The sequence below is a fragment of the Dermacentor andersoni genome, chromosome 7 (assembly GCF_023375885.2).
Source record: "Dermacentor andersoni chromosome 7, qqDerAnde1_hic_scaffold, whole genome shotgun sequence".
Classification (NCBI taxonomy): domain Eukaryota; kingdom Metazoa; phylum Arthropoda; class Arachnida; order Ixodida; family Ixodidae; genus Dermacentor; species Dermacentor andersoni.
The window spans coordinates 166184316-166256404 of NC_092820.1; positions in this window are offsets into that span (position 1 = coordinate 166184316).

Sequence of the window (72089 nt, forward strand, 5' to 3'; positions counted from 1 at the left end):
AGTGTTGAAGCAATGAACGACAATCTTGTGGGCATCATTAAGGAGTGTGCAATAGAAGTCGGTGGTAACTCCGTTAGACAGGATACCAGTAAGCTATCGCAGGAGACGAAAGATCTGATCAAGAAACGCCAATGTATGAAAGCCTCTAATCCTACAGCTAGAATAGAACTGGCAGAACTTTCTAAGTTAATCAACAAGCGTAAGACAGCGGACATCAGGAACTATAATATGGATAGAATTGAACAGGCTCTCACGAACGGAGGAAGCCTAAAAACAGTGAAGAAGAAACTAGGAATAGGCAAGAATCAGATGTGTGCGTTAAGAGACAAAGTCGGCAATATCGTTACTAATATGGATGAGATAGTTCAAGTGGCTGAGGAGTTCTATAGAGATTTATACAGTACCAGTGGCACCCACGACGACAGTGGAAGAGAGAATAGCCTAGAGGAATTCGAAATCCCACAGGTAACGCCAGAAGAAGTAAAGAAAGCCTTAGGAGCTATGCAAAGGAGGAAGGCAGCTGGGGAGGATCAGGTAACAGCAGATTTGTTGAAGGATGGTGGTCAGATTGTTCTAGAGAAACTGGCCACCCTGTATACGCAATGCCTCATAACCTCGAGCGTACCGGAATCTTGGAAGAACGCTAACATAATCCTAATCCATAAGAAAGGGGACGCCAAAGACTTGAAAAATTATAGACCGATCAGCTTACTGTCCGTTGCCTACAAAGTATTTACTAAGGTAATCGCAAATAGAATCAGGAACACCTTAGACTTCTGTCAACCAAAGGACCAGGCAGGATTCCGTAAAGGCTACTCAACAATCGACCATATTCACACTATCAATCAAGTGATAGAGAAATGTGCAGAATATAACCAACCCTTATATATAGCTTTCATTGATTACGAGAAAGCGTTTGATTCAGTCGAAACCTCAGCAGTCATGGAGGCATTACGGAATCAGGGTGTAGATGAGCCATATGTAAAAATACTGGAAGATATCTATAGCGGCTCCACAGCCACCGTAGTCCTCCACAAAGAAAGCAACAAAATCCCTATAAAGAAAGGCGTCAGACAGGGAGATACGATATCTCCAATGCTATTCACAGCATGTTTACAGGAGGTATTCAGAGGCCTGGAGTGGGAAGAATTGGGGATAAAAGTTGATGGAGAATACCTTAGCAACTTGCGATTCGCTGATGATATTGCCTTGCTTAGTAACTCAGGAGACCAATTGCAATGCATGCTCACTGGCCTGGAGAGGCAAAGCAGAAGGCTGGGTCTGAAAATTAATCTGCAGAAAACTAAAGTATTGTTTAACAGTCTCGGAAGAGAACAGCAGTTTACGATAGGTAGCGAAGCACTGGAAGTGGTAAGGGAATAAATCTACTTAGGGCAGGTAGTGACCACGGATCCGGATCATGAGACTGAAATAACCAGAAGAATAAGAATGGGTTGGGGTGCGTTTGGCAGGCATTCTCAAATCATGAACAGCAGGTTGCCACTATCCCTCAAAAGGAAAGTGTACAACAGCTGTGTGTTACCAGTACTCACATATGGGGCAGAAACCTGGAGGCTTACGAAAAGGGTTCTGCTGAAATTGAGGACGACGCAACGAGCTATGGAAAGAAGAATGATGGGTGTAACGTTAAGGGATAAGAAAAGAGCAGATTGGGTGAGGCAACAAACGCGGGTAAACGACATCTTAGTTGAAATCAAGAAAAAGAAATGGGCATGGGCCGGACATGTAATGAGGAGGGAAGATAACCGATGGTCACTAAGAGTTACGGACTGGATTCCAAGGGAAGGGAAGCATAGCAGGGGGCGGCAGAAAGTTAGGTGGGCGGATGACATTAAGACGTTTGCAGGGACAACATGGCCACAATTAGTACATGACCGGGGTAGTTGGAGAAGTATGGGAGAGGCCTTTGCCCTGCAGTGGGCGTAACTAGGCTGATGATGATGATGATGATACTCATCGCAACTCTAAGAATTCTGTGGCAAAAACAGCGGTGTCATACTTAAAGAGAATACGATTGGATGCACCAGTCAATTACTTTCGCGCCTTTTTCACGACGTTGTGACGAAGAATTTTCCATATCGGCGGTACGGGGGGTGGGCTTGTTTTAAGTTCTCATCAAGTTTTCATTAATATTGTCGAGGTGGCGAGCTTAAGTGATAACATGGGGGTTTATTTTCCCGATGCTGCACAGGGGGCTATGAGCAGGCTTGTACACGTGGCAGAAAAAAAGATACAAATTACAATAAAATAACTCCTTTCAAAAATATAATTAATTACAATTACTGCTCCATGAATATAATTAGGCAATTACTAAAAATAATCGATTAATTTTACGTTACTTTCCTCGCAACATATATTAACGTTGCGCAAATACAATCAACAAAACGAGCTGACCTAGAGCTTTCAATGCGTCCTCTGTGGCCCCTCACACGATGTTTATGTTGAAATTAAGTTGCCTTTCTAAATTTTCCTCGCTGATCTTCCCTCGTTTTCATGCAAAGACACCTGCAGTGACACAAATCTTGCGCCCGTGTGCGATAAAGAGAGTTAATAAACTAAACATAAAATAAACTTCACATAAAGAGAGTTAATAAACTACAGTCAGTAGTTACTGACGTCCAGTGAGATGAGTCCACGTCATCGTAGAAGTTCGCGTTGGAAAGTCGTTTCTTACGTTTTTCGCACGAAGGAGGCAGTGGAAAATTCCAATTGCCTTATTGAACGCTGCGGAAGACCACGTTGTTAATAAATTAGAGCAAAAGAGGACGCGTCAAGATATATATTGTCTAATAAATGTGTTGGATTAACAACGTTGGTGACTGTATAATTAGCGTCAGGGTATTAAAAGAAAGAGAGTACAACAACATTAGGAACCACAGCAACCACTTTTAATTACCACACTATTGAGAATCGTTGCACCTGCTTTTGACAAGAGGGATGCGAGATTCTTTCCAGAAAATAAATATAGACATAAAGAAAGGTTACATCCAACAAAAATAATGTCTGTATGTGACTCGTGAAGCTCTGGCGTTAGGCCGATCAGCGCCTCGATCATTGCTGACGTTGATAATGTTATTTGCGCTGTTGCTATACTTAGGAGCATTTACGACAAGCCCAAGTTAACTCTCTCTTGCCGTTGTGTGAGTAGGTGCAGAAAGGCAACGTACTAATATATATGTAGCATGGAGCTATATAATAAAGCCCCCCCCACCCGCCCCCCCTCCTCCCAAGAAAGGAGAACATAATACTAGGAGCCGGCGTATGCGGCAAACTTTTAAAATGAGGTATCTCTGCTTGTGCCGTGTCCAGACTAGACTGTCGTCTCCATTGGAATACACGTTCTCAAGGAAACTGTAAGCGAAGTTTTGAAATAAATTAGTTTATTGCCCCAACCATTCCAATTGATACATGCTTTAGAATGTATGTGGGTCACGGTGAAACGTGATTCCAGTTTATTACTCATTGGTGTAATTTATAGACCCCCTAATATGAGCACCAGCTTTTCAGACGAATGTTAAAGAGAAAGGGTACTCGGCCTTGTTGTCAGTCGCTTCTTAAAAAAAAAAAAAAAACCGTGCCTTGCTTATTTTCAGAGATTTTGATTTTCAGAGCATTTACTGGCCGATGTTACCTGTTGTAACCACGTAGCACTGTTGTAACAAGGTAACAGAAGAGCACTGTGTTCTTCAAGTCCGTCTCGACTTTCTTTTTTAACCCAAATGATAACTTGTCCTACAGAGACGACGGCTCCATCTCTGGATCTAATTTTAACAATAAATCCATACTCTTGCTCAAACTTGATCCAAATTGATAGTCTGTCTGACCATGACGTTATTATCGGTAACCTTGCTATCTCACCTATAGGATACGCCAAATTAAGGACAAGTATATGAGGTGGTACAAAAGAGATAACTTCGACAGAATAAACTCAGAACTCTCAGCATTTTCTAACAAGTTCTTTGATTATCGTTTACAAAAATTAGTTATCTATAACTGTATGTGACTCAAAAGTACAATAATTATTCTAACACGTACATTCCTGTCATTAAAATAAAATGTTCTAACTCCTCACCTTGGTTCAACGAGCGGCTTCGACGCCCCGTTATAAGAAAAAGCGATTATATAGGAATGCTGACAAAAAATGTTCTTTTTAGTTCATGGCAACGCTACAAATTATGCAGGAATGACTAGCAACCTTTGCGAAGAGGTACGAGACGCAAATTTTTTTTCTAGCGACGTCTCTTCGCTCCTCGTTAGAAATCCATGACGAGTTTGGCGCCTACTAAACCCAAGCAGCCATCCTGTCATCGTATTTACTAGGGTGAACGATGATGAACTCTCCGATCTAGAAAGTGCTCAATTATTAAACGATACATTCTCGTAAGTCCTTACGCACGAATACATAACATCATGCCCTGTCATTAACATTCGCAGTGATATAGCGATGTCCCAAATAATTATTACAGAAGGCCGAATTTACTCATTATTAAACAATATTAAGTTATCTTCGCCATATGACCAGCTACGATTGAAGAACAAGACGTTAAGAAATATATCGGCTATTCTTTCACCAATGCCATGTGCCCTATTCACTCTGTAATTATCATCCCACACCATTCCTCAAGACTGGCGGGAGGCTAAAATTGTTCCGAGCTTCAAATATGGCGATCGTTCATTGCCAATCAGTTAAACGCGCCCTTCCGTAAACAAGCACGATCTGAAACGTTATGGAACGTATACACTCAGGTCACTAACTACCTTGAAGAGCACATCATGATTTCTTACCGACAGCACCGTTTCCGCAATGGTTATTCGTGCGACACTCAACTTCAACTCGCTGGGTTTGTACACAACTTCACACCGCACTAGATTCTAGATTGCAAGTACACGCCATTTTTAACGCTTAATCAAAAGATTTCGATCGTGTTTCTCACCACAGGCTACTTACTCTCGGCCGTGACATAGCGACTATGGTGTTGCGCTGCTAAGCACGAGGTCGCTGGATCAAATCCCGGCTTCGGCGGCCACTTTTCAATGAGGGCGAAATGCAAGAATGCTCGTGCACATCCCGTGCATTGGGGGCGCGTTAAAGATCCCCCCATTAATTCACATCACGCACTATTGTGGCTTGTAACAATCTGTCATCGTACGTCGCTACTGAAACTAACATTAGCAATTTCCAGGGGCTACTTCACACTGAACATGCGGAATGACATTTAAATGTTTCTTTATTTTATTTTCCATTTCTATTGACCTAAATTTATTGTGATCCTTTTTAGCAATAATTTACTTTTTCTGGGAATTTTTCTGGTTACTCCCTCTTGGCATCCTTGTTAATATGATCCTGCGTACTAATTTTCAAGGTATTTTAAATTGAATTCAGTGCGCAGGCATACTATATCTTTGTTTACTTATTTTGTGTCACGCTTGTAGTATGCTTTATTGTGCAAATTTTTTCTTATTTTTATTACTGATTATTCGACACTGTTTACATCAGGGTTACTCTTTCAGTGTAATATGTTTACTAATTGTTGTAATAGCCATGCGCTTTATTAGCCCTACCACCCTATCTAATACCCTCTCCGAGGGCCTTTAGGAGTATTTTCGAAATAAAATAAATGTCTTTTATGAACAGTAACTCCTGTCAAGCACTATACATTGTCATGTGTCGACAAAAATAAAGTTCAGGAATATTCCCTTATAGAATAAAGGTAATTAAACGAAGTAGAAGCTTCGGCTGCAAACCACTTCAATGATTCTTTGAGAAAATATGACTGTAGGTCGGCGAAAGGTGGAAACGGATAGCGAACGTATAAATCTGAATAGACCAGATATTCGTCATGGGAGAACGAGACGTACTAATACATTTGATTTGAAGTTCGTCGTATAGTACGCCCATATTATTTGCCAAACACTAAATCGACCCTCATCTAACATCCGTAACCGAAATGTTGAATATTTTTTACCAGTAGTTGAATCGTTGTGTTTGCTTTTTTCTTCTTCTCTGACTGCACATAAAGTGCAACATACTGGTGGCGTTGGACAACTCTGGTTTTAGGACTGATAAAAGGAAAATGAGAAATCCCCCCAAACATAGCTAAGTGCTACTAAGGAAACCCATACTGGTTCCTCGAAAGAAAAGCTTCGCAGTTGAAGAAAATTCGTCCTGGTCCGGGACTCGAACCCACGACCACTGCCTTTCCAGGGCAGCCGCTCTACCATCTGAGCTAACCAGGCGGCTAGCAGATGTCAGGCGAAGCCGAATTTATCAACAACTCAGAAGCAAAGGTCAGAGTTTGACGTAATAGTTCTGCGGAAGGCCGCAAGGTGGAATTGATGAAAGGAAAAAAGAGAGAATGTTCTTGTAAAAATTACCCTCCAGAACCTGGCAGCTCGTAGCTTGAATGGAGAGTATAGAGATACGTTAAATCATTTCAGACTATCATTTCAAAAGGCTTTTGCTACAAATCTGGGGCCAAAAGTTTCATTGACAGAAGAGAGAGAGAGAGAGAGAGAGAGAGAGAGAGAGAGAGAGAGAGAGAGAGAGAGAGAGAGAGAAAAGGACGACCGTCAATTTCTTTAAATTTCGCGCCAAACGTCAGTGGCGGTATGTCATTGTGACGCCGCGGATTTCGAAGTATTCTCTCGTGTTTAGATTGTTGTGGCTTATTACTTCCAGGAAACTTCCTAAATCAGACTTTCGCTGATTTAGAATACGGTGCATTCCTTCTTTTCCGGCAAAAAAAGAAAAAAAATGTGCCAGCCTTGATCACATGCCGTGTAAATCCGTGACTTTCCGGTGAGTTGGTGCGGAAATTTCAAGGAGGCTTGGCGGCCCGGTCTCTCGTTTCTGATTTCTTTCTGGCCTATCATGCCTCCTCCCTCTCTAAGCGTGATAAGAGTGGTACTGTAAAAGGGTAAGTTACTAACCAGCTTAACTTATTTTTCTCTTTGCCCCATTAATCTACGTGTCGGCTTTCTTTAGTATTACAAGGCTTGTGCGAACACATCGTAACTGCTACCCAAAGCACGCACCACACATTTAAACTACGATCCTCTCAAAGTGCAACAATGAGGAACGAATTCTGTAGGCATTTACCTGGCTGCTGATATCAATCAATCAATCAATCAATCAATCAATCAATCAATCAATCAATCAATCAATCAATCAATCAATCAATCAATCAATCAATCAATCAATCAATCAATCAATCAATCAATCAATCAATCAATCAATCAATCAATTGTTTAATGTGTCCAGGTGGAACATGGGGTATGAGTGTTGGTGCACAGAAAAACAACAAGGCGAAAATATACATTCAGAAAGCAAAAAAACTAGAAATGAACTGGATAAACAGTAACATAATGAGCAATGATACAGCAGTGACACACAACTGGGAGATGGAGAACATGTACGGAAGGAGAGAAAAGTCCAAAAACCATAGAAGTCGGGAGAGGAGCGCAGCTAGAAGGAAAGCCCAAGAGAAAACGCGAAGCTCGGAACACAAAGACAGCGCGTATTGAAAGACATCAAGATGGAGAAAATGTGCACTCGTGAAGATCTTGTACTCTGTGGAGAGGCGATCGAGTGTCTTCTGAAAGAGGTAGGAAATGGCAGGGCCTATGTTCCTTGGTAACCACTGCGACTTCAATGCGTGCAACTAAAGTGTTGTTGAAGTTTCTGTAGGACAGCAAGCTCGATGAGCAGCTCTAGCAAGGCAACTGTCTTATATACATAAGCACTCACCACTTATCGTCACCACCCATCCCAGTACTTTCACTCCCCTTCCCTCTTCCACTGTGCAGAGTAGCAGACTAGAGCGCACTATCCCAGGTCGACCTCTCTGTCTGCCCTGTCAATACATTCTATTCTAATTCAAATTCTGTGGAATCCACAGTGAAATTGAATATAGTAGATCGGAGCATGGAATAATAATAATAATAATAATAATAATAATAATAATAATAATAATAATAATAATAATAATAATAATAATAATAATAATAATAATAATAATAATAATAAATCAATTTTTACATATAATTTTGCTAAGTCTGCCGAAGCCTTCTGTGGGCTTGTATGGCAGAAACCTGGCAGTCAGGGCAAATCATTACGTAAGCTTATTAGAAACCAAACGTAAAAAATAAAAAAAATATTAAATAACGTATCACTGGTTCCTCAGGTAAACGTGCCCAGTAAACAACACTTAATGTTTAAATTAAGACATGTAGCACACCACAACCATTGAAACTGAGTACACATATGGCACAATATGTAAACAAAGTTACAACCTATCGAGAACAAAAAAAGAAAGAAAATCGTGAAAACAGCGGAAACAGTCTTACATTGATTTTGGCAAAGATCACACTACAACAGAATAGGCTTTATACACCTGAAAACTATTCTATCATTGCCTTGAGGGCCTTTCTTAATCCCGACAAATTTGTCTGATCCAGTACAGCACTGGGAAAGTTATTGAACAGGTGGGGGATATAGTACCTTCTTTGTCCTTTTCCATAACGAGTTCTGGTCCGAGGAACTACATATCTGGGATGACTACGTAAAGCAACGCTTTTATGGACAGGTTCTCGAAAAGCATTGCTCCAGAAATAACGCATCACAATTGTCGAACGAAACAAACACTCGAAATCGGGCATTTCTAAATTTCGAAATAAGTTATCCGTGGTTTGGTTGTACGCTACACTTCTTAGTATGCTTTTTAATAGGCTGTAAATTTTATGTTTCCAAAATCCGCTGCCATTAAATAAACAGCAAATGCCGTACCGTATATGCGAGTTGCCTAAAGCATGCACTATCACTTCTTTAATCTTGGTAGGTGCATAACTGCTTATACGGTAAAGGACACATGCAACAATCGCGCACAAATTCGAGCCATTTGAATTTTTCATGATAAGTTAGTCTCAAAGTATACTCCAAGGTACTTGACACTATCCGCATATTGTACCGGGGCACAAACACAGTCTAAGCAATGAGAACCGTGAAGGAAGACATGTTGACTTGTTACAAGAGCCTTTAACGGATTTCCGAAACATACTAATCGAGTTTGTCGAGCACTGACTTTTATACGGTTTTTTTTAAACCAGTTCACCACATTTTTTATGTCGCTTTGAAGTAAAGCGACGGCTGCTTCGTACTGCATGTGTTTTAAACAAGCAACATATCATCTGCATACTGGAAAATCGTACATGAAGTAGTTACCTGTGCCAAGTCACAAACGTACAAATTAAAAATAAGCGGAGACAAAACGGAACCGTGTGGAACCTCTGCGTTAAGAAACCGCAAAGAACTCTTTTGGTCGCCAATACATACAATCTGAGGCCGATTTACCAGGTAGTTTTGTATAAATGCGTGGAAATTTCCCCGTAACCCGTAATTGTGTAGTTTAGCACACAGAATACTGTGGCTTACCGAATAGAAAGCCTTAGATATACCGAAAGAGAGCCCACAGGCTACCTGGTTAAGTTCAAATATTTGATAAAGAAGATCCGAGAGTTCTTCAAAAAGCGCATGCGTGCTTCTACCAGACACGAAGCCATACTGGGAAGATGATAAGATGTTATGTTTTAAAACGAACTCCTCAGTCGTTTCAAGCACGTGTCTTTCCAACAGTTGCGCTAAGAAAGGAAGAACAGAGATGGGGTGATAGTTATCTGGCTTCGAAGCCTCTCCGTCTTTAAATATCGGAACCACGCGTGCTCTCTTTAGTGCATCTGCTATTATGCAAGTATCAAGAATTCTATTAAAGATAAAGAGAAGCGGATCGGCCAGAACTCTGGCATTGCGACATATGTCTTCTGCTGATATGCCATCAAGTACGATAGCACGGCTTTTTCTAGATCGATGCAACAATCGATATAAATCTTCTTTAGGTATTGGTGGAAGAAATGCCAAATCTAGTATTGAACTAAGACCACCATTGAGACCAACAGGATCATTAGGTCCATCATTATCAGCGCAAACCGAAGAAAAATCATTGAAGCTGTCCGCCAGATTTTGAGTGATAGATCCGAAACATTTGTTATCAGGTCCAAATACGTACCTGGATAAGAGCCTCTAAGCTCATTTACGAGGGAGCACATTTTAGCGGGTTTATAAGGCGAGGGAAAAAATTATTACGACAGTAGTTCCTCTTAAAACAGCGCATCAGTGCTGTAACTTTGTTCCGGGCGTCTCGACAGAGACATTTTAGTGTTTCGTCATCAGGGTGCTGTCGACACCGCTCCCACAAGTTTTCCTTTTCTTCAGTATCTTTTATTGTCCGATTGCTCAGCCAGTATAGGTGTGGTCTTCGTTTTCGGACCAAAACTGTTTTTCTACATGCCTTCTTTAAATAGGAAATCGTCCCCATAAAATTATTATATACACTGTTCGGACAGCTATTTGTTAGCATTGCGTTCCACTCATATAGTGGGAAACTAGTCGGTCGAAATTAAAGCAATCAAATATTTTAATGCATTGGGATTCTTTACCTTGGGATTGCTGGGAACTTGGGAATGAAAGCTGGCATCCTATAAAATAGTGGTCTGCCAGCTTTTTTGTCACTCGGACGAAACTATTTGAAAAATTTATTGAACGGACCATCCCGTGGTCAATACAGGAAGTCACAACACAAGACAAAAGCTCCTCTCGTGAAGCTTCGTTAATAACCGACTCAATGCCATAGTCAGCTAAGATGTTCAAGTAATTGGTAACCATGGCTTTCTCCGAGTTTAAAATGTCTATGTTAATGTCTTCAATGAGACAAACGTTCGGATTTGGAGGTACATAACCGAGATTTCACTATAGTTCTTTCAAAAATGTTTGCACATGTTCGGAGGGGGGATGATAAATCGCAGCTAGCAACAAAGCCACGGTAGAATTTTCCAAGCGGAAGGCGAGGCTTTTCGCCCCCGTAAAAGCAAACGTCGTAACTGTAGTTGTAGATACCCATTTAGACTTGATGAATACTGCTATTCCACCACCTCTCCTGGCCGTTCTCGTAAAAAAAGTGTTCTTGGTAATTCGATAGACGAAACTGCGACGACATATCATCTTGAACATTTATCTCCGACAGTACAAATGCATCCACTTAGGCCATGACGTCAGCAACATCGACAAGAAACTGATCCCAGTATTTTATAATGCTTATGTTTATGTGAACGAGTGAAAAAGAAGGCTTGTCACAGTTTTCGAAAATAGATCCAAATGAACCGAAGTCCGGGAGAGAACTATAGTTTATCGCCATGAGTGTAAAGGATCTTATCGATGTCAGTGACCGAGGCAATCCTGATGACAGGGCCTCCGTCTTCCTTTCGTGCAACGATCCTTGCATCCCTTACCCAGACGAACTTATAGCTGTTTTCTTTGCCTTTAGACTAAGTTTTCCAAAAAGTTCCTTAGTAGCTTGGGTGATGTTTTCATTAAGATACATAGCAGGTACATTTTTTTTCTGTGCCAAGGCACGAAGCTTGCTACGAGCCGCCAGCCAAGTGTCCCGCAAAAACGGGGACGAAAATCTAATGAGCACGATAGGCGTTTTATCTTTTCTGACAGGCAGACGGTGGATCGCAACTATGTCACGGGGTTCAAAATCTATTATTTCTAGCTTCTGTGCGAGATCCGAGATAGTAGTTCGCAAGTTTTCTCCCGGTGAAAATGGAAGCCCGTGTAGCTCAAGGTTCAATAGTCTGTTATACTGCTCACAGCCATCAATATCAGCCCGCAACTGAGTAATCTCAGTGGATTGGGTATTCACCGTTTCCGTCAGCGACACAACTTGAGTTTCTAGGCTTTTTAAGGCCGAGTCAGACTCTTGTCTGTAAGACAACAGTGTCATAGGCTGAAGACAGAAAATGTACAGAGTTTTGCAATTCAACTACAGTCTCTTTCACTAATAGCACATCCTTTATTTTTGGTTTGAGAGCTAGGAGCTTGTCGAGCTTTTCTCGGAGAGGCAAAAGAACAACCATCATGTCCTTAGTACCCGTTAGTTCTTCTCTGAGAGCATTTAATTCCTTTGCAAAAGAGCTAGGATCACCAGCCACTGAAGTTACTTCAGGATTAGGGGCTGTCAATAAGCTGTTATCGCTTGCAGGTGTTCTGCACTGCTTACAGTTCCAGGCCTCTCTTTTTGCCACGCCCATTGATGCAAACGTATTTTCAGCCACACCCGAAAAGTTTTTGCCAAAGTGATAGCCTAGTTTGCAATCCGAACACGTTAGGAATTTGCCATCACCTGGCAGCTTCTCCGAGCACGATTGACATTTGGTTCGGTCAGGCATGGTCACACACACAAAAAAAATTGACAAGGCTGAATATACTGTTCGCTAAATACATATCACATCACCACAATGTTCAACACAACAAAGCACAATACACTTACAGCATCAGCTCAAGGTTCAACATAACTAGACAGCTGTCGGCAGCACTGGCAAGCAACTAGGCTCTTAAAAGTAATGGCCCACCTGCCAAGACAAATGTGGCGATGAATATTCCGAGACAGCTTCGCCACCGACTGCGAAGCACTGTTCATTCGGGAGCGTCTTTTATGGTTCGATGAAAGATCCAGGCGCCACGGTTCGGTGCGATGTCGAAGCTAGCAGCGGCTACTTTGGACAGCACCTTAGCGGGCTATCAGAAACGTCGGCCAAACTTTCCAGCTGAATGCTCGGGCCATGCCTGGGACGAAGAATGGCGCAGCTGCAGAAGCTCGCTCCAGGTTAGTTCACAGCGACCGAAGCAGCACCTGCCAAGACAAACGTGGCGATGAGTATTCGGTGACAGCTTCGCCACCGACTGCCACCGACTGAGTAGTAGTAGTAGTAGTAGTAATAATAATAATAATAATAATAATAATAATAATAATAATAATAATAATAATAATAATAATAATAATAATAATAATTCTTTATTCACCACAAGAAGAAATACATGGTAGGCGGGCATCTCGAAGCCTGAATGATTTGTGTGACTAGGCCCGGCAGCATCGGCAGCAGCGTTAAGGTCCTAGCACATACATGCGTTCCCGTAGTGGCAAAAAAAATTGTAAAAAAATGACGTGACATATATTATTGCAGCAAGGAGTAAAGATTTTTCCCCACTTATATAAAAATACAAGTGAAGTTAAATAAATTTCAACAAATAAATAAATACCCATAAAAAAGACAAACGAAAACATCCAATGGAAGACGATAATTTCTGTAAAAGCGTTTGTGACTGAACAAACAAGAATAAACTGGAAAATCATTAACTATTTTTGGCACATACACACATCGCCGTGCATCACCATACTGAATTAATGAACGAGGAACATCGAAACGCTTGTTGTCACTGATAATTTGCGGGGCTACTTATTTACCTCGGAATTCTTTATTCCAAAATTTACGAACAGTTTGCTTGAATAACGACTGAAATAAAAGAAAATCCAATGATGAAAAGAAATTGCTATCTAACAGTTGGCGGTAGCCATACCCAACACTTTCCGATATATATTTTTTTATTAAGCTATCAATTCAACTTTGCCCTCGTAATGAACAAAATGCGAACGCTGCGATTCCGTTGCGTAATATGCTGTACACGAGAGCATGAACTACTGTTTTCCTTACATATAATGGCATATAACCTTTACTACTACTACTACTACGACTACTACTACTACTACTAAAGTTATTAATTATATCTTATTTATTTGCAGTTCGAATACGGAGATCCCTTTCCCGGATGAAGGTTCCGCATGTATCTCGTAAGTACCACTTCGGACTTGTTGCAACAGCGAACACTTCAGCAATATGTAATCGTTACGAGGATGACCTAAGAATTATTTCTGTGAGCAGGTTACTGGCCGAATCCTGTAAGTAGGCTTGTATGCGTGTTCTTGAAACGCTCAACACCAGCACGTGTACATCTGCTTTCTTTCTCTTCTACTGAAACGTGCTTGACGCACTATCCCTTATCGTTATTTCAACAAATAAACGTAAGGAGCAGCTGGTGCCTCGTAGATGCGCCAGCTACTTGTCTGCTTCGAAGTGCGATAAAAAGAGAAACAGCCCGAGAAGAACGAAGTCATAGTAGCGATACAAGATTCACCGAATAACGAGTTCCCAAAAATGATTTATGGGTCATGACACACGAGCTATAAATTCACAAAACCAGCTTAAGATTTTAGGTTGGTTACTAATAATACTAACATAACATAGTAATAATTACGTTACTGACAATTAATTGGTTATTACACGCGTCATATATAAACAATGCACGTTCTCAGAACTGCAGCCTATGCACAGAAACGTGCAGTCGTGCAGATGCCAAGACATCTGTGTACAACGCCCTCCCGGCGGCCGCAGCACAGATTCTGAGCATGAGGTGACCAGTAGAGGACGAGAAGACAGGGAATATCGCAAGTGTAGGCACGCATGTTCACATCTGTGATGTGGTTCTTTCAATTAATTAATCCTGGCTGAGGCGGATGAAGTGACGAAGTCGTTCATTATCATACTGCAAACCATTCATTAAAGAACATCCAGCAAAAATAGAAACAGAAACTGTACAAACTAATCAAACACACACACAAAAAAGGAATTAAGTCCCCAAAGAAAGTGTCAAAGTCAGAAAGGGCCTACAGTTTCATGGTCTGCAGTGGAGTTGTGAGATGAATTCGTGGTGGTGGCGGAGGCAGCCCTCAGAGCATAGAAGCGGTGCTGAAGACAGGCACTGTTGAAGAAAGATCCTGGTCACCGTCATGCGAACACCCGGGATCCAGTGATGCAGGAGTAAGTCCGCTTGCGACGTTGAGAACAAGGGCATATGGCCTTGGCACGGTAAAGGTCTCGACGCCGCACACCAAGTCAAATGGCTTTATCTTTGCCGGTGCATGGACATTATATTACAGACGTCGCTCGGCATCTTCCTGCGTGCGATCGTGAGAACGCGGTTCATGAGAACGTGGTGACACGCCCCTGGAAGGTCGCCCTGGTCCAGTAGAAGGCACGAAGCACGGGCCTGACGCCCGACGACTTCACTTCTGCGCCTGGAGCCCTGGTGAACTCCTTCCTCTACGCAGGCTTGTCTTGTCTTGTGTCCCAGACATTGGCGCATACCCACTTGGGGGATTGGCCAAGAAGCAGGCGGTTTTTCGTATGCTTAGAAGTAAAGCCAAACTAGATTTTAATTGTGGAGCGTGAGGCTAGAACTGTAATTTAGACGTGTGATGAAAATATTGTTAAGAATTTTGATAAAATAAGTTAACGTAAATAAATGAAATAATAGAAAATATTGATAATTTTAGAAAGTCAGCAAGATACTCTTTTTGTATCTCTAATGAAATTGTAAATTGCAAGAAAAGCATCCCTGCGTTCTGGATCCCAGTGAGGTCGCACCAAAAGAAAGAATGGTTGGTGAGGTTAGCGATAGCCCAAGTTTGGTGAATGAGTGTACTAATTGTTTTCCTTGTCTTATAAAGCGGCGGCAGGAGAGAAAATATTGTTCGATAGTTTCAGGTGCACTGCAAAAAGAACATAGAGGGGACATAGCGAGACCAGACCTGTGTAAGTAAAAAGTTAGAGGAGGTATACGACATCTCAATTTTGCAAAAGAAACTTCCAATTGTCTTGAAGGACACCAATTATTATTCCATGGGAAGCCAAGATGGTGGAAATCAGAAGAGGGTGTTAGTATGGATGTTGCAGAGTTTTGAGATATAGCGAAATTTCTGACCTAGCCACGGTGACATAAGCTGATGTCGGCAAAACAGATATGATAGGGCCGTTGAGGGATGCTCGTGCGAGTGAATCGGCCATTTCATTCAAGCGTGACCCGTGATGTCCCGGTACCCAAAGCAAACATACTTTCCGTAAATACGGAGGTACCATCGAACGAAATGTTCTTTGAATTCTTGTATCTAAAGATGCAGTTAGTGTTGCACATACAGATAGCGAGTTGGTCACGATAACAGCTAATGGGTCGTTTTGGGGGAGTTTTCGTAACGCTAATATAATCGCTAATAATTCTGCTTGAAATATAGGTGTGAAATCGGGAAGGCGAATGGAGTAATGCCATTGGAGAGATTCAGAGAAGATCCCCACTCCCGCCTTCTCATGGCACAGAGAAGCGTCAGTAGCTACTACATTTTCAGTGGTTAGTTGGTGTAGGTGGTCGTGTAAGATATTAATTAAATCTCGCCTTGGTAACAGTTTAGCATGATTCGGAAATATGTCCTCGAACTCAATATTGAGGTTTGTTGTTCCACGTCTCTCCAACTCCTTCCTCCTCCTCTTTTCCATCTGCTCGCTTGTTGTTGTTGCTGTTTGAATTTATTCGGCGCGCCCATGCCACCGCTACAGCGTGTCGTCGTCGTCTTCGCATGGCTGACCCACTGCAATCACGGCACTCGCGCACTTGACACATCACAACGTCTACCTGGTTTAGCGCAAGGTGTTATCGGAAGGATGTTGCCATAGCATTCAGGAGCACGCATTTCGCGAGTTATAGGCAAGTTTCTTGACTTCCGTGCCAATTCTCAAAGCTGTCGTCATTTCTGCATTGTTGAGACCGAGACCTCCTAACTAGCGCTATGAAGACAAAAGTCATGTAAGAAGAAATGGATGTAATTGTCTGTGTGTTTCGATTAGGTATCATTATTGCTTCCTGACAAATCTACTTAAAAATGTTCTTTCTTTAGAGTTTTTGTTGGTTTTATGTCTCGTCAAGCTGGTTATACGATTCATGGCATATCCTCCGCAGTACTAGCTTCACTGTTCAGGACTAATATTACCGTCATCCTTTTGTGCTCTTTGTACTTATTACAACATTATTTCGTTTCTCCATGTTCTGCCGCGAAATTCCCTGAATACAATATGGAGGAAAATTCACTGTAGCACAGCAAACCAAGCTTAATTCCGTGAGTAGCCAGACGTGTATCACAATCATTCACAAACAAAACTCTCATGATTGGTCGAACATAACGTCGCACAGACAGTTTACGAGTTGCAGCGAACTGGCTTTGCAGAGCAATGAGGACGCCTTTATTTGTATTCTAGGGATTTGCTGCAAGGCATATGTAGCAAAAGATTAGCAAAAGGGCATCCAATAAACGTGTGCAGCCCTGTGTGATGAAGGTACTTGAGTTTGTGCATTTGTTGTCCATTATTCAAATGGGTCCTGGTAAGCATGGATGTTGAATCAAGCACCGCTTCGACGTGACCTCCAGTGGCCGTGAACCGAAGGCCAGGCATCATTACACATTGTGTACGTTTGTGCTGCTCTAAGAAGACACTTCTGAAGATCTCCGCGTCCAAGGTGGATAAGCTCGTGAAAAGACCAGATACATTAAGACGTCGGAAGTGGCAGCCGATTACAACAGACAGATTTACCTTAGACGAAGCTGTCGAATGTAGTTATATCCTATGCAGTAGAATTCAGTTTGCTCTTTTTTTGGGTTTAAGAGTGAATTTTCATATAGCTTGGCATTTAGATGTAAAGTAGAGAAGCCCCTCGATAAATGGGTTGATGGATATCTTAGTGCGAATCGCGCATGTAACTGCAGCTTGCTCTAACAGGCGCATATAACTGGCTGCAAACTTGGCTGTCGTGGCCGCACACGCTTCATTTTAATTTGTGTGGTTTCTGGTATACTGATAAACTGCAGAACTCTTGAACACTGCTGTCCAGACAAATGTGGTCCAAAATGTTACAAACTTAACATCTTTTCTAATAAAATGAAGTACAATAGGCACATCGAACACATTTTGTCATATACGTGCCTAGAAGTTCAGTTGAGTGAGGAATGATAAAACTAGACCAAAATCTCCCACACATCTCATAGCGCTGTGCCTCTGTTCTGTTCTTATTCTGTGTCTGTGTACTAGTTGTGCTACACGGAATGCCTTCATTGGGCTTAGTTTAGCTGTTCAGGTATTCCTAACTTGATGCGTAAACATTTAAGAGAGATTTCATGAAATCTATAAGTATGAGCACGTAATAATAGAATGCAAGGCGGAAGGAATAGCAGGACCATACCGTCGTCATTATAGGAAGGTTACAATGTGCGTACAGAGATCTGTCGGTAAAATTGTTATCATTTACTAATTTCTGTTTGGCCGCATGAAAAACGAATCAATTGAAAGAACGAATGTAGATGCGCTTATAGTAGAGTGCCAGATTTACTAACATGTGTGGCTTTAAAGTTCGCTAAAATGTAAAACAAAAGTCGCACTCCTCCCTAAAGGCGAAGTACGGATAGCGACAGCATAGTAGACAACTACACTAAAGAAGGTCCGTGCGTTTCATTGGCAGTATCTGTTGCAGTAAGTAATATCTTGCCAACCAAATTAAGAAGCACGGTGCCACGAGTGCACGGGTAAACCAGAATAGATCTTTCTCGATGACCACGAAACGAACACTCGCTGTCACAACGTTGGCGTAATGAAGAGCGACAGCAGCGGGAAGCAAGCTCGCAGAGGTTGCTTCATCGTGTTTTATTTGATACGGAAGCTAACAGCGACGGCGAGGCGAAAATTCGCCTGGAGTGTTTATATAATTTCCGTCGCCATAATACAACGATAAGAGGGTTAGCTATTACAAATGAAAGCGCGCGTACCATTTGTATTGGAAGCGCAAATACAAGACAGTGTTTACATTATTAAGGAGTGTCGTGCTATAATATGAAACGAATATACGTAAATGTGCACAATGAAATGACGGGCCTATGCGACCATATTGAATATCGTTGTCCACAAAGTTTGTGACGCTTTTCACATGCAGATTTTTGTGAGCACAGCATAGAGCACATCACGTACGCTGCACTTATATTTTTCAGATGCTGCAGCAAGTGTCCCTAAGGCACATAAAGCAAGTCGTTCGGGTGAGTACAGCTAGACTCTTGCTGTAAGGTCTAGCAAGTGAAACGATGACTTGACGAAAAAGGTATTTCTCCAGTGCGTGTGACTGAAAAAGCCGTACTTTGGTGAAGGTACGCTTTCATTCAGAGCAAACGCTCATATGTAGTACATATTGCACTAAGATGTCGTTTCTTTTTCGATAGACAAAGCCTGTTAAAAACGGTTAGGTCGTCTTCATGCAATCATGCTTAGACATGAGGAGTTGCCCTCTGCCATGGCGATTCCGTTGCCTCTGCTCATATGACACAAACAACAATTGTGATTGTGTGTGGAGCTTTGTAGGCTGTTACTCAGCCCTTCTTGGGAAGGAAACGCAATTTACGCTTACCTAGAGTTATCGCTGGACCTTTAGTGTGACATGAACATGGCGGACACCACTTATTAGGCAGGCCTATTACTGGGTACGTTGCGTACGTAAGATCGCTACATGCTGCATAGTGCGCATGTGGAGAACGCAACGCGAACGGTAAGCGATACCCACATAGTCGCCGTGCACACCCGCATCCCATTTTTGCGCGGGTACGTGGGGCCTGGGGGGCTGCTCACCGCGTTCTAATTCGTTCGGGACAGGCCGATACTCTTCGTTTCCTTAAAATAGCGGCTAATGTTCCGTAATCTTGCTAGGGATCCGGCTAGCACGCATGGATTGGCTTGTCTTGACTGTAGACAACAAGCGCGTTTAGTTTTAATGGCACACAGTGTTTGCATACGTTTACGCACCGTGGGCACTCTCATATACTAAACAGCCCATTCGTGACACGCACTAGCACTTTCAACGAAGCGCTGACGTGCTGCGTTCGTATCGTGATGACGCAGCACTAAAGCTATCTATTGACACCGTTACAGGAGACCGCTAATTCTCCCTTGACTGATTATTTGATTGTTTTATCGGTAAAAATGTATTTTTGACATTGTATTCTGAGAGAACCAAGCACTGAACTTATTGAATTTCGAGAACACATATTGGGCCACAACGGCCGAAAAATAAAAGATACCTTGAGATTCGCCACGTCATGTTGACGCACCCGCACTGAGGTAAACATAAATGAAACTTCGACCTCAATTTTCTCCTTTAATAATGGACCTACATTATCACGCAATTTAGGCAAATCGAGTTTTTAAAGAACACTTTGCCACTCTAAGCTGATGAAGCGTTTCTCTTTAGTGTCGGTTTATCTTGAGGACATGAGCTGCCAATTAGTCTTGAACGGCGAATGTAAGAGTGCTCTAGAATATTCGAAATAATAATTAAGGAACGCCGAGTTACTGAAGACGACGGCGTCTTCGCCCTACCTCTGGGTGAAGAGAATAATCAGCATCCCGGTGTATTTGCACTGTGCGAACACCAGTGCAGAATCTAGTGCTTGTGAGCGCCTATATTTGATGTACATCATAAGAAGTCAGCAAACACTGACATCAAGGACAACATAGGGGAAATTACTTGTGCTTAATAAATGAAATAATCAAACGATAAATTAATGGAAATGAAAGTGGATGAAAAAACAACTTACCGCAGGTAGGGACCGAACCCACAACTTTCACATTTCGCGTGGAAGTTCAGTGTGGGTTCGGTCCCCACCTGCGGCAAGTTGTTTTTTCCTTCACTTTCATTTCCAGTAATTTATTGTTCCTTTATTTCATTTATTAAGCATAAGTAATTTTTCGTATGTTGTCCTTTATGTCAGTGTTTGTTAGCTGCTTGGGATATGACTAATAAAAATCGGGCCCTTCGGTTAACCCGTTTTCTTCTTGTTTATATTTTATGTAGCGGCACATGTACTGAGATATTGCCGTTTATCTATTGCAGCGGTCTTTTTCGTTTATTCACTGCGCTCTCACCAGTCCACATATGTGCTAATTTACGTCATTCATCGTGAGCGTACTCCGCGCTACATATATAGAGTAATTTACGCTCACGAGAAATGACGTAAATTAGTATAAAGCTCCCGCCCATGCAGGCTAGTCAGCCCGAAAAAGACAACAGCCATAGTCTTTAACACATATCAAGCGGAGATACCTTCTGGCAAAAGAGAAATCTTAATGCTAAAATCGCAATATGGGTTTGTAAAGTACCTGCCGTGGCGGCTTAGCGGGTACGTTGTTGCGCTGCTAATCACGAGGTCGCGGGATCGAATCCTTTCGATGGTGGAAAAATGGAAAAACGACCCTGTCTCGTACACTGGGGGCACCTTAAAGATTCCCAGATGGTCAAAATTCATCCGGGAGTCCCCCACTACGGCGTGCTTCATAATCATATCGTGGTTTCGGCCCATAAAACCCCAGAATCTATATGGGTTTGGAAAGTGCCGAAGCGACACACAGGGGTTACGACAGGCGCCCAACTAAGTGGCTCCAGAATGACTTCGACCTTGAGTGCTTCTATTTAGTTTCATCTGCGGTACCAAAAACATCAGCGCTTTATTTCAGCCCCCATCGGGATGCGGCCGCCGCTATTTGCAATCGAACCCGCGTCCTCGCGGCACCTTAGTCGCTGAGCCACTTCGGCGCACCCAAATGCCAAGTTGACCGTGCAGTAGGGTGAACATGCACTCGCTAAATCTGCTTCGGTATCCAAGGACTTTTTTCAACACTTTGATCATTCTTGAGCCTAGTCTCTAGGATATTTACAAGCTACCAAGGTTTGATAATGCTTGCTTATAAACGTTATTTTTTAGGGCTCTCAAGTGCTGCACACGTCGGAATGGCCGCAACAAGCGCTGTGGGCGCACTGGGAAGTGCGGGTGAGTACAGCGATCACCTTCTTACGAAAGGAACCTCCACTGTTATTTACAAAAGATCCAAATAGCTTTAACGAAGTGCTTCAGCAGCGCAGGTTGCTTCCGACTCTACACTGCCATGTTGTTGCTTTCTTTTCCAGCTTAATGAGCATGCTCTTTCGTGCGCTACATAAAATGGGCGTTCGAATAGTAACATTTAAAATCGAATCAAATACGAATCAAATAGCGATGACAGTGAAAGGAACACAAACGTGAATTGCATACTTCAGAAGTACATTTCGGTTGACAAGACGAATTCTTTCAATACAGTGCTCGAGTTGCGCGAACATTACCTGGAAGCTTTCGGAAATTTGAATATTGAATCGAATCGACATCAAACCATTTTCAGACATTAAGAGTCTCGCACCATTGCCCTGCGCATCACAGGCTCACAAGGCGATGCGGGCACTGCTGCAATTCATAAAATTGACTGGCCTCAGTGACCTATTATAGGCGAGAAGTGATGGACAACCACCGGTGTTCAGATTTAGAGTACCTTCTTCCCTCCATCTCCTTCCTTTTTTCATCCCTTAAACCCATTTTCCCGTGTAGGGTAGCAAACCGGACGTGCGCCTGGTTGACCTCCTTACCTTTCCTTCCTTATTTTCTTCCTCCTCCTCAACCAACAAAAAATAAAGGCCAGAGCACTGTAAACTGTGATAGAGAGAGAGACGAAATTTTATTGTCCACTGGCATGGGCTGCAAGCCCGGGCCCGGATTGACCACACCGTAAACTGTGATACGTTTCTATTTAGCAGTGACTATAGCTTTCAAGGTGCCATTCTATCAAGGTGTCAATGTGCTATTCTGTCACCATCCCTAAAATTAAAGCGAGACAGAATTAAAGTTAACCTTTAGCAAGATAGCAGCTTGACGAGCAGGGCTAGAGAACCAGTGTACCGACAACAGCATGGTCGAGAGAAAGCTCCGCAATAGAGTGTGATAGATAAACTGATCTTCTGACTACATGACAGTAATACCCAATTGGTGGTACAAACTCAACGGAGTCATACGAACATTAAGGAGTAGCGTCGCCTCGAAGCGAACAGTGAGCACACAGGTGTTTGATAAAAGGTTGGGCTACACGTTAGATTCGGTTTCTCCAAATGATGGAAATTAGAGAAACGAATCTCGCGATGTTAACCATTTTTCGAATCCTTGAACGTTGCTGCTGATTATACTTAAGAACTGTTCAGTAAATGTTCGGTGTCTCGAATATTAACAGTTCGATTCCAGCCACCGAAGCGAACAGGATCGCTTTATTTTCGCCGGGCTCGATCTGTGGCGACGAAGCAGACTAGACGCGCGCTGATGATGGTCTGCACAGATTAGAAACACTTGCGCGTGATGACGATGTGTACATGTGAGGTAGACGGAAGTCACGTACTGCGCTCACACTAACTCTTCACGGCGAGAATGGCTGCATGGCAGCGTGGGAGTATATTAAGAAACGTGCCGAGTGCACGAATTACGCTGTCGCTGTCCCTCGGGTGACGACGAACGCTCAGGCTGCTCAGCACGCAGTCAGGCAAATGTTTGCCTTTAGCCATGTCCCCTAAAACAATCTGTGTATTGTCTTAAATAAATCAATAAAGAAAGAAAGAAAGAAAGAAAGAAAGAAAGAAAGAAAGAAAGAAAGAAAGAAAGAAAGAAAGAAAGAGTAGGAACAGGCGAAACGCTGCAATTACCAATTACCAGTAACGTCGTAAGGCACAACAAAACGATTAAGGAATTTGTCGCGTAAGCAAGGTTACCCAGATGATACCTCGGTTGCCAGGGGACAAGACCACAGCGCGGCCAGTCGAGTCGTAGCGACACTTGCGGGTTTACTGAGAGATGCCGTGCAGCGCACTCTATAGTGAGTGTGGCGAAAGCGGCGGCGGCGGCTGCGGTGGTGACAACAAATGTGGACGTGTTGGACATGCGCGGTAAAGAATTCCCGCCCGCTGTAGCCTTTTGGCTCTCTTGCCGCATGCCAAGTGTGAACGAAGCCCTAGGGTTTCAAGTCATCTTGCTAGTTTCCCACCAGCGCCATATTTGCCAGGTTTCTAGTTCTCACTAAATTGACAGGTAACTTTCATTGCAAGCGCTCTGTCGGGCGTTATTCCTGCATAGCGAACAAATGAGTGGTTCACAAACGAATTAATTCCTAATTTCCCTATCGTGAAACTCCCCTGTTAATGGAAGTTGTTTTAAGTTCCAAGTTTTTTTGTGTGTGAGCTTTTTTTTTGCTGTCCCTCGAAGCCCAAGTTCTCTCCGACAAATTTTTTCAGCGGTCGCCCAGGATGGCGCTCATCTGATCAGCTATAGTACAACCACAACGGTCCACATGATTGAAAAAAAAAAGTTGGAAGGCCACTGAACCTCAATTGAAGTTGATCCAAGACAATCTTCCGGAGTGTGTTGAGAGTGATAATGGAGCGGATTGATTGCGCACGGCACTCTATCATGTCGCCTCTCGCGTGAGGGGAGTATAGGAGGAGCGTCGGACTGCTTCAGTTTTTTTGACTGCGTTATCATCGGGATCGGCCCACATTTTTAGATTGGGCTATTTCCTGAGTGGTCCATGATATGTGAGAGAAACATGAATGCCTGAAACCAGATGCGGAAGAGTGGGAGTGTCTCACCAAGAAAGACACTGTCTTTAAAATAGAAGTGCGTCGATTCCTCCCCAGCTCTCGCCCATCACTTAGCTGTGGAAACGACACTCAGAGGACTCGACTTATTGCCATTTTATCTTTTTCCCGTTTTGTTTGTCTTTTTCTCATGCTGAACTTGTCGCAGAAACCCCTCTAGGCAGATGATGGAAAAGGACTGCGCTTCGAGCATAACAGAACTTTGATAACGCCATAATGTTTTCGATCGTTCCAAGAGTTGAATTGAATAACATGATTAATTACGGGTGATGTGACATTAAGAAACGAAAATGGTTGACAGTTGAGTGTAAGGCACATTGAATGTGCTGTGTATTGCTAACGCAATGTAAATAACAGACCTGCTTTTTTATGTTTCTATAGGGTCCGATATAGCAAACACTGTGATGGGTCAGTCAGGAAAAGAGGGTGAGTGCGACGATAAAACCAGACCGTGCTCTGGTGGCTGTAAAAGTAAATTAGCAACGAAATTTTTCTGCTACGCAGGACCATACAGGATCCACGAAATGGCGCATTTACCCTTTTTATTTCACTGAGGAACAATAATCAGCATAAGAGAACACTATCTACTTCCGTTTGGGCTAACCGAAGTGGCTCCACTCGTACTGCAGCGCTTTTACTGCAGTTATGTTTTGGCGTGTGGCATTTGCAATATTTTTGTTACTGTTGCCGGATACTTACCAACGCTAGAAAGAAAATAGGTCGCGCTGGTGGAGTGCTCTTGTAGAGGGCTCGTAATTAATATTTCTCCCCTGAAATTTTATTCACGTATTAATGTCGAGATCTTTCTTTTGATAGGTATATACCAGTTCTGCTATGACATCATAACTTCAAGGGTTTCCTGGTGGTTGCATAGTATACATATACAATTAATTTGGTAAACGAGCTCTTAAACATTATTTGCATTTGCGTTTCAATGCCTTGTGGTGCGATAAATGGAAAACGCCACTGAAGGTGAAAAAGTGTACACGCTACCTTTGTGAAGAAGCGCTTACACAAGATTAATAATAAAAAAAAAGGAGGACAATGTTGGTGTAGATAAAGCGGTAGAACCTGGGCGTTTTCCATACTTATCCGATATAGAGAAAGCCCTCCACTAACGTTGAAAACGAGATAGTTCGGTTATAAAGGGAAATTTAGCAACAGTTTTCTTTCCTCTAGATGCGTATGCCCGATTATAAGAGCATTTGATAGGATCCAAATCACTCATTTCGTAGACAAACTACGGAAAAGGGCCCTGAAAATAATTATCACTTCGAACTATAGCAGTGATCCATTTAATGATATTTTCTAAAACACAACATGTGTTATTGGTTAAGGGACTATGTAATCATAAGATCTCAATATTTTGCGCACTAACTTCCCTGTTTCTCGAAACACCTTTTCTTTTCCAACTCGCAGCACTAGACATGCTTAAAAGGGACGCTAAAGGCAAATATTAAGTCAGGATAAAGTGGCAGATTAGTGCTTGAGAATCTCTAACGTGTCAATATTGTCGCTAACAGGGCCTTCATAATCGAGAAACTGAAGTAAATGCAAGACATGATTAGAGGCTCCCCCGAGACTTTCAAGTACTTGCCCGATGTCAAAGGCACTGCTCATTTAATTTCTATCGCTATAGTACTGAACCACTCGTTGCAAAAAACATCCTTGTATTCTATCATAAGACGAAATAAAATGTTGCTTGCCCCGTTCTATTTTATTTCTAGAAAAAAGAACTAATTGAAATTACCCTTGGAAATGACGCGGGCGGTCAAAAGGCTTCGTTTTCGCTCGACTGTGCGCCGCCCACGCTTTCGCGTTGCAGCAGTTTCCTGATCGCGTATTGCTGCGCTGGTTTTGCTGGCTCACAAAACTCGCACAAACTGCAAGTAGCAGAGAATTCAACTTCCATGTGATGTCGCGGGATGCCCGAACGGTCAACGCCACTTGACCAAAAAGCAGCTGCAGCGGGGAATCTACCGCTCTGTCTTGGCTCGGTGCCGCCGTCTCTCGGGCGCCATTTTGCTCACCGACAGCTGCAAAGAGTTCTGATGGCGTATGCAACGTCACCCCTCCTGTGGTTGGGTGGCGGGAGATTTGAATTCGGGAAAAGGTATTCGGACCATTCAGATGCCACCTTCTCGTAAACAAAGTCCTTTCTTGGCACGAAACAAGCGTTGCGACGTTTCTGCAATGGTATTTAAACAGACCACGTCGACTTAATATTTGCCTTCAGTGTCCCTTTAGAAGGTAACTTTAATCTACCAAAGTGCTAAAATGTATACGGCATTAGGTTAACTGAAGTCAGTGGCACAAACATCTGGAATATTTTACCCCTGAGGTTAAAACCGCACGTAATTTCAAGCAGTGTAGCAAATTCTTGTTTCTTTATAACCAGCATATCTAAGTTAATTGCACTGAATAATAAGGCGTATTTTCAGAACGTTTCTTGTCTTATAAATCATGACGTGTTCCGGAATACTCTGCTGTTGAAATCTGCATATTACCTGTCTGTTATATTTTGACACTGGAACGAAAACTAGCCTTGCCTGGCTGTCGGTACAGGTATCTGTATAATCATGATTATGTGAAGAAAAATAAAGCACTTGCACTTGTGAAAAAAGTGCAGAATATGATATTGGTAATTATGACACAAGGCTAAGTGGGGCCGATAGTGAAAAAGAAAACCTATAAACTGGAACAAATTCGAAAACAGTCGTCGAATTCTTACGTAACTTTTTTTTCGTGATATACATTATCCCAAAAGCGTCATTGACAGCGAGTGTTATTTTCGGCCACTCAATTATGTCTCTAAAGGACGAGATAAGTTGAAAGTGCCCGCGTGATTCCTTTTAAGGGTGATGCCTTAAATTAATTTTTTACAGTCAATAAGATCATTAGGAACATTCCGTTGTTTGGGATATTGTTTATGTGTTGGTAATGAAGATTTCTTCCATGCAAACGCGATTTTGTTTATTCCTTGTTTGAAGAATTAAGTCCCCTACTGTAATGACCACAATGGGGAAATAAAAAAGATTAATAATGTTTTTTTTCACAGCACCTTTCTATTTCTCCCCCTCCGCCCTATCACACACACATACACACACACTTAACTGGCTGCATTTTACGAGTGACGAACTTGTTGAACTACGAACTGCAAATGTTTGTACATTGGAAAAGTAGTAAGGACGCAAGTTCTATTGAAAATGCGAAGTAAAGATCCTGTCGAATATATAACTGTGTTATTGTCCAACTTTTCAGAAGGATCATCCTGAAGTCTCTCTGAATACTGTCACACATGCTGTGGTATGAAGACCACACAAGAAGAACCCGTATGTTCATCCTAACGAGCAAGAATTAAAGGAAATGAAGCTGAATTTACTGAAGACTGAGGCTAATGTTGTGTCTGCAGATTTCTTTAATGGTTTAATGGCCACACACATACACCTCTCATATTTACATACATGCATACACATCTACGGTTAACGAAGTAGGAAGGTTGTCGGCTGCAGCGAGATTAACTATTGAATTAGAGAAACGTCTTCAAACGTCTGCCCAAGCGCACGCTGTCGCTCTAGTCCTATGATTTCTGCTAACCAGGTATTACTTAATTAATGTCTTGCTTCAATTTCCCCATTGTGTAATTTCCCCAATTGTGGAAAAGAATAATAAATCGAAAGGTAATCAGGGAATCTTTTTCATTACCTACATCGAAATCGTCATATTTATGCAGGCAATTTCGGGCAGTTCCCGAAGTTCTCATGGAAAAGGGAAACCGCGCAATTTTTCGCAGGCGATTAGAGAAACAAATCTACTCTCCGTACACCTCTTAGCTTGCCCACGATAACAATCCTAAATGAGCACTTTAGGTTCCACGTCACAGGACTTGGACGCACGGCCTTGTTTTTTTTATGAAGATAATTATTATTGCTTGAACGAAAAAAAAATAAGCGCTAGGTCCGAATATATCGGTTGGGCTGCCCCATGCCGCCAATTCACAGGTGCTGTCCAACTACTGCAGAGCGCGGGAGCCTTTTCCTGCTGCGTTTCCGCCTTGGGCCGGCTCGCTCCTCCTTAAGCGACCTGGCCACCACCGGATTCCCCTGAGGTCAGCATATCGACGCCCATCTTAGCGCGGACACTCGATCAACATATGTCAACAAGGGACAGTATTCCCAGCCTCTGCCCGTCGTCTAGTGCAAGCCTCCAGGCAGCTGGATTACAGGGGCACGCCACAACCCCCGGCGGTCGAAGCTGCACATCAGCGGGCTTTTATACCCACCAGATCTTCTTGCCTGCAGTTTTGTTATTAATCTATGAAGTGTCTAATAGGGACGAGATCCCGTTTCGAAATCGACAACGCTGCGAGCGGCGTGGCTTTCGCAAAAGGTACGTCCGGGGAATCCCACTGTTTGCACATGACCTCCGAGATGGCACGCACTGACAGGTTTTCGCTCTCGGAGCCACGGTTTCACCGAATCATCGGTAGGTGTGGCCACTGCCGCAGTAACAATACCTTTCGGTGCTTTCTGTAGCCCAGTTGTGAGGAGGTGAATAGTTAGAAGCATTAATGCAAAGCATGGAGTTTCATGCAATTACTGGAGTGAATTCTAGCGCGGCGATCGTTCAGCCGCCATGGGAAATGATGGTTTGTACACGGATTTGTTTGATCATTGGCCTTGGGTCTTGAGATGTTATTGTGGCTTCGTTTATTACATTTGATCTGGGCCTAACTTGGGCTAAATTTCAAAGCAATTATATTTTTTGGGCAATATGTGCTAAGACTCTGCAAGCACGCGTAATCGCTGCCAATTCCAGTGGCTTCGAATATGAAGATTGAAGTTTGAATATTGTTACGAATGATGTTTATTTACAGGGTGAAACGAGATCCGAGATGGAAGCTACAGGCTAGGCCCAGCCGGCGCAGAGTACCCCGAGATCACGCGCGCACACCCTACTTCTTCTTTCTCTGCCTCAGTCGCGCAATGCTGCGACATTTTCCCCGGGGGCAGACGAAGCTCGCTGAGCGAGTTAAAGGGACCTGTGATTGTACTGCTTGAGTCTGGCCACGTGAACAACTTGCGTCGTACGTGAACGCCGATTACTTGCCGTCACTTTGGCGACGACATAGTTCACATCACTCAGCGGCTGAGTATAACGAATGGTCCCGTGTAAGTGGCGAGAAACTTGCGGTACAATCCCTTTTTGCGAACACGTGTCCACAACCAAACATAATCACCGGGAGTAAAGCTGACGGGGATATGCCGCGCATCATAGCGAATCTTGCTGTTGCCTTGTGAGGACAACGTCCTAAGATGCGCCAGTCGACGTGCTTCCTCAGCACGACACAGAGTTTGGGCGATGGAAAGATCTTGGCACGATAAAGGTAGAATAGTGTCCAGAAAGCTCTGGGGAGCGCGTGCGTACAGCAAAAAGAACGGCGCATATCCAGTAACTTCGTGCTTGGCACTATTGTACGCGTACGTTACAAAAGGTAAGATGGCGTCCCAATTCTTGTAGTCAGCAGCGACATACATTGATAACATGTTGGTAAGGGTTCGATTCGTCCGCTCCGTGAGGCCATTGGTTTGCGGGTGGTAAGGAGTAGAATGCCGATATGCAGAACCACAAAGCCGTAAAAGTTCTTCAACGACGTCGGCGGTGAATTGCCGTCCACGGTCACTGATGACAACCCGGGGAGCGCCGTGACGGAGTATGACGTGGTGCAACAAAAATGAAGAGACATCTGCTGCAGTGGCGGATGGAAGTGCCGCCGTTTCCGTGTAGCGAGTAAGATAGTCTACGCATACAATAATCCAGCGGTAGCCAGCTGACGTCTTTGGGAGCGGGCCAAGCAAGTCGATGCCGACTTTTTCAAAGGGTAGCGTCGGTGGCCTAACTGGTTGTAAATAGCCTGCTGGGGCCGTCGTCGTTTGCTTGTGGCGCTGGCAAACAGTACAGCTGGCGACATACTGTTTCCTTGTTTTCCAGAGCTTGGGCCAGAAAAGTCTCTAAGCGGTGTAGTGTGCGTGCAAATCCAAGGTGCCCGGACGTGATATCGTCATGCATGGAACGAAGGACAGCAGGGCGCAGATTTTCGGGCACAACTAGAAGCAATGGGGGACCATCCGCCGAGTAATTTTTTTTGTACAGCAAACCATTACGAAAAGTAAACGGTGTTGTTCCTGCTGGCTCACGTGCAGCTGCCCGTAGGGATTTCAAGGTAGGGTCGTAACGTTGTTCGCTCTCGAAGGTACGCAGGTCTGGAAAGTCGGAAGAGGTGGAAACTAGGTAGTCATCGAAGTCATCATCCTCAGCTTTAGTGTGAGGCGAAGGGAGACGGGACAGGCAATCAGCATCCGTGTGACAGCGCCCGCTCTTGTAGTTAACGGAAAAGCTGTACTCTTGAAGGCGCAAAGCCCAGCGGGCCAACCGACCAGACGGGTCACGCAGCCCAACCAGCCAACAGAGTGAATGATGGTCAGTCACTATCGTGAATGCGCGGCCATGTAGATACGGACGGAACTTCTGAATGGCGAATACGACTGCTAGGCACTCGAGTTCAGTAACGGTGTAGTTTGTCTCCGCTTTTGTAAGTGTCCGACTAGCGTAGGCAATTACATGCTCACGGACATCGCAGAGTTGAACAAGCACAGCGCCAACACCCGCACCGCTGGCGTCAGTGTGCAGCTCAGTTGACGCCTCCGGATCAAAATGCCGCAGTACCGGTCCAGAAGTCAACAAAAATTTCAGCTGTTGAAACGCCGACTCGCAGTCAGCAGTCCACAAGTATGGGGTATCTTTGTGAAGGAGATACGTGAGGGGAGAGGCAAGCGGTGCGAAATTCTTGATAAAGCGCCGGAAATATGAGCAGAGGCCCAAAAAGCTTCGCAGATCTTTCACCGTTTGTGGCTGTTGGAAGTCGCGAACCGCTGTTATCTTTTCAGGGTCTGGTCGTATGCCGTCTTTGTCGACCAGAAAGCCTAGTACGAGGGCTTGACGCTCACCGAAATGACATTTCTTCGAGTTTAAAATAAGGCCAGCTTGCTGGATACAGTCAAGAACGATCGACAGGCGCTGATTGTGCTCGTGAAATGTCCGGCCGTAGATAATGACGTCGTCTAAATAGCACATGCAAATTTCCCATTTGAGTCCGCGGAGCACGGTATCCATAAATCGCTCGAATGTCGCTGGAGCGTTGCATAAGCCAAAGGGCATAACGTTGAACTCAAAGAGACCATCAGATGTCACGAAGGCTGTCTTCTCCTTGTCTGAGGGGTGCATGGGGATTTGCCAATATCCTGACCGTAAATCAACAGAAGAGAAATACGACGCGGAGTGGAGGCAGTCGACGGCGTCATCTATTCGTGGCAGGGGGTACACGTCTTTCTTTGTGACGGTGTTTAGGCGGCGATAGTCCACACAGAATCTCCATGAGTTGTCTTTTTTCTTCACTAGGATCACAGGAGCAGCCCAAGGGCTACATGATTCCTGGATCACTCCTTTCTGTAACATTTCTTCGACCTGCTCGGCGATGACTTTTCTTTCTGAAGGTGAAACGCGGTAGGGCTTCTGACGAATTGGCGTTGCTTGCCCTGTATGGATGCGGTGTTGCATACGAGACGCCGGTGGTGTATGGGACGCTCGTTGGCCTTGAGCAAAATCAAACACTGGGGCGTAGCGAGCGAGCACAGCTTCCAGCAGACACTGCTCACTAGAAGACAGCGACTTGTTAATCATGCGCTTAAAGTCAGCAGAATTATCATGGTTGGAATTGAGGTTGAATTTCATTTCGGCAGTTGACATTTCGACCGTTCCGACGCTGACAATGGCTTGCTCATCAAAACTTGCCAGTTTAAGTCCTAGCGGCAATGTTATGGATTGGGTCGAAACGTTCACTGTCCACAAACGAGTACAGCCATCAGTGGTGACAACGAGGGAGCGAGGGACTATCGCATTTTTCTTGAACGCATTGTTATTGTCGGGCTCGGCTAAACCACAACAAGAACCTGTATGAGGGCGAGAAGTATTCACAGGTACAAACATTGCAGTCTGAGGGGGCAAACACACATCTTGTGACACGGAGAGAACGTCGGCGGCATCACTGGTGCTATCTGTCATTGAAGTTCGTGCGTCGCGGCGAAGAGAAATCGCGTCACTTCCACAATCCAAAGTTGCCCCCCACTCACGCAAGAAATCAATTCCTAAAATAATGTCATGCGTTGTACGTTCAAGCACAGTAAGTTCACTTCGAAATGTCTTGTCCCCTATCGTAACTGAAACAGAACAGACCCCAAGTGGGCGTAACATTTCCCCACCAACTCCACGAAAGGTAGCGTTCCGATCCCAAGAAAACATAACTTTTTGTCCAAGACGATTTTTGAAGGACAGGCTCATAACAGAAACTGCCGCACCGGTGTCAACTAAAGCAAAAGCACTCACATTGTCAACTAAAACGCACACTTTGTTTTTAAACAATTTTACACAAGGGGGTCTTGATGAAGATGAACATATTGCGGCCTCACCCCCGTCGGTCGCACCAGCTAGTTTCCCAGCGGCGGCGGTGATAACGAGCGACGACGAGGTGATGGAGAGCGTCGTTGTCGTGTCGGTGGTGGTGTCAGGCTGCGATCGGAAACGGGGGAGTCACTGCGATTCGCGCGTCCCTGCTGCAGCCGCTGGAAGGAACTGGGATACGGCCAGGGCTCGTCAGCGGTCACGCGGGGTGTGTAGGAATTAAACCATGGAGCACGCTGCTGGCGGCGGTGGCAATACCTAGCAATGTGTCCAGGCACACCGCAGCTGTAGCAAATGCGGGAGTCGCGGCTTGTCGCGGGTGACACCGGTGACATGGGTGTTATGGGTGGAAACGTACTCTCAGGCTGGTTGTAGGAGGGAAGAGCCCGCGAAACAAATCGTTGTTGTGCATCTTGTCGGCGTCCCAGACTTGTCGGTTGCGGTGGCAAGTTGCTGCTCTCTGTACGATCAGCATAGGTCCTGCGAGGTTCTCGGTAACTGAGGTGTCCAGGTGGCCGGTGGCACACGAGAGCGATGATCAAATGCACACTGATGGCACACATGAGCTTCGTCAACAACTTTAAGGCGTTCAAGCTCTTCTTTAACCACTTGTCGAATCACCGAGGAGATGTCGTCCTGGGTTGGGACGGACACACTTGCAATAGTAGTAACGTTGTCCAAGCGTCCAAACTTTGGCCCAATCCTTCTCATTTTCAGCGCTTCAAACGCCCGGCAGTGTTTCCTCAGATCAGACGGAGTACTAAGATCTTCCTTCGTTATAAGGAAATTATAAACATCTTCAGCGATTCCTTTAAGCAGATGTCCTACTTTGTCTTCGTCTGTCATGGTAGCGCTGACGATTCCGCATAATTTCAGAACAGCCTCTATGTACGTTGTACACGTTTCGCCAGGTAATTGAGCTCGTCGGGAAAGCGTCTGCTCAGCCTTCTTTTTCTTAGAGATCGGGTCCCCGAAGCACTTGGTGAATTCTACAAAATTGCCCCAGCTTGTCAGAACGCTCTCGTGGTTTTCAAACCAGAGGAGCGCGGTTCCAGCGAGAAAAAAAAAACCACGTTATCGAGCTGCTTCGTAGTGCTCCAGTGGTTGTGGCGACTCACTCTGTTGTAGTGTTTAAGCCAGTCGTCGACGTCTTCGTTCGCCTTCCCCGAAAAGGTGGGTGGCTCTCGCAGCGGTGTCCAGTAGCCAGCCTGACCTGCGTGATTGCTGTCTGGTCCGCCACAGGTGGGGTCGTCACTGCCTTCTCCGGAGTCGGCCATGTCTGCTGCTTGTGGTCGTAAACCGACCAAGCGCCCACTTCGTCGGACAGTTGGTAGAGCTGGGTCGTCCAGGATCGTCCAAGATTTACCCCGCACGTCCACCAAAGATGTTACGAATGATGTTTATTTACAGGGTGAAACGAGATCCGAGATGGAAGCTACAGGCTAGGCCCAGCCGGCGCAGAGTACCCCGAGATCACGCGCGCACACCCTACTTCTTCTTTCTCTGCCTCAGTCGCGCAGTGCTGCGACAATATGAAGATCCAAACCATTACGACCGTGTCGTAATGGTTTGGATATCGGGCATCCGTGCTAGAGGTCCTGTGCTCAAATGCTGCTGTCGGACAATTTTATTAATGTTTATTTAGTTATATAAAACGCAGCACATTCTTGAAAATTACCACTTTGCAAGGTCACGAAGCCATTTAAAGTCATAAGGATGAAGAGCGAGAGCGAGAGTGAGAGAGAGAAATAAAGGCAAAGACTGGAAGGTTAACCAGGGATCCTCTTTGGTTGGCTACCCTGTACCGGGGGAGGGGCAAAGGGATGCGATAGGTGAAAGAAGTAAAAAAAAAATAAAAAATGACAACCACTCCACTCTGTGTAGATGGAATGGCAGCCGAAAGCTGACGATAGTCGATTCTCTCAAACGAAAAGCAAAGTGCTTTCGCTGCCATTCCCTCTTCATAGAGTGGAATGGCTGCCATTTTTTGCATTGCCAATCTGGCGTCGTTGCTCGCTCGGAGGTGCTTGGGCTTCAGATTGTCGTTTTTCGTTCAGCATCGAAAAAACGTTCTTCGTCGGTGGTCGTTTGGCGCCGGCGCCGTTTACATTCTCGTTGCTATTCCCTCCGGCACTCCTCCTACGCATGTTGTTCTTCGGGTGCACGAACTATACGTGTACGCGCCATCGATAACGCAGCTGTTGAATTGCTTACACTCCCTTAATCGATGGCTCATGCCTCCGTAGACGCGGCCTCCCAGCTACGACGACAGCAGAGAGAGAGAGAGAGAGAGAGAGATAACTTTACTGGCCCATACTGAAATGAAGTGCGTTAAGCGTCTGGTTGGGGTGGCTCCCTCTTCACGGGCTCCATATGCTTCCAGGGCCACCCGGCCCCTGTAGATCAGTCGGAGCTGGTCTTGCAGGGCGGGGCTGGATAGCATGATCTCCAATCGTTCGTAAAGGGTGGGGATAGTAGGGGGTTAGTTATTGGTATAGGTGGGGGTGGTCTTCGGAAAAACTGCACCCTCCTATGACGTGCCGAAGGGTGCCTAGTGCATTGCAGGGAGGACATGTGGACATGGACACGTTAAGATGCATATAGACTTGTGCCCTCTACGAACAATAGTCACAGGAAAAGGCAGCTGGCAGGCCGTCCTCAGCAGATAACTTATGAAGCCTCTCAACAGCCTCACGCACGAAGACCCATACAAGGTAAGTGCTCGGCAGATGTGACAGCGGTGCTCCAACAAAGTGACTTAGGTGCAAATCTCAGCATTTTGATAGATATTAAAGAACTCTTCTACTCTGTTTCACATGATGAACTTTTTTGTGCGGTCAGCGAACTAATCGACTAGTCTGGTGTAGTGTCTTTTCAGAACAATTGTGGCGTCACCAGGGAAGGTATTTTGGAACATTTAAGGTTCTACCTATGGCAACTCTTGTAAAATTTGAAGGGAACCTGTACATCCAGATATGGGACATCTGCGTAGGATTGTGTGTAGCGCCTATCCTGTGCGAAATCTACCTGGCTAGGTTTGACCGCCAGCTTCAAGCTCAGCTTGACGCTACCAACCTTGGTGTTCAAATAGTGTTTAGGTATCTAGACAATTTCTTAGTCCTGATAAACGTTCACCGCAAAGCGAGTCATAGGAGTGTCGCTGAGGAAGTATACCAGAAATTTTTAAACATTGTTTCCAAACACTTAAATTTTCCCCTTGAATGGCAGCAAGAGCAGGGTATTCAGTTTTTAGACTTACAAGTTTCCTTTGAGATGCTTGATTATGGGTGCTGGGCCTATTGCCGCGTTCTAAAAAGGCCATCTTACATTTCTCCTGTTCACACTCGAAACTAATTAAGTGAAGCGTAGCTATCAGCTGTGTGAGGTCAGCTCTTTTGAAGTAATGTCAGTACAAGGCAGCTGAAAGTTTTCAGACCCAAGTAAATAAGTTGAAACAGGCCGGCTTTCCTTTAGCCCTTCTTCACCGCTGTTGTGGAAGCTGCTGCACCAGGCGAGTGGGCAGGAGCAGGCGACCCCCCACAACGAAGGCCTCCCAGAAGTCATGCCCTATGTGCACAAAATGGCACACAATCTGAAGAATGTGGCGGCTAAACAGACCGGGCATTTGACTCATGTTCTCAGCCCCCTGCAAGTTATCCCAACTATGTAGGCGCATGGCGGATGGTCTGCGCAATGTCGCCTGTACTACTAAACAAAAGTACCAATACGTGCACTGTGCCACAAATGTGGTGCACCCGTTTCCACTGCGAAGCAGCAGTGTTTACGTTGGGCAAACTGGCCAATGTATTAATGATAGACGGCAGCAGAATTTCCTCTCCTTGAAGGGTAATAGCAGCGCCAAGCTCCCCAGACACACCAGGGAATGCAAAGGTTGCTACCCCAAATTCAATCAAGCCATCATTGTAGGACGGGGAGACTCTAGACTATTGCGAGAAATTATGGAAGCGCCAAACATGCGTCGGTGGCTCTCCTAGATAAAGAAACCCCATTTTTAATGAACCACTGACAGTTGTTTTCTGCCACGTGTGTTTCATCTTGTTCTTCAGTATGTTAAGGGACGCTGCGCGCAGATGCAACCTTATGCTGCTATTTGTTTCATGGCAATAAACCTCAGATGCTAGCCTACCGTTTGTCCTTCCCGCTTCATCTTATGCCATGTCTGAAGTCACAGTTCTTTTCCTCTTTAAACATGCCGGACGAACTGGCCCAAAGTGCCCCCCTCTTGAACATGTATACAATGTATACATACAATTATAATAACTAATTGAAGTACACACAACCCCATAATACAATTAAAGTTTAGTACTTCTACCATGATGCGGTGCACCCTGTGAGGCAATGACAATGCTCAATTCCCTCTCAGAGATTATGAACAATGACTCGCAACAATGCCTCAAGCAAATACGTTTCCCTGAGTGTTCTGTGGACTATGCAGACAAACAGTAGTGGTGCATGCAAGGTAATGCTTTACATCGACTCACCACTCTCGTATTGGACTAACCGTTGAGAAAAAACACATTTGCCGCCAACATCATCGTTAATTCTTGTCAATCAATACAAACAGCATAGATAGCTTCCCTTACATCGAGTTCCACAGTGCATGGGATCCGCCAATTTTTTGTGGTCTACTTTTCAATCTCCATATTGCTACTTTGGTGAGCTAACCTACGTCTTCAAGGTAAAAAAAGCTTAAAGAAGCATCTTAAAATATACAGCAACCTTTTACGCTCGTTTGTTTCTAAAAAAAACATATGTACGCAGGAAATTGAAGTTTCGGCAGATTGTTGATGCCAGTATAAGAGTTATCAGTACTTTGATCAATAAAACAATTGAATCTTTGCAGAAGAAAAAGGCCAGTTACAGCCACACTATATAGTCGTCCGTTTTAATTTATGCTGGCGGCAAGTGCTGGAACTCTGCATAATGCCCAGAACCTTGGTTCTTAGATGCCCAGTACCTTGGTTTTTAACGCGACAGCGTTAAGGAGCTCGTGTCGCAGAAAAGCCGGTGTCGTCGGCGTCGGTGTCGGCGTCAGCGGCGTTGACCGTGAGCGATAAATGCCAGTAGGCACTTCATAAATAAAAAAACATCTTGCAAGATGGGCATCGAACCAGGGTCTCCGGAGTGTGAGACGGAGACACTACCACTCAGCCACGAGTTCGTTCCTTCGAAACGGGACAAAATCGCCTCTAGTGAATGCGGTGTTGCCTTAGAAACGTGCCGTAAAAAGTTATACTGCGGTGCATAATTGTAATTATGACCATGTAACTTACAGAAGTTGCAGTTTCACGAGTAGCGAAGTACGTTTCCGCTAAATTTCTTCTACGCTCTCCGCACACGCAGAGCCATCTTGCAGCAAACACAGAAGACCCCCTCCTCGTAATGTACGGCGCTGCCCCGACACGTGGCGAGCCACTCGCCCCATTACCGCGTCCGCCTTCATGGCGCGTCGGGGCCCGGCTATCTCTGCCGATCGCGACGTTTGGCTGGCGTAGCGCGTTTGAGTAGGCTATGCGAACGGGGTGCGATAACGCTATCGCGTTCCACTCTTGAAGGCGAAGCTTAAGCGTCCTTCAATTTTTTTAGGCACTTAAGAGCTTCAATACTTGACATTACTTGTCCGAAGATAAACATCCTTGCTACCACTTTATTCTTTTGGTGCCTTGAAACTACATACATGCATATGCCCAGACACTCAATTGACAGAAAGCATATTGTAAACAACCAAATTTATACAATTTTGCTGATCTACAGCCTGCAGAATGATTTCACACTGCACTTTTTACGATAGTGGCTGCCTTAAAGAACATTGTCTTTCAGCTATTTTATAATTTTAGTTGGGCATTATATGTGTTACCATTCTGGAAACTTCAATATCACATGTTTTCTGTGCCACATATGTATGATTGCTATTTGTACCCCTAGACATAAATTATATAAGAATAAAATTTCACTTTGCCATGAGGATTATATGCTTGCTATCTCAACACTCACTGAGAGAAAGGGCTTCCCACTATGCTGATGGGTATATGCGATTTACCATAGCCACTACGGTATAGTTACACAGACACATCTATCATGGTTTACCATCACCATCAATGTTCAAGTTGAATTAAACTCAATATCATTTTAAACTCAACTCGTTACAATAAAGAAAGCAGCATTATAAATACTAGACCAAAATTTAGCAGGGCACCATAGTTAATTATTAGGCATGCATCATCAAATAATATGTTGAAATATTAGAATAAATGTTATAGTAAAGTACATGTGCATGCATGTTATGTAAGTAAAAGAAATGGGACTACAAGCAGTGCTACCATTTGGAAAATTAGACAACCATGTACACAGTAGGCACCTGTCATCATCACTGCACGTGTCACTACCATTGACACGCCGATTATGTTCTCACTGTCACATATATTCACTCATTTTTCTTTCACTACGTGTCCCACGATCCACCGAGTACGCCCACCAATCACCCAACATTCACACCATTTACATGTCACCCATTACGTACACCCACCATTCACCCAGCACATCCATCATTCACCCACCACTCCCACAGGTCACCCAGTATGTAGCCACCATCCTCCCAGCACGCCCAGCATTCGCCCACCATTTACACAGGTCACCCAGTATGTATCCCACCATTCACCCAGCATGCCAACCATTGAGACAAGTCACCCAGTATGTATCCCACCAATACATCCCACCATGTCCCACTGTACCCACCATCCACCCCATATACATATTATGAATTCCATCAAACCCACCATGTTTTCCACCATGCCCAGCACATTTTACATCATGCCCATGATAAAATTCATGATGGGAAATGCTGGGATATTCAATAGGGTATATCCGCAGAACTACTACGTCAAACTCTTGCCTTTGCTTCGTGTTGTCGACAAATTCGACTTCGCCCTGCCATCTGCTAGCCGCCTGGTTAGCTCAAATGGTAGAGCGGCTGCACCGGAAAGGCGGTGGTCCCGGGTTCGAGTCCCGGACCAGGACGAATTTTTCTTCAGCTATGAGGCTTTTCTTTCAAGGAACCAGTATGGGTTTCCTTTGTAGCAATTGCTACGAACGGGTGCATGTCTGATTTTCCCTTTATTCATTACTTCTCTCCACCTTGCGGGTTTCTGCAGAACTATTACGTCAAACTCTTGCCTTTGCTTCGTGTTGTCGACAAATTCGACTTCGCCCTGCCATCTGCTAGCCGTCTGGTTAGCTCAGATGGTAGAGCGGCTGCCCCGGAAAGGCGGTGGTCCCGGGTTCGAGTCCCGGACCAGGACGAATTTTTCTTCAACTTTCAGGCTTTTCTTTCGAGGAACCCGTTTGGGTTTCCTTTGTAGCAATTGCTACGAACGGGTGGATGTCTGATTTTCCATTTATTCGGATATATACAGCTCATGCCCAAACATTAGTGCAGCTGGCATTTGGCCCGTTGATTTGCAGATGGTGGTGTGTTGCTTTAGCAAGAACTAGGCCAGCCTACACGTGAATGTTACGCCCTTGTTTTCGGCTAATGCTTGTTTCGTTTCAAAAGCCATCCTTTCGGCTTGGCCATTTGTTGTAGGATGATGTGGTGCATTTGTACATCGGTCCCCTCGTTCTTCTTTAGGAAGCTCTCAACTTCTACACAAACGAAGTATTGTCCGTTATCAGTCACAAGGTTTTTGGGGAGCCCAAAAGCTGCGAAAAGGCTCCAGAGTTCCTCAACCAATATGGCAGAGTGTGTATTGCTCAAAGAGCTTACTTCCAACCATTTGTTATATGCGTCCACAACAATTAGCAGCATTCTGCCTTCTACAGGACCAACGAAGTCTGCATGAACTGTGTCCCAAGGCATTCTTGTGCGTTCCCATTTGGCCACTGGTGCCCTCGCTGGTGCCCTTTGGTGTTGACAACAAGTTGCACAGTTTTTAGCGAGCCGTTCAATATCTGCGTCAATGCCTGGTCACCAAAAGTACCTTCGTGCGCATGCCTTCATGGCCACAATTGCATGGTAGTTTGCAGGTGCTAGTTGAAGAAGGTAATTCCACGCCTTTGTTGGAGTTACCGTTCGGGAGCCTCTAACAAGGCACGCTTCTTGCACTGAAAGTTCCATCTCCAGTTTCCGCCACGATGAAAACTGTTCTTTTGGCAGTTTATGAACTTCGCCGTTTCAGACAGCCTCCAGCACTTGGGACAAAACTGAGTCCTCTTGATTCATTCATGCTTCTTGACACGGTGAAAGATCGAAGCTGGGCGTGGTAGCCAACATGAGCACTTCTTCCGGGGGATAAGGCTCATCAACTTGTGCTGTTAGTGGAAGTCCGCTTAGAGCGTCTGCATTTTGGTGCAGTAGGCCAGGACTGTGCGCCAACCAGTAATCGTACAGTGCTAGTTTAAGGCACCATCGTGTCATCCTTGATAAAAGGACCCGGGGTACTTGCTTTGTTTCACTCACTATTCCAATCAACGGCTGGCGATCTGATATTATGGTGACATGCCGGCCAGCTATCTACTTATGAAAATGACTGATGCCGTAGATTACTGCTATACTTTCTTTGTTGAGCTGGGAGTAGTTCTTTTCGGCGCTTTCCAGTGTTTACGAACCGAATGCAATGGTCGCCTCTCGGCAAATAGCGTCTTCCTGAGCGAGGACGGCACTGACATCATATGGCAATGTGTCCATGGACAAAAGAAGGGGCTTCGTCTCGTCATGGTAAGCGAGAACTGTAGATGCACGGATTATCTCCTTAAGCGCCTCGAAAGCGGCTTGATGCGGGCTCTTCCACTTTAAGGGCATGTTATTCTCTAGGAGCCTATACAATTCCATCGCGACCATCGCTCTGTCCTCCAAAAAGCAGTCGTCAAATGAGATCATCATCATCATCAGCCTGGTTATGCCCACTGCAGGGCAAAGGCCTCTCCCATACTTCTCGTGTTCATATAGGAGGTTGTGGCCAAGTACTGCACCAGGGTGGCCAATCCTGCTCTGGTGAGGGAGTAATATCTGCCCAAATGAAATAAGGCCCCGAAAAGCCCTTAGGGATGTCTTGTCAGATGATTCCTGTGCTTGAAGTACAGCCTCAACCTTTTTCTCGATGGTGCGAACACTATTGGCGTCAATTCAATGTCCCAGAAGCTCAACTGACGTAATTCCGAACCTGCACTTTTCTTTCTTGAGGCATAGGCCTTCTTCAGTTAGCCTCGACGGAACCCGATTCACACGCTGTGCGTGCTAATTTGCATCATTCCCGTTGACAGTTATGTCGTCAAGGTAAACATTCACCCCTGGAATTCCAGGTAACATTGTCTCCATCATGCACTGGAAGATAGCTGGTGCAGCGAAAAAAATTCAGAACGGGAGGTGTTCTCCCCTGAATAGTCGTTTTATGGTGTTCACTGTGAGCAGTGGTGCTGTTTCGTCATCAACTTTCAGTTGTTGATACGGTTGATAAAGATCCAACATTGAGAAGAGGGTTCCACCATGTAGGTTTGAGAACACTTCATCTGTAGTTGGTAGTGGGTACGATGCCGTCTTCGCTGCTGTATTAACAGTACTCCTGTAGTCACCACAGACACTGAGTGTGCCGTCGATCTTCCAAACAAGTACCAATGGGGTTGCCCATTTGGTATACTGCGTTGGTTTTAGGATGCCTTGGCACTGTAGACGATCAAGAGCTCGTGTTCCGTAAGCGCTTGCAGTACCACTGAAATCGGACGAGCCTTGCAAAACTTCGCCGTCGCACCGTCTTCGAGTTCCAGGTGAACTAAAGGACCCGTATAGCTGCCAATGTCTTCCTTGAAGACATATGGGTGTCATCTCAGGACCACTGTAATCTCTGGTGCTGGCTCTCCAATATGGTTGATCCCCTTCAGCGGAATGTGAAGTGACGAAAACCAATCTCTTCCTAGGAGGTTGTACCCGGTGCCCTTCATAACCAACAACGGCAGCAGATAGTCCTTTGATCTCAATCTCACACGAACTTGTTGCGGTGCCCAGGACGCGTAATTCTTCACCTGACCAAGTACGCAAATCGAGCAGCTTGCTTTAAAGCCACGGAGTGTTTTTCTTCCTCGTTCTGTAGCCCATGCCCTCGCTAATAAGGGAGCATGCAGCACCTGTGTCCACCTCAAACTGCACTGGCGTTTCCTCCACTCTGGAGTCCACGAGGAACTTGGGGCAGTGTGTACGTACACTCACTGTGTGCAGCTTGCAGAAGGACTCACTGACAGGTAGTTGGTTGACACTGTGTGCCTGTTGCTGCTTGTTGTCGGAGCGTGGTTCCGTGTTTTTCTTTTTCTTCGAGATGCAGGCACGCTCGAAGTGACCTTTCTTGGAGCAGAAACGGCACTCGGCTGTCTTGAATTTGCACGTTTCATGGTCGTGCAAGCCGTCGCATCGATAGCAATGTCGTGCTGACGTATGATTGCCTCGTGGCTTGATTTGTGACGTCCTGTCAATTCCCCTGAGTTTGCCACTCCCTTGATTCCTCGCTGATGCCTTGACGTACTTTCCGCTGACAGAGCTAAGTCCAGAGCGCGGGGAAATGTCAGAACTTTTTCTACAAACAGACTCTGCGGAAGATGTTCGTCCCAGAAGCCGCGGACGAACCTGTCCCGGAGCATCACATCTTAAGGCGGCATAGTTGGTTTCACTGCTGAAGCGATCGTTTGGGTGTCAGGTTACTCCTCGATATTGTAGCCGAAGGCAGCGCTCCATAGTTGCAGTCGGCTGTCAAGGTTCTGTCAAAGCTCGGATGTCCTGGTGTCGAAGTGCCACCTGCGAAGTGTCACTAAATAATTGAAGTTGAATTTTCCCGGGATCTTCTTGCCTTTATTAGCGCGCACACAGTCTTCGAAAGTGTCGGCTCCACAAAGCGTCAGAAGTGCCCGCTTCTTCACTTCGTCGCTGACGCCGCTCGCCACGAAGTAAAAGTCGACGTGCTGGATCCACAATTCCCGAGATTTGCCAAAGGCTCGACAGCACCGTGCATTGGTTCTGTACGTAGCCATGGCCTTAACTTCGAAAACTTATCCGCTTCCCAACTCCTGCCTCATCGCCAGTGTTGCGTACGGGGTCTGTCCATGTCCGTGAAAGGAGTGCGCATCGGTTGGTGGCAGAAAACAGACTAAGTTTATTTTCTACAAAATACGCAGGCGAGGGCTGCATGTGTTCTAGGGGGCAAACTCTCGCTCCCTGCCCGGTAGCCGAGACGCTGAGGGTGACGAAGGATTCTCAGAACCCGACTCGGTATGGGGTCGCTTTCTGTTACTTGAGCGCTAGTGCTTCGTCCAGCCAAGGAGCGTGTTACGACTGGCGTGTAATACCCCGGGAAAAAAGGATGCTTGGGACACCCTGCTCAACCGGAATGGAGGATGGATTCCTGATTTGGTATGGTTGTCTCGAGGGGTTGCCGGTCTGGCTTGCGCCCCGCAGTGCTTAAGGGCCCCTTTGTCTGCGTACGACTTTAAAAGAGCCCTTTCCACGAACTGTCCAACTCTAAGGGAGAAAGCTTACCGCGAACAAACGTCGCCTAGAAGAAAGGGTAAGCGCCTACGATCCCGGACCTGCGAGTTGCCACCTGCGGAGGCGGGCCCGTGCCAGCTCACCGGGGAGAAGGGATCCGCCGCCCATCCGCAACCATACACAGTGCAAGTCACGTGACGTTGACGTGAGCAAGATCCCGCCTACGATTTTAGTGGACCTATTTAAAGGGCCCCGCAATGTACTTTCTCACTTCATTCTCTTCTTATATTTCACCAACCATTGAACAAACCGTTCAAGTGTCGCACTAGAAATCATCCCGTCCTTTCCTGATCGCCATGGTCTACCGGACGCCTGCAGCCCGCTGACAACGCCACGATACCCAATAGTAAAGTCGGTCGAGCTTCGAGAAACAGGCGTCGCAACTGGCCAGCAGCGATGGGGCACGCTACCCTGGAGAACGCAACAACTGGTGGCAGCGGTGGGATACGCTACCCAAAGGTAACGCCGGTCGAGTTTCAAGTCACCGGCGTCACAAAAAGCGGTGGTGCGTACCTTGTACACAACCCAAGCTTTCGCTAGCACAGCTACAAAAAGTGCGCCATTGCGCCGGACACAACCGATAACAGAGTGATGTATGTTGTCGCAACATTATGCGGTAGCAATAAAAAAGAGCGGCACATGTAAGATGACTGCACAATGTTGCAAACGTGGGTCACCACGTCAACGCCACACATGCGGCACAGAATACGACAGTGCAAGAGTCGCGTTTTCTCCATGACGCGGAAGCTTCAACCTATATCGACAAAAATATGCCAGTGTGGTCTCCTGTTGGCGATAGTTGCCGACTTGAAACAGCTTTGCTCTGCGTACTGCCGAACGTTTGCCAGCTTTCAACAGACGTCGCGTTCCCAAATTGAAGTGCCGATGCCGGTGCCTGCGAACCGCTCGAGCTGTCTAATAAAAAAATAACTAATAAGAGAGCGAACGTAATATCAAAATCCTGGCACAGCACGATATCTTGCCGATCGCCTGCATACGAGGCGGCCAACTCACTGTTACATGTTGCCAGTTGCTGATTACCTGCTTGGATAACAAGAGGGAGCATGCACACCGCACCGCACCACGCGGTTTCAGCGTAAATTCAATTTTGTGACCGATCGCGACGACCACCCGCTTTTCACGAACCGCCCGCGTGCGGTGCGGCTTGCGACTATGGGCGGCTGATGGGTCATGGGATGTGGCTGCGCGCGCTGATATGAACTAATATCATATCTCCCTTTGGATATAACGAGTATGAAAGTTGCTTGGAAGCCCGAATACCATGATTCCGTAAGCCTTTTTTCATTTTCAATTGTTATAAAGACACTCGCCTCACCTCCCCAGAGAACATATTCTACTAGCAAGTAATAAAGGGACTGCACCTATATTGTTTGCTATGGAACAATGCTGATCTCTAGCTGGTGAAATCTTTTTAGATCAAGCTGCACTCGCAACGACATGCGCCGTTCGGTTCTTCGTAACGCTACATATAGTAAACGCATTCTCTGGCAAGGCAGGGAACAATGAGAACCGCCGTTGTTGCTCTCACATTTATCGCCGTTGCATTCGTGTGCCTGGAATTGCAGCTCGCTGAAGGAAGAAGTGAGTGTATTTTACGTCATATTCGGCAGTTTTAATACGCTCCATTGTTGTGATAACACCAACAAAACTGCTTGGCAGTGTTTCCACTAAAGCGAAAGGTGTGCTGGTTTTCGTTGATTATATCTTACGTTCCGAACGAAGACCCATAACTTCGTGCGGTTAGTCTTATAGGGCCTTGAAATATGTTGCGAGCGCAAGTCACGATAACCAACACGAAAACAAGCACTAAACATTGCGGAATGTCGGCTGCCAACACAGCTGGCAGGTCTGTGATGTGACGTCCCTTTCACTCGAGGTGAGGTGAGTGTCTATATATTTGCTATCACATAAAAAAAATGTCGCAGCTTCACCCGAAAGGCGAAGCATCGATTGCGATAGCAAATTAGTTGACAGCTATATACTAAGTAAGGAAAGTAGTATTATCGGCCGTATAAACTTGGCAATATTCACTTACTTATTGAATTGACAAGCATATGGTGTCAGCTCGCACGAGTAAACATGAACACATGGCACTCGATATGAGCGCGGGCACTCGCTGTCAAAACGTTGGTTTGGGCAAGCGCAACTGCGACAGCGAGCGAAGTCACCTTCGTGCGGTCTTTCGCTTCAACGCAACAGCGGCGAGCACACATCGCGCACAGAGGTCTCACCCATCTGCAGATCCCTTTCAATATACGGCGCGCGCAACCGCAAGCGGCCATGAAAACTAGGCACCTGATGGCGGAGTCGCAGCCGCCCCTCTTCTTTCCCGCGCTGCCACCCCGCTTCGCTCCATATATGGCGCGTGAGATTGAGCCGCGATCGTCAGTTCACCTTGCAATGGTATGTTGTTGCCGTTGCAATGGCAGTTAATTAAGTTCACGTATTTTTTCACGACGTGGTGACGAAAAACTTTCTTTCGTACGTTGTTTCTTTTTTTTTTTGGGGGGGGGGCGTGGGTTACTTACCACTATCTGCTCGACAAAAGTAACTGAGCAGTTACTAAAAAAGTAATAGATTATTTTAATGCTACTTTCCTCCTCACATTTATTAACATTACATAAGTACAGTGAATAGAACGAGCTGACCTGGGTCTTTCAAAACGTACTCTGCGGCCCTTCGCACGTTGTTAATCTACAATGAAAACCGACTTTCTAAATTTTCCTCGCTTACCTTCCCTTGCTTTCATGCAAGGACATCTGCAGTGACACAAAGCTTGCGCATGTGCGCGATGAGGAGTAGAGCTGTGCTATAACACACGAACACCTCGCGCAAACACCTGCGGCTACCGGATGCCGCGATGCTTGGGTCCGGCTCTTCTGTGAAGCGGAGCCATTCACTGTTGCTGAGGCTCCCAGATGGCGCCACGGGTAGGACTAACAAAAAGGTGAGAAACAATCCGTGGGTGATTTCCTGGAATTAACGTCGGAAGCGAAGAGAGCAACGGAGTAGTGGCAGCGTTTGTTGAATTCGTCGGCTAAACTCTAGCAGTCCATTAAAATGAGGAAATAAATCCTTGGCGGCCGCGTTTGCCCGCCGGAACTTGCGCACTCGCAAAGCATAGTATAACTGTGGGCGTTCTGTTGTAGTTCCCAGCAAACTAGAGGTCTCAAAGTTGTGTCGCCTGTTACAGCGTGTTTTGTCAATGAAGTAATCGATTACATGATAGTGGGTAATGAAAAAAGCCGCAGTTTCGCCCGAAAGGCGAAGCACCGATTGCGATAGCAAATTAGTAGTAGGTATACGAATTAAGAATAGTAGTTCTGTCGGCCGTATAAAGTTGTAAACATTATTTTATCATCCAAATCAACGATTATAGAATACGTAAGCGCGACTGGACGAGGAAGTAAGAAACACAGAGACAGCGCTTAAATTAAAAATTAAATTACGAGGTTTTACGTGCCAAAACCACTTTCTGATTATGAGGCACGCCGTAGTGGAGGACTCAGGAAATTTCGAACCCCTAGGATTCTTTAACGTGCACGTAAACCTAAGTACACGGGTGTTTTCCCGCTTCGCCCCCATCGAAATGTGGCCACCGCGGCCGGGATTCGATCCCGCGAGCTCGTGCTCAGCACCCCAACACCATAGCGACTGAGCAAACACGGCGCGTAGAGACAGTGCTGTCTGTGTGTGTCTGTTTTTTTTCGACGTCTTCGTTCAGTCGTGCTTGCACATTCTATCATGGATTCAAACCGACTGGTCCGTCAGCGCGTTTCAACTAAATTACCAAGCACGGAGTCACGAGCGCACGGGTAAACATGAACACATCTCGTTCCATGAGCAAGGAAACTCGCCGTCAAAGTGCTGGAGCGTGGAATCGCGGCAGTAAATCGCGGTAAACCGGACTAGTAAAGCGAGGCGGTCACAGCGTGTATTGTTCATGGAACCACCTGCGTTAAAATGAAACTGATTGGTGAGGAGGACAAGATGGGGTAACGATCCCAATTCGTAAGGGAATTTAGAAGTATGTGCAGAGAGAAGGCAGAAGTGAGCGAGCCGATAACCGGCCGCCGCTACTCGATGTATTCAACTTTGTCTTAATAAACCTATGTATCTCTAAGTTGGCCTCCCTGAGTGTAAATTGCCGCCGGGCGACAGCCATGACTCCTTAAAAAAAAAAAAGATTCGTCTACCTGGTTGACCTGGAGGAGAAGAAACTTAACTGGCCTTTTTGCCGTTGTGTGAGCAGGTGCAGAAAGGCAACGTGCTCTTATTTATGCAGCACGGAGCTATAAAATAAAGCCCCCAAGTCTATCTGTTTCCGCCGTGTCCACACCAGACTGTCGTCTCGACTGGAATACACGTTCTCAAGGCAACTGTAAGCGAAGTTTTGACATAAATTAGTTTATTGCCACACCTGTTCCAATTGATACATTCTTTAGTATGTATGTGGGTCACGGTGTAACGTGATTTCAGTTTATTACTCATTGGTATAATTTATCGACGCCCTAATATGAGCAGAAGCTTTTCAGACGAATGTCAAAGACAAAGAGTACTGAGCCTAGTTGTCAATAACTTTTTTACCCGTGCCTTGCTTAATTTCAGAAATTTCTATTTTCCGAGCATTTTCAAGCCTATGTTATCGGTTGCAACAACTGTAACAGAAGAGCACTGTGTTCTTCAAGTCTGTCTCGACTTTTCCTTAAACGAGATAATCACTTGTCCTGCATGGACGACGGCTCCATCTCTGGATATAATTCTAACAAACAATCCCGACTATTGCTCAAACTTGATCCGCATTGAAGGTCTGTCTGATCATGACGTAATTATCGGGAACCTGCTATCTCACCTAGAGGATGCGCAAAATTAAGGACAAGTATATAAGGTATTACCAAAGAGCTAACTTCGACAGAATAAACTCAGAACTCTCAGAATCTTCTAAACAGTTCTTTGACGATAATTTACATAAATTAGTTATAGATAACTGCATGTGACTCAAAAGTAAACTCATTATTCTGACTAACGCGTACATTCGTGTCATCAAAATAAAATGTTCTAACTCCGCAACCTGGTTCAACATGCGGCTTCGACGCCTCCGCTAAAGAAAACGCGATTCTATAGGAATGCTAACAAAAAATGTTCTTTTTATTTTATGGCGACGCCACATAATATGCGGAAATGACTAGCAAGCTTTGCTAAGAAGTACGAGAAGCAAGCTTTTCAAGCGACGTTTCTTCGCTCCTCGTCAGAAATCCATTACGAGTTTGATGTGTACTAAACCAAAGCAGCCATCCTGTCATCGTAATTACTAACGTGGATGATGAGGAACTCTCCGATCTAGAATGTACTCATTTATTAAACGATACATTCTCACCAGTCTTTACGCACGATAACATAACATCATGCCGTGTCATTAACATTCGCAGTCATATAGCGATGTCTCACATAATTATTACACAAGCCGGAATTTACTCATTATGAAACAATCTTAAGTTATCATCGCCATATGACCAGCTCGGATTGAACAACAAGACGTTAAGAAATATATTGGCTGTCCTTTCAGCAATTCCATGTGCCATTTTCACTCAGTAAATATCAACCCACACCATTCCCCAAGACCGGCGTGTGGCTAAGATTGCTCCGAGCTTCAAATATGGTGATCGCTCATTGCCAATCAGTTATCGCGCCATTCCGTAAACCAGCACGATCTGAAAAGTGATGGAACATATACACTCGGGTCATTAACTACCTTGAAGAGCACATCATTCCGTATCAACAGCACCGTTTCCGCAAGGGTTATTCTTTCGACGCTCAACTTCAACTCGCAGGGTTTTTACACAACTTACACACTGCACTAGATTCTCGATTTCAAGTACACGCCATTTTTATCGATTAATCAAAATATTTTGATCATGTTTCTCACCACAGGCTACCCTCCGCGGCGGCACAGCGGCCATGGTGTTGCGCTGCTTAGCACGAGGCCGCGAGATCAAATCCCGGCTTCGGCGGCCGTATTTCGATCAGGGCGAAATGCAAGAATGTCCGTGCATTGGGGGCACGTTAAAGACCCCCTTAATTTATATCACGCACTATTGTGGGTTGGAATAATCGTCCTCGTACATCGCTACTGAAACTAACATTAGCAAGTTCCTGGAGCAACTACACACTGAGCATGCGGAATGACATTCATATATATTTTCCCACCATTTCTATTGACCGAAATTCATTGTAATGTACTTAAGCGATAATATATTTTTCTGGCAATTTGTCTTGTTACTCCGTCTTGAAATCCATGTTAATATGATCCTCTGTACTAACCTTTAAGGTATTGTAACTTAAATTCAGTGCACAGGTATTGTATAAATTTTTTACTGATTTTCTGCGACGCTTGTAGTATCATTTTCATTGCAAATTTTTCTTTATTTTTATTACTGAATAATGCACACTGTTTACATTAGGGTTACGATTTCGGTATAATATTGTTCCGCGTGAGGAAAACGAAGACTGGTGAACGTGCTTGCGGTCCCGAGGGGAAAAAGAGGAAGAGGACGACGCTGAGTTGCTCAACCAGCTGGCCACTCTTGCGCTCACCTTCGCGACCTGAAGTAAACGGTCCCCTTCATCCGTAAGGGTGACAAACGGTCTCCTTCAAGCTGAATGAACTGTGCCCGCTCTGAAGAAGCGTGCGTGAGCACAGCGGATGAATGCACATACGAAACGGTGCATCTGACCAACTCCTCCGATCAGTATCGGTCTTTATGGGACATTGGTATGACCAGCCACATGGACATCCCATACGGCTCCAGACACACTTGCCTCATGCAAACGCCAACAACGTGCCTCACATTTCACTAATTATTGCTGCTTCGTGACATTCCCTTAATGAAACTAGTACCAAGCGAAAAAGGTTTAAGTGCTGTCTAACCAAAATGACTCACTCTGAGCGTTCCACATTACGCAACTCGAACTTTCCTGCCATGACAACTCCTTTAACTGGTTTTTCCTGAACACCTACAGTCACGAATTTAGACAAGTGGTGCTGTAACACTGCTGGCAACAAGACATTCAGGTGCATCTGCTGTTGCACATAGTCAGTGTGTTTTAGATCAGGGAACAAAGGTGGCTTGCGCACGCAAGGAATGGTAGCGGCGGCACTGCCAGCCACCTGGTAATCCCAAAGATCTCTGCTAAATGAGGCCGGTGAGACGCAAGGTATCTTATGCGCCACACGTGAAAGCGCCGCTTCGCTACTTTGCAAGCAGAATGCAAACCTTGATCGAGCCCACCTGCACATTTCGCAACTGCACACAGGTGCGCTATATTTCGAGCGCTAGGGAGACAAGTGCGTTTGGGGCTGTACGTTTGGCAGAAAGAGGGGAGGGGGGGGTTGATCAACGGAGAGAATGAAGGCGAAGGGGAAACGGCAAGAGGGAAGCAAAGCAAAATAGAAAGGAACGGGATTGGAACATGCAAAAAGCGCGGCCCTTTTTTTTCCTAACCACGACGTCCTGCGAACCACGACGTCCTGCGCGGTCGGTAGGCGCGCCAGGGAAAGCGGTAACCACCGCCACCGCCGCCGCCGCCTCCGTAGTACATGCCGCATCCGGGCCTATGTTTAGTAATTGTTGTAATACTGATGCATTGTGTTAGCCCCACTACCCCATGTAATGCCCTCTTTGAGGGCCTTTAAGGCTACATTCAAGATAAAGAAAAATGGTCCTTTATGAACAGTAACTCCTGGTAATCGTTGTAAACTGTCTTATGTCGACAAAAGGAAAGTTCAGGCATATTTGCTTTTAGAATAAAAGTAGTTAAACGAAGTAGAAATTTCAGCTGCGGACCATTTTAATGATTATTTGAGAAAATATGACTCTATGTCGGCGGGAAGTGCGAACGGATATCAAGAGTCTAAACATAAATAGACAAGATATTCGTCATGGGAGAATGTGACGCACCAATATATTTACTTGAAGTTCGTGGAATAATACGCCTATATTATTTGGCCAACACAAAATCGACCTTTCTTAAACATCCATAACCGAAATTTTCGTTAATATTTTTGCCAGTAGTTGAATCGTTCTGTTTGCTTTTTCTTCTTCTCTGACTGCATATCAAGTGTAACACACTGGTGTCGTTGGGCCGTTTTGATCTTAGAATGTTCTTGTAAAAATAAGCCTCCAGAAGATGGCAGCTCGTAGCTTAAATGGACACTATAGAGATACACTTAATAATTTCAGATTATCGTTTCAAAATGCTTTTCTCGTAAATATAGCGCCCAAAGTTTCATTGACAGAAGTGTGTGTGTGTGTATGTGTGTGTGTGTGTGTGAGAGAGAGAGAGAGAGAGAGAGAGAGAGAGAGAAAGGCCGAACGTCAATTTCTTTAAATTTCTCGCCACCGTCAGCGCCGGTATGTCAGTGTGACGTCACGGATTTCGAAGTATTTTCCTGGAAGTACTTAGTACTTCCAGGAAACTTCCTAAATCAGTCTTTCTCTCCTTTAGAATACGATGCAGTCTTTCTTTACCGGCAGAAAAAGAAAGAAAACTTTACGATGCTTGATCAGATGCCCTTGAAATCCGCGACTTCAGGGCGAGTTGGTGCGGAAATTAAAAGGAGGCGTGGCGGCTCAGTCTTTCGTTTCTGCGTCTTTTCTGGCCTATCATGCCTCCTCCGACTGTAAGAGTGTTGAGGTTGGTACTGTAAAAGGGTAAGTTACTGACACAGCTAAACTTATTTTTCTCTTTACCCCTTTAATCTACGTGTCGGCTTTCTTTAGTATTAAAGGGCTTGTGTGAACACACATAACTGCTACCCAAAGCGCGCACCATACATTTAAGCTACGATCCTCTCAAAGTGCAGCAATGGGGAACGAATTCTGTAGGCATTTACCGGACTACCTATATCAATCAATCAATCAATCAATCAATCAATCAATCAATCAATCAATCAATCAATCAATCAATCAATCAATCAATCAATCAATCAATCAATCAATCAATCAATCAATCAATCAATCAATCAATCAATCAATCAATCAATCAATCAATCAATCAATGAATGAATGAATGAATGAATGAATGAATGAAAGAATCAATTTAATGTGCCCAGGTACGACATGGGGTCTGTGTGTTGGCGCACAGAAAAACAAAAGCAAAATAGCGAAAATATTGATTGAGAAAGCTAGAAACAAGAAAAGAGTTAGATAAACTGCTACATAATGCACAACAACCCAGCAGTAACACACAACTGAGAGATTGAGAACATGTACAGTAGGAGAGAAAAGTCGAACAACTACAGCAAGTCGGGAAAGGAGCGCAGCTAGAAGGAAGGCCAACGAGAAAGCGCGAAGCTTGGAACACAGAGAAGACTGCGCGTCTTGAAAGACATAAAGATGGAGAAAATGTGCACTCGTAGTAAAGATCTTTTACTCTCTGGAGAGGCGATCGAGTTTCTGCCGAAAGAAGTAGGAACATGGCAGGGCCTATGTTCCCTAGTAGTCTACTGTGGAATCCGCCGTGAAATGAAATCTAGTAGATCCAAACAAATAATAATAATAATAATAATAATAATAATAATAATAATAATAATAATAATAATAATAATAATAATAATACCTTGAATTTTAATTAATGAGAACAAGTGGTACAAAGTGCAAAGGCATTAGAAAAAAGTTGCTAAGAAAAGCAACTTGACTGGTCCTACCTAATAACCAGAAGGTCAAAAAGGCAGCAGACAGCAAGGAGCGAGAAAAGAAAAGAGAAAAAAAGAAAGGAAAGAGGAAGAACGAAAAGAGAGGAAAGACAGACTAAGGGCATATAGCACATAGGATTTCACTTAAACCAATTTGCTTCGCACATAAAACAGCTCGGCAAAAATAAACAATATTGATATATATATACACACAACTCTTAAATAAAGAAGATTAGGTATATGATCAAACCCAATCCTTGGGGAATAGAAATTATATAGTTCTCTGCCAGAACAATTAGGTACATCGATAGACGCAGATCTGAGATTTTTCAGCAAAGTGGGGAGAGCGTAATGAGTCATCTGGTAACCATAAGTTGAACGCTCATGCGGCACATGCCAGCATTCCGGGGACCTGGTGTTGTAAGATGGGATGTTGTGTTCTAATATAATCAGAGAGGAAACAAGGCTTAAGTTCTGTTTGGTTTCTTTTAGGTATCCAAGGAGCAAGGCGGTAGTTAAACATATCACTGACTTTAATTACCCGAATAATAGGCCGCCTTTGACGAAGATAGGTCATCCTATCGAAACGTTGGCCAGCCTTTCTGAGGCACCACATCCCTGTTTACAAACTTTATACCCGAATAATAATAGTAATTCTTTATTCACAACTAGACAAAATACACTGTTGGCGGGACTGTCGAAGGCTGAATGACTTGTGTGACTAGGCCCGGCAGCATAGGGCAACAGCGATAAGGTCAGAGTACATACATGCGTTCCCTTAGTGTAAAAAAAATTGTAAAAAAAAGACGTGACACATATTATTGCAACATAGAGTAAAGATTCCTCCCCACTTACATAAGCATACAAGTAAAGGCAACTAAATTACATCAAATAAATAATAACCCATACAATAGACAAACTAAAACATCGAATGGAATACGATAATTTCTGTAAAAGCTTTTGTGACTGAACAAAAAAAATTCAAATGCAAAATCATTAAAATTTTGTGGCACATAGACACATCACCGTGCATCACCCTGCTGAATTAATGAACGAGGAACATTGAAACGCTTGTTGTCCCTGAAAACTTGCGGGGTTATTTATTTGTCTTGGAATTGTTTAGTCCAAAAATTACGAACAGTTTGCTTGAATAACGACTGAAATGAAGGAAAATTCAATGATGAAAAGAAATTGGCATCTAACAGTTAGCCGTAGCCATACCCAACAATTTTCAGTATATTTTTTTGTTATAGTACGAATTCAACTTTGCCCTCGAAATGAACAGAAAGCGAATGCGGCGATTACTTTGCGTAATATGCCATACAATAGAGCGCCTGCTACAGTTTTATTTACAGATAATGGCGTGAAACGTTTACTGCTAATAATAGTAATAATCACAATAATTTTTTTATTTATTTGCAGTTCGATTGCCGAAGCGTTTACGGCTGGGGAAGAAACCACGTGTACCTCGTAAGTGCCCCTTTGAACTTGTTGCAACAGCGAACCTTTCAGAAATATGTAATCGTTGCTAGGATGACTTGAGAAGTGTTTCTGTAGAGCAGATTACTGGCCTAATCCTGTAAGTAAGCTCGCATGCGTGCCCTTTGCGTGCAGGGGCATGCACGCCGAATGTTTCTGCACATTTTTTTGTTTTCGATCGCACCGCTCACCCGTAACGACGTATTAAACTTGTGTTATTTCTTTTTACATCATCTCTGTCTGCCCGGCCGGACCCTCTCCGACGGCCAGTCTGGTTCGAGCTACAAGCAGACGCTGTTGAAGGTCGCCGACCATTGGTGGCAGCCGTAACAGGACCAACAACATTAGCCATTTATTGAACAAAAAGAAAGGGGGTTAACCGAGGGGCCCGATTTTATTAGTCATATCATAAGAAGCCAACAAACACTGACACCAAGGACAACATAGGGGAAATTCACTTGTGGCTAATAAATGACACATTGAAACGATAAATTAATGGAAATGAAAGTGGACCGAAAAAACAGTTTGACGCAGGTGGGGGACTATCCCACAACCTCTGCATTTCGCGTGCGATCCTGTACCGATTGAGCGACCGTGGCGCCGTTTCCCCATCCACTATCTGGGGTATTTATGTTTCCTAGTAGAACCTTGGAAGTGTTAGCTAGCGCGACCACTCACAAACTTTGGCGGCGGATGTGGAACATCCTTTCTGCCTCAGGCGTCACGAGAATGTGATCTCTTTGGGTGAAGGCAACCGGTCTACAAACCCACATATAAGGCGGCGTAATGCGGAAGTTGTGGGATCGTTGCCCAACTGCAGCAAATAATTTTTTCATCCACTTTCATTTCCATTAATAATCATTTCTTTATTTAATATATTAAGCAAAATTAATTTCCTCTATGCTGTGATTGGTGTCACTGTTTGTTGGCTTCATATGATCATCCTTTTATGCTCATTGTACTTATTACAACATTATTTCGTTTCTCCATTATCTGCTGCAAAATTGCTCGCAAACAATATGGAGGAAAATTTCCTGTAGCACAGCAAACGATGCTTTCCGAGAGCAGCCAGACATGTATCACAATCATTCACAAACAAAACTCTTATGATTTGCTGAACATAACGTCGCACAGGCAGTTTACGAGTTGCAGCGAACTGGCTTGGCAGAGCAAGGAAGTCCCCTTTATTTTTATTCCACGGGTTTGCTGCAAGGCATATGTAGCAAAAATTAACAAATGGGCATCCAATAAACGTGTGCAGCCCTCTGGGATGAAGGTACTGAAGTTTGTGCATTTGTTCTTCATTATTCAAATAGGCCCTGCTAAGCATGGATGTTGAATCAGCCACCACTTAGATATGACCTTCATTCGCTGTGAAGCGAAGGCCAGATATCATTACAAAATGTGCACGTTTGTGCTGCTCTAACAAGACGCTTGGGCAGATGCCCGCGTCCAAGGTGGACAAGCTCATGAAGAGAGCAGATACGTTTAGACATCGCGAGCGGCAGCCGGTTATAACAGACACATTTGCCTTAGAGGAAGCTGTCGAATGTATTTATGTCCTATGCAGTGGAACTCAGTTTGCTTTCGTATAGCTTGGCACTTAAATGTAAAGAAGAGAAGCCCCTCGATAAACTGGTTGATGGATTTCTTAGTGTGAATCGCGCATGTAAGTACAGCTTGCTCTAACTGGCGCATGTAACAGGTTGCAAACTTGGCTTTTGTGGCACCACACGCTTCCTTCTAATTTGTACGGTTTCCGGAATACTGATGAACTTCACAACTCTTGGACACTGTTGTGCAGACAAATGTGGTCCAAAATGCTACACAGCTTAACATCCTCTATAATAAAATGAAGTACAATCGCCAGCAACGATCTTAATACATCGAACATATTTTGTTATATACCTGCATAGAACTTCAGTTGAGTGAGTAATTGATAAATATAGAGAAAAATCTCCCACACATCTCGTAGCGCTGTGTGTCTGTCCTGTTCTTATTCTGTGTCTGTGTACTAGTTGTGCTACACTGAATACATTCATTGGGCTTAGTTTACCTTTTGAGGTATTCCTAACTTGATGCGTAAACAATTAAAAGAGATTTCATGGAATCTGTAACTACGAGTATGTAATAATAGATTGCAGGGCAGAACGAATAGCAGGACCTCGAGTCGTCATTATAGGAAGGTTAGATACAGATACAGATACAGATACAGAAACAGATACAGATCTTACTCGATGACCACAATGACAGATCTTTCTCGATGACCGCGAAACGAACACTCGCTGTCACAACGCTGGCGTAGTGAAAAGCGCCGGCAGCGGGAAGCAACTTCTTCGAGCTGCCTCTCGCTTCATCGTGTTTTATTTGATACGGAAGCTATAGCAGCGACGGTGACGGCGAAAGTTCGCCTGTAGTGTTTATGTCATTTCTGTTGCCATAATATAAAGACAAAAGGGTTAGGTATTACGAATAAAAAGCGCGCAAACCATTTGTATTGGAAGCGCAACTACAAGACAGTGTTTACATTATGAAGGAGTGGCGTGCTATAATATGGAATGAACATACGTAAATGTACATAATGAAATGACGGGCCCATGCGAGCATATCGGATATCGTTTTCTACAAAGAGTCTGATGCTTTTTACATGCAGGATTTTGTGAGCACAGTATATAGCATATCATGTACGCTGCACTTATATTTTCAGATCGTGTGCCAAAAGTCCCTAAGGCGCATAAACCAATTCGTTCAAGTGAGTACATCTAGACTCTTGCTGTAAGGTCTAGCAACTGGAACGATGACTTGACGAAAAAGTTCTTTCTCGAGTGCGTGTGACTGACAAAACCGTAATTAGGTGTAGCTGTGGTTTCATTCAGAGCAAACGATCATATTTGGTACGTATTGCCCCAATACGTCGCTTTTTTTTCGATAGACAAAGAATGTTGAAAACCGTTAGGTCGTCTTCATGCATTCATGCTTAATGTATGATATGAGTGTTGCCCTGTGCTAGCGGTTTCTTTGCCTCTGCTCATATTACATAAACAATAATTGTGATTGTGTGCAGAGCTTTGCCACATGGGCTGTTACTCAGCCCTTCTTTGCAAGGAAACGCAAATCTACGCTTGGCTAGAGCTGTCGCAGGACCTTTAGTGCGCCATGAACATTGCAGGCACCACTTATTATGCAGTTCTCTTAGCGTGTACGTTGCGTACCTAGGATCGCTACGTTCTGCATAGTGCGCATGTGCAGAACGCAACACGAACGGTGAGTGATACCCAAGTAGTCGCCGTGCACGCCCGCATATTAATCTTGCGTGTCTACGTGGAGGCCTGGTGGGCTGCTCACGCAGTTTTAATTCGTTCGGGAGTGCGCGAGACTACTCTGCGCTTTTACTTTTATCCTCTAGATGGCACACCAGGTTTGTAGATGTTTACGTACGTGGGCACTCCCACGTACTAAAGGCACGACTTATTCCTTAGCACAGTCGTGACGCGCACCGCCACGTTCCGTAAAGCGCTTGCGTGCTGCGTTCGTATCGTCATAGCGCAGTGCTAAAGCTCTCTAACTGACACCGTTACAGGAGACCGCTAACTCTCCCTAGCGCCAGGTATGTACTGTAGCACAAACGTAACAGGTTCTTAAAGAGACACCCAAGAGAAAAATTATTCGAGCTTCTTGTATTATCAAAGTAAGTTTCTGCACTGGAAATAAAACCACCCTGAGAAAAAGGCTTCGTAAGGCAAACACTGCACGAAAACAAGACAGGTGGCGACACCGCTGTGAAGTTCCCGCACTAGCTCGCTGTGACGTCAAGGAACTTCACGGCGTTTGTTAGGGTATAGTTGATTATTTTATCGGTAAATATGCATTTTGGCATTGTAGTCTAAGAGAACCAAACACTGAAGTTATCAAGTTATCAAACACTGAAGTTATGAAGTTATCAAGTGGCCGAAAAAAATACTTTGAGATTCGCGACGTCACACTTACGTACCCGCGCTGAGGAAAAGAAGAAAGGAAAAGAAACTTCCACCTTCGTTTTCCACTTTAAAAATCGACGGACATTATCGCAAAATTGACGCAAATAAAATTGTGAAAGAGCCCTTTATCAGTCTAAGTTGGTAAAGGGTTTCTCTTTAGTGTCGGTGTATCTCGAGGGCATGAGCTGCAAATTAGTTTTCAACGGAGAATGTAAGGGTGCTCCAGAATATTTGAAAGGATAAATAAGGAAGACAGCGCAACTGAGGAGGACGTCGACTTCACGCTACCTCTGGGCGAGGAAGATAATCAGGATCCTGGTGCATTTCCACTGTGCGATCACCAGTGTAGTACCTAGTGTTCGTTATATAGTATATTTTATGTAGTAGCACATGTACCGAGATAATACCGTTTATGTAATGTAGCGTCCTCATTGGTTTATTTACTGCACTCTCAGTGGTACATAGAGCAAACTACGTCCACGAGGATTGACGTAAATCAGCATATAGCTCTCACCCTGGCTAGTCAACCCGAAAAAGACTCTTTAAAATATTTTGGGCGGAGGTACGTTGTGATAAAACAAAAATCATAAAGTTAAAATTGCAAAATGAGTGTGTGAAGTACCCGCCGTGGTATCTTAGCAGCTATGGTGTTGCACTGCTAAGCACGAGGTAGCGGGATCAAATCCCGGCCACGGCAGTGGCATTTCGATGGGGGCGAAACGCAGAAACTCCCGTAACCTGTGCGTTGGCGGGAACTTTAACGATCCCCTGGTTGTCTAAATTAATCCGGAATCGCCATCAGTAGGCAAGTAAGTAGGCAAGGAAACCCTACTATACGACAGCGGTTGCGGGAAAGCTGGATAAGCTTAAGCTCAAGGTACGGTACAGTACCTTCCGGCAATTTCTGAAAAATAAACAACATGCAAAGATGTAAAGCGCACAAACTACGCAGGGTGCGAAGAAGCAGAGCCGCATTAAGTAAAGCGTACCACCTGGTACAGGCTACACTACGGAAGAGGTCGACCGTCAAATCAACACCTCTGTGCCCGCTGCGGTAGCTTTGCGGCTATGACAGTGTAGGGGCCGTGGATTCGATCCCTATGGCGGCAGCCGCATTTCGACGGGGGCGAAAGAGAAAACACACGCGGACTTAGATTTTGGGACTTAAAGAGCATGACGACGTCAAAATCAATCCGGAGTCCGCCACAACGGCGTTCCTCATAATCCAATTGTGGCTCTGGCGCGTACAGCCCCACAATCCAATTCAAGTTTCATAGCAAATCAAGTCGCTTGTGGCTGGGAGTGGCGTTCACGAACTCATACTCCTACCATATGGGAATGGCCGAGAGCCCGATGTGCGACTCCTGTGGGTGCGAGGAGACCATCGAGCACCTATTGTGTACCTGCCCTCGCTACGATGTTCAACGCCTCTCTGTGCGGGCAGCTTTACGCCGACTGGACTCTAGAGCGTTCACCGAGTCAAAGATACTCGGACCGTGGCCACACCCGTCACTGGCTCGAAAAGCGATTCGTGCACTAGTGCAGTACTTGGAGTGCACCAGCTTAAGAGGCCGTTTATAGTGTCCTTGTGCATGGTGTCCCTCCCACACGTACTCAGTGCTTACTCTCTCCCTTTCTTCCTCTTTCTATTCCCCTTTCCCCCACCCCCAGTGTAGGGTAGCAAACCAGATGCTGTTCTGGTTGACCTCCCTGCCTTTCCTATGCTTGTTTTCTCTCTCTCTCACAGCAAATCAAGTTTTTATTATAGATTACTCTTGCATATAAAGATAAACACAGACTCCATGTTGTCAGCATACCCACTTTACTTCGATGCCCATTACGTAACCAAATAAGAAAAATACCATTTACGCGTACTAACTACGGACATCAGGATATAAACTATTGAATACCAAAGCTACTAAACATCGTTGAGCAAAAAATTGATTTTTATGCACCAATTTTAAGCAATATATAAAAAGCCTCATACATAATCAAATTACTTATACATAAAATGCCGTCGCACTATAATTTTCTATGCACTATATATGTATGCTTTAATATGCGCTTTGATGTGAATGCACAAACAAAAATGGAAGCATAAATGTTTTTTCACGTAGTCATTGTATAATGTTCAAGTTAGATTGTTTATTTGTATTTTCTACATCGTACTTGCTCGTTCTTGTTATATTTGCTTTTTTGTACATTGAATCGTTATGTAAGCCGAACGTACGTGCTTAGGAGCAAGAGCCCCTGCCAGGCCTTATGGCCTTTAGCTCTTCTTTCCTCTTTCAGTAATGAAGAAAGAAATAAACTTCAAACTTTAAACGACTCCTGCCACGGTGGGATGCGCCATGTGAGACAATGACAATGCTCAACCCTCTCAGAGGTTATGAAATATGCCGCGCAACAACGCCTCAAGCAAACACCTCTCCCGGTGTGTTCTGTGTACTACGCAGACAAACGGCAGTGGTGCAGGCAAGGTAACGTTTAACATCAACTCACCACTCTCATGTTAGACTAAACGTTGAAGAAATGAAGCTTTAGCCGTCAACATCACCACTAATTATGGTCAATCAAATCATCCAGCACGGAAAGCTTCGCTTCCATCGATTGCCACAGTGCATGGGATCTACACAATTTTTTTGAGGTCAGCCCCATCGGAATGCGGCACCACTACCTGGAGTCAAACCCGCGTCCTCGCGACACCTTAGCCAATGAGCCACTTCAGCGCAACTAAATGCCAAGTTGACCGTGCAGTATGGTGAACATGCACTCGCTAAATCTGCTTCGGTAACTAAGGTATTTTTTTTCAACACTTTGACCATTCTTGAGCCTAGTCTCTAGGATATTTACAAGCTACTAAGGTTTCATAATGCTTGTTCATAAATGTTATTTTTTAGGACTCGCAAGCGCTGCAAATATCGGAATGGGCCTAACAGGCGCTGCGGCTTCACTGGGAAGTGCGGGTGAGTACAGCGATCGCCTTCTTACGAAAGGAAACTTAACTGTTATTTACAATAGATGCAAATAACTTTAACGAAGTGCTTCAGCAGCGCAGGTTGCTTCCGACCGCACAGTGCCATGTTGTTGCTTTCTTTCTCAGGTAAATGAGCATGCTCTTTCGTGTGCTACATATTATGGGCGTTGGAATAGTAGCATTTAAAACCGAATCAAAGACGAATCAAATAGCGATGACAGGGAAACGAATACGAACGTGAAGTGAGTACATTAGAAGTACATTCGGAATGATAAGACGAATTCTTTCAATACAGTGCTAGAGTTGCGCGAACATTACATTGAAGCTTTCGGAAATTTCATCCATCAACAAATAAAGACCAGAGCCCTGTAAACTGATATACGTTTCTATTCAGCAGAGTATATGGAACTCAATGAGCTATTCTGTCACCATCCCTGATATGAAAGTTAGGCATGAACATTAAAGGGAACGTTTAGCAACAAGGCAGCTTCACGAGCAAGGCGAGAGAACCAGAGTACCGACAACAGCATGGTCCAGAGAAACCTCGGCGATTGAGTGTGATAGATAAACTAATCTTCCGACTACATGGCAGTAATATTCCACTGGTGGTAAACGCTCATCGGAGTCATACGAACATTAAGGAGTAGCGTCGCCTCGAGACGAACATTTAGCAAACTGGTGTTTGATATAAAGGTTGGGCTACACGTTAGATTCGGTTTCTCCAAATGATGGAAACTAGAGAAACGAATCTCCCAATGTTGTATGTTTCTCATTTTTCGAATGCTTGAACGCTGCTACTGATTATATTTAAGAACTGTTCTGTAGATGTTCGGTATCTCGAATATTAGCAGTTCGATTCCAGCCGCCGAAGTGAACGGGATCGTTTTATTCTGGCCGTGCTCAACTTGTGGCGACGAAGCAGACTAGACGCGCGCTGATGATGGTCTGCACAGATGAGAATCGTTTGCGAGTGATGACGATGTGTACAGGTGAAGTAGACGGAAGTCACATACTGCGCTCACACTAACTCTTCACGGCCAAAATGGCTGCATGGAAGCGTGGAAGTACATTATGAAACGTGCCGAGTGAACGGCTTATTTTTTCGGCTGTCCCTCGGGCAACGACAATCGGTATGAGTAGGGACACCTAAAACGCGGCAATTACCAAGGAATTCCTGCTCAGTAACGTAGCAAGGCACGACAAAACGACTGAGGAATTTGTCGCGTAAGCAAGAAGACGTGCACGAATACCCAGATGAGACCTCGGTTGCCAAGGGACAAGACCACAGCGCGGCCAGTCGAGTCGTAGCGATATTTGCGGTTTGCTGAGAGATGCCGTGCAGTGCAGTCTACAGTGAGTGTGGCGAAAGCGGCAGCGGCGGCGACGGCGGAGGCAACAACAACAAATGTGAACATGCGCGGTGAAGAATTCCCGCCCGCTGTGGTCTTTTGGCTCTCTTGCCGCGTGCCGTGTGTGAACGAAGCCGTAGGGTTGCAAGTCACCTTGCCGGTTTCCCACCGGCACCATATTTGCCAGTTTTCTCGTTCTACTAAATTGACAGGTTACTTGCATTACAAGCACTCTGTAGGACGTCATTCGTGCATAGCGAACAAATGAGTGGCCACAAACGAATTAATTCCTAATTTCTTAATCCGTTGGATATCGTGAAACTGTCCTGTTAACCGAAGTTGCTTTAAGTTCTAAGTTTTTTTTGTGAGCTTTTGTGCTGTCACTCGAAGCACAACTTCTCTCCGACACGTATTTTCGGCGGTCGCCCAGGATGGCACTCATCTGATAAGCGAGTATAAACAATACGGGCCGCATGATTGAAAAAAAGTTGGAAGGTCACTGAACCTCCAGTTGAAGGCGATCAAAGACAATCTTCCAGAGTGTGTTGATAGTGTGAATGGGGCGGATTGAGTGCGCACCTCGCGCGTGAGGGGAGTATATAGAAGGAATGTCGGACTGCTGAAGTTTTTAACTGCGCTATTTCAGGGATAGGCCAACATTTTGAGATTGCGCTATCTCCTGAGTGGTTCACGAAAGATGAAACACAAATGGCTGAAACCAGATGCGGAAGAGTGGGAGGGTCTCACCAAGAAAGACATTGTCTTTAAAAACAGAAGTGTGTTGATCCTTCACCTGTTCTCGCCCATCCCTTACTGCGGAAACGACACTCAGAGGGCTGTAGGCTTTTCCGTTTCCTCTTTTAAGAATATTATATAGTATACAAAGCTTTACATGCAACACGTTTAATTAATTGCAACCATACAAATATTGCACTCGACTTATCGCTACATTATGTTTTCCTCGTTTTGTTTGCCTTTTTCTCATGCTGAATTTACCGCAGAAACCCCTCTAGGCAAATGTTGGAAAACGAGTGGGCTTCGAGCATAACAGAACCTAGATAGCACCATAACGTTTGCAATCGCTGCGAGAGAGAGAGAGAGAGAGAGAGACAACTTTATTCGTCAGAGTGGGGAGCTAATTCACGGGCCCGTCAGGAAGGCCAGATGGCCGCCAGGAGATGCCTGACGGCGACCTCTGCGGCTCGCTGCGCGGCTCGGAGTGGCACGTCGGAGCTGGAGCTAAGTAGCAGTTCCTCCCACGATGAAGGTGAGGGAGAGGGTAGGAGATCAGCGGGAGGGGGTCCTCCTCACAGTTCCAGAAGGTGTGACAGCGTAGCTAGGTCGCCGCACAGGTGACAGTACGGACTTACTCTGTCTGGGTAAATGTGCGAGTATACGTAAGGGTTCGGATATGAGTGTCTGTAACCTGCGCCAGGTGATTTCCTGATGCTTGTTTAGTTTACTGTGTGGTGCGGGCCCAGTTTGTCGTGCAAGACTGTAATATTGGATTATGCCGTGATATAAGTGCAAGACTTATTTGAGGTCTCCGGTTCCGGCAGGCCCTCCGCTCTGCTGAGGAATCCTCGAGCATGTTGGTGGGCCGCTTCGTTCACTGGATTCCCCGCGTGAGCCGAGACCCATATCAACTCTATTGAGCGTGGTTCTTCTCTGTCGTTTAGTGACTGTAGGAGCTTTAGTGTGGTCTGTGCCACTAGTCCTCCCACAAAGCTTGTTATGGCGGTTTTGCAGTCACTCATAACTATACAGGCGTCTGTTGAGGCCACGGCCAACGCAATGGTGGCTTCTTCTGCTCTGATGAGGGTGGCAGCGCGTAAAGAGTTCGAAGTTGTCTGTGCTTTGAGTCCTGGGCCTGGAACCGCGCAAATGGTGTAGGTGTGCGGTCTATCAGAGTAGTGAGCTGCGTTGACGTACGCTACGGCGGAGTTGGTCCCGTACGTCTTGTGTAGGGCCTGGGCCCTCGCTCTCCTTCTGCCGTCGTGGTGCCCAGCGAGTGTGTTTTTGAGCAGCGGTTTGATGACGAACATGCCCTTTATGTGTGGTGGGATGATGGCGGGGTCACTGCCCGTCGGGACGCTCTGAGGCCCATTCGCGCGAGGATCCAGCGGCTGGTCTTGCTACCTTGGAGTCGGTGAACCTGTGATGTGCGGTGTGCTTCAATGAGTTCATTGATGGTGTTCTGAACTCCCAATTGAAGAAGTTTCTTGGTGGATATGCGTCTTGGTAAGCAGAGGGCTACCTTGTATGCATGTCGTATAATGCAGTCGAGACGAGCTGGTTCTGTCTTCTTTAACTGTAGGTATGGTAGTGCATAGGTGAGACGGCTGACGACAAAGGCCTGGACTAGTCCTTCTCCTTCATGCATCGCTTACTCGCGCTCACTCTGTGTAGCAGCCTCGTGGTCTGGTTCGCCGTCATCTGGAGCCTGCCAGTGGCGTTGCCGTTCCGTCGGTTCTGCTGTAGTATCATGCCCATAACTCGCATGTGCTCGACGGGGGTGACTGGCTGCCGGTTTACGCGTATCGTGATGGGAGGTGGGGGTGAGTTGTGCTTGCTTTGGTTGGGTGGCCGGATCAGGAGGAGTTCTGACTTGTGCTGGGAGCACTGTAGTCCTGCTGCGTTCGCGTGTTGCACGACTGTGTCGGTCACATGCTGGAGCGTTTCTTCAACTGTGCAGTCCGAACTTTCACACGTCCAGAGTGTGATCTCGTTTGCGTATAGCGTGTGTCTGAGTCCCAGGACTTCATTCAGTTTCGAAGGCAAGGGGCGCATTGCTAGGTTGAATAGGAATGTTGACAAGACTGCGCCTTGCGGCGTGCCTCTGTCCCCGAGCCGGATTGCAGGCGAGCGCAAGTCTCTGACCTCGAGCTCGACTATCTTATCTGTGAGGAACGACCTTCTTTAGTTATAGGTTCGTTCGTCGGTTTGTAAGTCAGCTAAGCTCTCGAGCACGGCTACGTGGAGCACGTTGTCAAAAGCCTTATGGACGTCCAGACTTAGTAGAGCTTTCGAGCTCGGACTACTGTCTGGATGCAAGATGTCGCTGTGTAATCGCTAGATTCTTTCCACCCTGTCAGTCTGACAAGTTGCCTATGTAAACGTATGAAAAAAATGATGGACGCTAGGCTACACTATTGGACAGAATGCACCAACGCACTGCTCTAAAATATGGCGGGCTTCCGCAGGCGCCGGCGTACGATGGATGCTGTTTTAGATCTTGTTGCGTACGTAGGTCATGAGAGGAGCTGTGGAAGAATCACTATTGTAGTGTTTCTAGACATAAAGTGCCCATTTGACAGCGCCAGCCACACCCACGTGGGTTAATTCAGTTGGACATCGTTGGCCGAACACTGAGGTGGATTGCAGATTTCTTAAGAGACAGGAAAATTTTTATTGAGACTGCTGATGGCAAAAGCACAGACCATAAAGTGAATGAAGGTGTTCCGCAGGGTAGTGTACTCAGTCTATTTCTATTTAGCTGCATTATGGCTGAATTACCCCATATCCTGTCTGATACCTTGAATTATTCACTATATGCAGACGACTTATGCATATGGGCATCTGACTCGAGTGTTCAAGCCGTTCAGCAAAAGCTCCAAGCTGGCCTAACACTAATTAATGATTTTTTGAAAAGCAGAGGTATGATTATTTCCCATGAGAAAACTGCTGTACTTCCCCTTACAAGGAAATGCCTCAAGAGGTTTCAGCTCGTGCTAGACTCTCAGCGTCAGCAACTTGTGCGACAACACAAGTTCTTGGGTATTATCATAGACAGACGGCTATCATGGGCTCCCCAAATAAAAGCTTTAGAGGAGAAAGTCAGCTCCCTAATCAACACTCTCCGTCGCTTTGCTGGAGTGAGATGGGGTAGTTCAACCTCTTCCTGATTACCATATCACTCGGCAATCACTAGACAAAGAATAGCATACTCTGCTTCTGTGCTACATGCAATATCCTGTAATCTAGTGGAAACAATTCAAAGATTGCTGGCCAGAAGTCTTGGCATATGTCTTGATGTTCTGCGTGCATCTGCCGGTGCTTTGGTAATTGCTGAGTCCCGCCAATCAACTTTTCATGCACTAAGATTTACGGAAACTTGTCATCACTTTTTCGTTTGGCTACAAAACACGCTAATCATCCACTATGCCAACCCATGCACAGTACCGCTGCACGCATACATGAAGAAATACGGCGGTGCAAAAACTTACTGCCTGATTAAGAATACTGGCCTACTTGCGCAACTCATCCCCCATGGTGACTAGCAATATCAGAAATATTCACTTCAATTCCTGGAGTACGTCGCAAATGTGATATGCCCGTAGTTCCGATAAAGCAATTAACTTTATCACACCTTTAGAATAAGTACGTAGATCGCATTCACATGTATACCGATGGATCATGCTGGAAACAAAGCTCTACATCGGCATTTTATATACCTGCATACCAAGAGAAAAGAGCTGGTAAGCTTTGCCACTTTACAACGTCGACAACTGCAGAACTTTGCGCAATATTTTCTGCTTTACGTTACATATGTCAGAAGTCAGAACCGCTTTGTTGGGTAATTATGAATGACTCACAAACCTCATTGGTGTGCTTAAAAGAAGTCAGCTTAAGAAAAGGAAACATCACATTGATATACGAAATACAGAAGACATAAGCCATAGCGAAAGATCTACGACACAACTTTGCAGTGGATTCCAAGTCACTGTGAAATCATGGGAAATGTAACAGCTGATCATATGGCACGTGCAGCACATCAAGAGAATGAGTGATCACTACTTCCTCTAGCGTCGAGTGATGCGCGATGTCTATTGAACAAACTATGCGGTAGGTTGTCCAAAAAAACTTGGTTCATAAATGACGCGCAGAACTCTCAATTATATAATATAGATCCTGGAATAGAATTCAATATTCGGCTTAAATTAGTCTATCTGTTGAAACAACAATTCATAGGCTTCGACTAGGCAGTGCCTATACTAAACGCTTCCTGTATAGGATAAGAAAAACTAACAGTGCTACATGCTTATGTGAAGGGGCTGAAGAAGAGATAGAACACCTTCTTCTACACTGTAAAAATCACGATTCTCCCAGCAAGAATCTCTAAAAAAAAACTACATGGCTTGGATAGACGGCCACTATCCTTAATTACATGTTCATTGTGTCTTCGTGTTCATGTAGCAGTTGTATTTGTTGCAATTAGAGTGCGGTATTCAAGTTCCCAACATCTTCTGCGTGGATATCTTGGTTTTGTGAACGCTTATGCTGTGTGAACTCGAGTTGTATGTGAACATATCGGTTTTGCGAGCATTTATGGTATGTGAACTCTTCTGTTGCGCGGACATTTACTTATATTGCAGTACTGAAACTTATTACATGAATGTTCGTTCATGTGTTTATTTGTCCAGTTTGGTGATTGTTGACAACTTTCCGACGATAACTATCACATAAGAAAAAAGGAGTAGCCGGAGCCACACATAGGCACTAACCTCTCCTTAAATACATTTAATAATAAAGAAAGAGACGTCCTGGCTGGAGAAGTTTGCTCGAAAACCAAGCATGATGGGTGGTATCTATCATGTTATTAAGTGTAACTTTCGCAGCGAAGCTGTTACAGATATTTGCACAGGAACTAGATGGGTGCGAGAGTTGTACTTAATAATATGATAGATTAAGGGTGATGTGACATTAAGTAATCAAGATGGTTGCCAATAGAGTGTAAGATACGTTAAATGTGCTATGTATTAAAAACGCAATGTAATTAATAGACATGCTTTCTATGTTTCTATAGGCGCCGATATAGCACGGACTGTGATAGAGAGTAAGCAAGCAAAACAGGGTAAGTGCGATGATAAAACGAGACCGTGCTCTGGTGGCTTTACCAGTAAATTGGCAACGAAATGTTTTTGCTGCGCAGGACCACACGGAATTCACGAAATGGTGCATTTACCCCTCTTTTCTTTTCACTGAGTAACAGTATATCAGTATAGAGTATCAGTATATAACAGAGTATCAGTATATGAGTGAAAGTATAACAATACTAACAGATCTCCTTTCACCTGGGCTAGTCCAGATGGCGCCACTCGTACTGCAGCGCTTTTAAGGAAATCATGAGTTATGTTTTGGCATATTGCATTTGCATTTTATTTTTACTTTTGCCGGGCACTTACCAACGCCAGAAAGAAAATAGGTGGCGCCGGTGGAGTGCTATTGTAGAGGGCTAATCATAAATATTTTTCCCCAGCAATCTTTATTCACATATGAATGTAGAGGTCTTTCTTCTGACATTATGTATTTATATATATATATATCTCAATTTTGGCATTACATCCTAATTTGAAGCATTTCCTAATGATTGTATAGTGTACATAGTTATCTACAATGAGTTTGATAAACAAGCTCCTTAATATTACCTGGATTTCAATGTCTTTTGGTGCGACAAATGGAAGGCGGAATAGTGTGCACGCCACTTTAGGGGGAAGCACTCACAGGAGATTCAAGGGACACAAAACCGTTCGGAACATGAATCGAGATAACTCCGCTGCTGTAATGATTCCCCATCGTAGTGGCTAAAACGAGCCAAGTTTTTCCGATTAAATGTGGATTTATATTTTTTATTAGTCACTAAAAGTCGTGAAAAATGACCTTTCGCCCCCAACGTGCTTCTAGCGTAACGCGGTTCCTGATCTTTTTATTAGTATTGAAATGCAGTATGCTTTTTGCTATTATAAGTTTTTCCTGACTTACAATGTGCAGATAAGCCTTCGTTTGTAGTGAGCCGAAAAGTGGCGCTGCCTTCGCCTTCGTTTTCGAGGGATTGACATGGCTCGTCTATCGATAGAACTACGATGACAGGGGCCAGCCAGCCATGACGTAGGCGTGTACTTGGGGGGAAACGCGGTACCGATATAATAAATGTATGTAGAACAAGGCAAATTTATTGCACCAGCTTTTAATTTTCAAAAGTGGCTGAAGAGGTCAAAATGTAGGTGGGTAACTACAGTTACACTCACTCTGTGACAGCAGAACAATGGGCAGCTTTCACAACGTACGAGGCGGGCTATCGGCATCGCACACACTTCTCAGCCATGCTGGAGGAGGGACTCTTACTTCTTTAGAGGCTGCTCAGATCGAAAAATTCTGCTGACTAAATATGCACGCGCTTTTGGATGTAACCGCTGCAGATAGAAAGACTACCGACGGTGAGCTTTGCGTTGGGGCATAAAAAACTAGATCCTTAAAAATCGGTATTCAGTCCCATCAATAATAACTAAAGAGGACAATGTTGCTCTTGATAATGCGGTAAAATATGGGCGCTTTTCGCGAGTTATCAGATATTGAGTAAGAACATCACTCGTGTTAAAAACGAGACAGTTCAGTCATTAAGATAAATTCAGCAACAGTTATATTTCATCCATATCTGCGTGCGCGATTATAAGTTTGTTTGCTGGGATCCACACGCTCGTTTCGTTAACAAACTAAGTTCAGAATATGATAGCGCTGTTTTTCCTTCGTAATTACGACAGAAGGCTGAGTATGACCGATAGTGAAAAAGAACCTATAAATTGTCGCCCAACTCCTGCGTGATTTCCTTCTCATAATATACATTATCTTTAAAGCGGCATTGATAGCGAGTGTTATTTTATGCTACTGAATTATAAGATGCGAGAAGTTGAAAGTCCTCGTGTGGTTTCTCTTAAGGGTGATGCCCTAAATAGATTTTATGCTAAAAGGAATGTCTTAAATGGATAATTAGGAACGTTCTGCTGCTTGGGATATTGTCTGTGTTGGAAATGACGATTTATTCCATGCGAAAGTGATTTAGTTTATGCCTCGTTGTGAAATTGAACCCCCTGCTGTAATGACTAATGGGAAAATAAAAAAGATAAAACGAATATTAAATGTTTTTTCGCCGCACCTTTGTTTGTCCCCCCCCCACACACACACACTTAACTGGCTGCATTTTACGAGCGACCAACTTGTTGAACTCTTAAATGTACTCGTGAAAATGAGTAAAGACAATAAGTACTATTCACAATGGCAAGTAAAGATCCTGTTGAAGACATCACTGTTTTATTGTCCAACTTTCGAGGAGAAGGGGGTCAGCACCCCCAGGAAGGGGGCGGCGGCCCTCTCGGACCCGCGGAAGTAGCGAGGAACCAAGACCTCGAGGAGCACAATGCACGA